At 40.9% G+C, this 72,089-nt stretch overlaps 4 protein-coding genes across 4 annotated transcripts; 2 read left to right on the forward strand and 2 right to left on the reverse strand.

The window, feature by feature from the left end:
• The first annotated feature begins 252 nt into the window (after positions 1-252).
• On the forward strand, positions 253-5,446 carry LOC122645998 (beta-glucosidase BoGH3B-like). Its single transcript, XM_043839451.1, has 8 exons — positions 253-438; positions 561-765; positions 898-988; positions 2,272-2,417; positions 3,351-3,597; positions 3,876-4,163; positions 4,269-4,467; positions 4,934-5,446. Exons 1-8 carry the CDS (start codon positions 285-287, stop codon positions 5,422-5,424), a joined length of 1,821 nt encoding a protein of 606 aa, XP_043695386.1. The 5' UTR covers positions 253-284; the 3' UTR covers positions 5,425-5,446.
• A 974-nt stretch (positions 5,447-6,420) lies between these two features.
• LOC122646001 (beta-glucosidase BoGH3B-like) lies at positions 6,421-11,909 on the reverse strand. The gene is made up of 7 exons (XM_043839454.1): positions 11,755-11,909; positions 11,515-11,605; positions 10,198-10,343; positions 9,560-9,806; positions 9,167-9,454; positions 8,855-9,071; positions 6,421-6,921 (listed from the first exon to the last, which is right to left on the reverse strand). The coding sequence occupies exons 1-7, from the start codon at positions 11,904-11,906 to the stop codon at positions 6,770-6,772; spliced, it is 1,293 nt and encodes a 430-aa protein (XP_043695389.1). The 5' UTR covers positions 11,907-11,909; the 3' UTR covers positions 6,421-6,769.
• Positions 11,910-29,538: 17,629 nt separating this feature from the next.
• Positions 29,539-34,990, reverse strand: LOC122645236 (beta-glucosidase BoGH3B-like). Its single transcript, XM_043838567.1, has 7 exons — positions 34,847-34,990; positions 34,368-34,584; positions 34,132-34,222; positions 31,402-31,547; positions 30,752-30,998; positions 30,358-30,645; positions 29,539-30,261 (listed from the first exon to the last, which is right to left on the reverse strand). The coding sequence occupies exons 1-7, from the start codon at positions 34,929-34,931 to the stop codon at positions 29,539-29,541; spliced, it is 1,797 nt and encodes a 598-aa protein (XP_043694502.1). The 5' UTR covers positions 34,932-34,990.
• Positions 34,991-42,621: 7,631 nt separating this feature from the next.
• On the forward strand, positions 42,622-45,789 carry LOC122645237 (beta-glucosidase BoGH3B-like). The gene is made up of 7 exons (XM_043838568.1): positions 42,622-42,773; positions 42,922-43,012; positions 43,782-43,927; positions 44,332-44,476; positions 44,685-44,882; positions 45,067-45,391; positions 45,512-45,789. The coding sequence occupies exons 1-7, from the start codon at positions 42,622-42,624 to the stop codon at positions 45,787-45,789; spliced, it is 1,335 nt and encodes a 444-aa protein (XP_043694503.1).
• The last annotated feature ends 26,300 nt before the right edge of the window (positions 45,790-72,089 follow it).

Raw genomic sequence — 72,089 nt, forward strand, 5'->3', positions numbered from 1 at the left:
ATCTTTTTGCTGCCTTGTCTTGTTGTGTCTATGAAATAGTATATTAACATTTTAAATAGCAATTTTTGTCCTAAAAATGAAGACAAAAATTAAAGTTTAGATGCTCAATTAAAGTTTGTGACTGGAAGAGTCAACAAACAAAAGTTTAAAATTAGAGATGTACAGAGAAAAGCTGGCAGTTCTATAACAGATGAGAGCTCAAGCCCATGTCCATTTCCCATTCTGATTTCCACTAGCTCTGAAGTATTCTCTCTCTTTTCTTCTTTCCTTCTGCTTCAGCAGTCATGGCAGAAGCTCCTTACAAAGATGCAAGTCTTCCAATAGAGGCACGAGTGTCTGATCTCCTCTCTCGAATGACGATACAGGAGAAGATCGGACAAATGGCCCAAATAGACCGTTCTGTCGCCTCCCCAGAAGTTATCAGAGACCTTGGAATAGGTTTGATCTTTCCAATTAACCTTCAATTTTCTGTGATTTTTTCAAATGGGTTGTTTTGTTTTTGTCAAATTTCATAAAATTAATGTGAAACGAGTTGTGTATGTGTAAATGGATTGTTTCAGGGAGTGTGTTAAACGGTGGTGAGAGCGCTCCAGCGCCGGGCGCGACACCTACGATGTGGGCGGACATGATCGATGGGTTCCAGGAGGTGGCGATGTCGACGAGGCTAGGAATTCCCATCTTTTATGGCACTGATGCTGTCCATGGCCACAATAACATTGTCGGCGCCACTATCTTCCCCCATAATATTGGCCTTGGAGCTGCAAGGTCTCTCTCTCTTTCTGTTTCCCTGTATGTGTGTGTCGGTCCACCAAGACTTTTAGGGTGAAAGAATACAAAATTGCTTCTTTCGATATCCAATTAGAATCGTTTCATTCTGGGTTGTCTTATTGATGGAAGGGACGAGGATTTAATGGTGCGGATTGGAAGGGCGACTGCCTTGGAGATTTTGGCCACGGGGGTCCCATTCCCTTTTTCTCCTTGCATTGCGGTAAGAGTGTAAGACCATAATCTCCATTCCAGCTTCCCTCTTTCCTGCTGTTTTTGCTTTCTGTATTACAAGACCCTTTGCTCTCAGATATACTTCTTTCTCTCAGTAACTTGTACGGCTGAGAAACTGAGCTAGCTTGGTCCCCCACCCACCACTACAATCGTGTCTTCTTTGGAGGTGTACGTAGACTTAGCCCTGCTCTGCCTCAATACAGTAGGGTCCCCACAGTGGTTGCCTTTAAAAATTGATAAGTCCCCATTGATGCCTTGGGATCAGCTCCCTGAATGGGGTGCCACCCCACATTGATCTCACCGCCCATCAGGTGTGGGTCTCGTTCATGGAAGATGAGATCCATGTGGATAGAGAATCCGGACTCAGATTATTACAGACTGCGATGGGGTTAAATGGATCAACCCTACTATTGTATAATCTCCACGTCCCTATCCGACTATCCCACTCTATTGCCACCCACCCTACCTCTTCAAAGGTATTAAAGTCCTACCATATCAATGGATTGATGTGGGCAATCCAATCATTAGGTAGATACAGCAGGGTGCAAGTCCTGAAAATTTCAGGGCCTAAGGTCAGGCCTGAAGGAAGGCCTTGGATTGAGCCCAATATATAGACATACACATGTAAAACTATGTATTATATATGTATAGATGTATGCAAGATAAGGGCCATGGATTAAGCATCATAATGTAATTTTATTTTTATGTATAAAATACATAAAGATAACAAAAACAATACCAAACCCAGCCCAGCGGAGATATCTCAGCTAGACCTTGGACTGGGTCAGGCCTAGGCAGAAATATCTCAGCCCGACCTTAGGCTGGGCTGGGCTGGCACCTATACAGCACTGTTTAGACTGTTTATATGTCAAAGTTCACTGAAATCTCAAACTTATTATCCAGCATTTAATGGAGTTCCCCCTCCCCCTCTGAATTTTCAGCTCTCAAGGCAATGAGGATTGGTATGATAATTTTAATTCTCACTTGGATTGGTCATCTATTAAATTTTTAAATTAACTCATGGCATGCATTTAGGTTGCAACTTACCACAAACAGATGGTCCAGTTTGGTCCCATTGTGGTTTGACCAAGTGGTTCAAACCGATGAAGATGCATGATCAACCCACCTATGCCCTACAAGTAATTTGAACAGTACCATATGAGTTGCTTAGATGTTGAAAAAGAGAAAAAGGGGGGAAAAGAGAAAGAAAAAGTGCTAATGTGATTTGTGTTTAATTTGCTGTTTATATAATGGGGTACTTTCTTACTTCAGGTTTCTAGGGATCCAAGGTGGGGTCGGTGTTATGAGAGTTACAGCGAGGACACAGAGACTGTGAGGAGCATGGCCAAAATCATACTAGGACTCCAGGGATTCCCTCCTACCGATCACACCTCGGGTTATCCGTTTGTTGCTGAAGGGTAATTTCTTTGCATTACACATGTCCAACTATTTTGTTGCTTAACTCAATCATGAAAATAGTGTGTGGTATATGTATTTTGCATTTACACATTTCCAACTATATCTAAAGGACAATTTATTATGATTGCTATATTTTTATATTCTATTTTATGTAATTTATTAAATTTTCAATTAAAATTATGGCATAATTCCAAATAATACAGAAAAAAGCATTGTAAAGTTTATAAATAATATGATTGAGGTATAAACTCTTAAGGTTCGTGAAGTTTTCTGAATGTTTGAAAAATACAGAATTCAATGCATATTGTTCACTTATTCAGTATGTACATGAATATAATATGTTTCGAACTCCATTTGCAATTGCTTTAACATTTTTCTCATCTATTTTGGTGGAGACCAAATGATTTCTCCTTCCCCTAACTTACCTATCCAAAAGAGGGTTTGCTTGGTTGATAGCAATGACTGTCAGACCGGGTGACCATCCTATTTGAATGGTGCACTTGGGAACCCAGGCATTGGAATGCTTGTAAAACTGGGAGAGGGGAAGAATAAAAGAAAATTATCTGCATTTAATTGGACTGTGACATAACTATCACTGTGAGATTAGCATTTTTCGGTAAAAAAAAATTATGTAGTATGGACTAGTGGACCTATACGTGGATGAGGTAGCATGAAGCCCATGTCCAAGATAAGCCACAACTCAGCTCATAAGTACTGGTTTTCCAGCCTGGCTTGATCAGGGATATCTGCCTAATTTCAGGGCTGGGCCAGTTAGTCCTCAAATAGGCAACCCAGCTCAGGTTACATCCCTTATTTTGTCTTGCCATGTCATGGACTTGTGGGTCCCACAAAACTGGGAGTTCAAGGTTGGTGGCCTAATGGCACCTGCTTTCTGATGGATGACAATATGAATTCATTAATGGGGGTGGCAGGGGAAGGTATGTAATGGGGTGTGCAAAGCACTACACAGGGGATGGAGGGACTGAAGAAGGGGTGGACGAACACAACACTGTGGCCTCCTACGAGGACCTCTACCGCATACACATGCTGCCTTACATAGACGCCATGGCCATGGGTGTGTCGTCAGTGATGGTCTCTTTCTCCAGCTGGAACGGCGTCAAGATGCATGCCCACCGCTTCCTCCTCACTGAAATCCTCAAACAAGAGATGTCATTCCAGGTACCCAATACACATAATTCGCCGCATTTGTCTCATATCACCTTACATAAAATTTTACTCCCTATGTGAAATACCTCATTGAACTTTCATATATTCCTTTTCATTTTACCTCACTTTACCAATGAATAATTTATTTTTCCCCAAACTGGGTTTGGTGCCATCGCAATTGGAAAGCATATACCCTGGGTCTGAGCCTGGATCTAAGTAGTCATGTTTTTAAAAGTTTAACCCAAGACAATGTGGTTTTGATTCTTGATTTGGCTTATTGTTCGGCACAGGGTATGCTTATAACTGACTGGGAAGGGGTAGATAGGATAACAGATCCTCCTGGTTTGAACTATACGGATTGTTTGAAGGCAGTAATCAATGCTGGGATGGACATGATCATGATTCCATTCAAGTACGAGAGGTTTTTTACAGCAATGAACTATCTCATATCATCAGATCAGATTCTGATCAGCAGGATTGACGATGCCGTGACAAGGATTCTAAGGGTGAAGTTTATATCGGGGCTCTTTGAGAGGCCCATGGCAGATAGGTCCCTCTTTGACATGTTTGGCCACAAGGTCTATACAACAACTACTTAATTCATATTACAGAACATTTTTTATAATTTGTGTACTAGCAAATTCATTAGAGCTTATGTTATTTGGAACTCTGGTGATTCTCAGAAACATAAAGAACTGGCTAGGGAAGCAGTAAGAAAGAGCCTGGTGTTGCTGAAGAACGGGAAGGGGGATGAGAAGATGCTTCCCTTGAACAAGAACGCCCCAAAGATTCTGGTGGCTGGGTCTCATGCCCACAACATTGGCTACCAATGTGGGGGTTGGACTATAACATGGCAAGGCAGTTCAGGGAACACCACTGAAGGTAATACTGAAACCTCGTCTTAATTTCTTCATTTTTTTTAACATTGCATACATGCTAGCTATTTTTCTGTACATGGAAAACTTGATTTGGCATTCTGGCCATTGGGTATATGTAGGATACCTCAAATGGGCAACTTGTCAACATTCATGGTCTATCTAAACTGAATGGCCTTTTATCATGTAGGAGGCTTTTCCCCTTTATTTTTCCACTGGTTTTTGTTCTGTAAACACCTTCAAACAAAATTTCACATTTTCGAACAACTTTGAAACCACTATAATGACACATAGGAAGCTCAGATTGGTCTAAAGTTGTATTATGACTAGATGAAGGCATGGATAACATGTCCATTGAATTCTGGTAATCATCTTGTCCACATAGAATAAAATAGAGGGCTTCTGGGAAGGGAAGCATAAGAAACACTTAAATTTGCTGAGATATGCTAAATATCCAACGATGACTCACACAGGAACAACAATTCTAGAAGGGATAAAGAAGGCAGTCAGCAAGCAAACCCAGGTGGTGTTTGAAGAAAGCCCTGATGAGAAATTCCTAAGAGAGAACAGTGATTTCTCATATGCAATTGTAGTTGTAGGTGAGCTTCCTTATGCAGAATTCCTTGGAGACAGCAAGGAACTAAGGCTGGCAGTCGATGGGGAAGAGACGATCAAGACTGTATGCAGCAAGGTAAAATGTCTAGTCATCATTGTATCTGGCCGGCCTGTAGTGATAGAACCTTATGTGGACATGATGGAGGCATTAGTAGCAGCTTGGCTTCCTGGAAGTGAAGCTGGAAATGGAATTGCTGAGGTTATATTTGGGGACTTCGATTTTCATGGTAAGCTTTCAAGGACATGGTTCCGTCGGGTTGACCAGCTGCCAATGAATTTTGGGGATCCACATTATGATCCATTGTACCCTTTTGGTTTTGGCCTTCAAATGAATATCTCCTCACTATGAAGTGGTAATGTCATTTCTTCTTTCCTCTCTTCTTCTTCCTCATCTGTTTGATTTGTTATGCTGTAATTACATATTCTGTTATTTGACCCTCTAAATTTTATTTTTTGGGGGAGTTATGAAGTGATCTTTCAATTAGATATCAGATAAAATATTATTTATTTATTTTACAGGTTTCTGATGAAATCTCATATTCGATGTTTGGATAGCAAAACTGTTTTATATATGAGAGGTAACAACTATCAAATCATACATTCGAACTTCAATTCTCTTGCTGAGAGCATAACACTATGCTGAAATATTTTTTTATAAAAAGAGGAATTATCTCATTCCATCAATAATCAATTTTTTTATAGAGGGGATGGTTTCCTGGATGATTCACTTAGGATTGCAGTCCTGTTTGGTCTAAACATTTGCTTTATGGAAACAAGTTACTTTAATTAAAAAGAAGATTAAGAGTATTGTTTCTTAAGATAGACTTGCATCATTCGGTTTCAATCTCTCTATTTCAAAAACAAAGATAAAAAGGCTAAAACTTTATCTTTAATTCATATTCCTCCATTCAACAATTTTCAGAAAAAACATTCGGAACGTAGGATGAATACGTAAATGCTAAACAAAATTCCATATCTCCGAAGATGTAAATTGCACACCATTTGAAATGTTGTTTGGCAAAATCCATTTATGGCTAATTTACTTGAAAACATCCTTGTCCTACTTAGAGAACAAAACCAGAAATCAGTATTTTTTTTTTTTTGTGGGTAATTTACACATACCACCCCGGAGGTTTAACGAAAGTATGATTTTACGCCTCAATTTTGGATAATTCTGTGTCCCCCCCCTGAGGTTTACAAACGTTAACAAATACATCTATTCCGTCATTTCTTGATTAACAGTGTTAAAATTAAGAGGAAAATTGACAGAATAAAATTTAGAGGGTCAAATAACAGAATATTTAATTACAGCATGACAAATCAAACAGATGAGGAAGAAGAAGAAGAGAGGAAAGCAGAAATGACATTACCACTTCATAGTGAGGAGATATTCATTTGAAGGCCAAAACCAAAAGGGTACAATGGATCATAATGTGGATCCCCAAAATTCATTTGCAGCTGGTCAACCCGGCGGAACCATGTCCTTGAAAGCTTACTATGAAAATCGAAGTCCCCAAATATAACCTCTGCAATTCCATTTCCAGCTTCATTTCCAGGAAGCCAAGCTGCTACTAATGCCTCCATCATGTCCACATAAGGTTCTATCACTACAGGCCGGCCAGATACAATGATGACTAGACAGTTTACCTTGCTGCATACAGTCTTGATCGTCTCTTCCCCATCGAGTGCCAGCCTTAGTTCCTTGCTGTCTCCAAGGAATTCTGCAAAGGAAGCTCACCTACAACTACAATTGCATAGGAGAAATCACTGTTTTCTCTTACGAATTTCTCATTAGGTCTTTCTTCAAACACCACCTGGGTTTGTTTGCTGACTGCCTTCTTTATTCCTTCCAGGATTGTTGTTCCTGTGTGAGTCATTATTGGATATTTAGCAAATTTGGGCGTTTCTTACTAAAACCTCATAGGATTTGTGAATCCTGGGATGGTGTGATGAATATTCACCCCGTAGTGAAGGAAAAAAATTTTCCTTTTTATTGAGAAAATTATCTTTTCAAAGTTGCTTATATGACGGTTCTTTTTTTTGGTAAATTGTTTTCCTTAAGTTGGATGGTTAATTTGGTCATTTTTAATCCATCTCAAACACATGCTTTGCTATGTTTTCAATTTTTTTAACCTCTTGCATTTGCTGTTGTTCAACTTTCGTTAGATACACCGAATCTTCAAAGATTAATTTCTCCACATTGCAAGATATGCGTAGGTTCAAATTGAATAGATGAATAATTAGACATTTTTTTCTCATCAAGAAGAAATGAAAATATTATTGAAAAAAAAGAAGAGAGCTTATCTATTAGGATGTCAGGATTTACAAAGAGAAGCCACTTTTGCTGGTGCATGAGCTTCACCATTGGTGTACCTAGTACATTAGGCTCTTGCCACTGCATGGTTTGGAGGAGGCTGTTTCTTAACTTGAACCTATGACCACTAGATCGCAATGGAGCAACCTTACCATTGTGCCGAGGTCTGCTCTCTTCCAAACAAAAGCACAACATGAGTTAAAAAAAATGATTAAGAAAAAGAATGTAATTTGTTGTAAACACAGACAACTCAATCTAATATTAAAGAATACGATTTAGAATCTAAAAATATAGTGTGTTTCAATCTTCCTCCAACAATGTGTGGGACTTCTTTTTTGACATAGATTTGATTTGCTTATGGACTCCCCTATCAACATACTCGACAACTACTGCTCTAGTTGATGAACAATGGTGGTTCGTATGCTCTATTTTATTTTATAGATTTAGCTTGCACAATTATTTGTCTCCTTTTACTAAGACTTTCTTTCCCAAATGTTACTTGTCAAGCAAAGAAAAAACTGAATACAAAAAATGCTCAAAAAAAGTGTATACCATCCAGTCCCCTTCATAAACTAAATAAGATTGTTACACTAATTGACATTCCCTTTGGATTAATGGTAATTGTTTCTCCAATTGATATTCTTTGGTTGCGATGTCTACATCAACCTCTATAATCCATCTTGGATTGCCTCCGCTTCCATGAATGTAGCAGAAAAACTGCTATTATGCTTGCATTCTAAGTCGATTTCACATATGATAAAAATAGTTGTTCTTATTACCCGAATGCAAAATCAACCTATAATGCATTCCAAGAACGCATACCAAACACAGCCTTGGTATTTCATAAATTTTCATTGATCAAAACAACAATTATGAAAATGCTACAACTAAAATACCCATTTGATCCTCATATAGCCCTTTATGTACAAATTTTTTGTTATAATCTATACCATAACGAATCAAATAGATGAAAAAGAAGATGCAGAGCCTCTTTTGTGTGATTGGATACCCATTTGGAGCCCATACCCAAACGGGTACAGCGGGTCATAATACAGATCCCCAAAATTCATCGGCAGTTGGTCGACCCGCCGGAACCATGTCTTCGGAAGCTTACCCTGGAAATCATAATCCCCAAATATAACATCAGCAATCCCTGCTCCAGCTTCACTCCCTGGAAGCCAAGCAGCCACCAATGCCTCCATCATGTCAACATAAGGCTCTATCACAACGGGTCGACCTGATACAACGATAACCAGACATTTCACCTCCTTGCACACAGTCTTGATAGTCTCCTCTCCGTCCAGTGCTAGCCTAAGCTCTTTGCTATCACCGTCTGTTTCCGCATATGGGAGCTCGCCGACAACCACGATCGCATAGGAAGAATCCCGGTTCTTGTTAATAAATTGCTTGTCAGGTTTTTCTTGGAACACGACCTGGGTATGCTTGCTAACAGCCCTCTTAATGCCTTCTAAGATGGTTGTTCCTTTGGTGATGTTGCCTGAGGTGCCCTTCCATGAAACAGTCCACCCTCCACATTGGTAGCCGATGTTGTGTGCATGAGACCCAACCACAAGGATCTTGGGGGCATTCTTACTCAAAGGAAGCATCTTCTCCTCTCCCTTCCCGTTCTTCAACAACACCAAGCTCTTCCTCACAGCTTCTCTTGCCAATTCCCTATGTTTCTGTGGGTCCAAAAGGTTGAAAAGTTAAACCAAATTTAATGACCAAAATACCCATATCAATGAAATCGATTAATTCAATTGGGTTTGGGACTAACCTTGTGTCCAACCATTGGATGGAGAGACCGGTCAGCCATGGGCTGTTCAAAAAGCCCAAGAATGAACTTCACCCTAAGGATTCGCCTCACAGCATCGTCAATTCTACTGATAGGAATCTCACCGGACGACACAAGCTCTGTCATGTATGTAAGGTATTGCTGGTATTTGTAAGGGATCATGACCATGTCGATTCCAGCATTGATGGCTGCCTTCAGGCTTTCTTTGTAGTGTGAACCGGGTGGGTTGGTCATCCGGTCAATTGCTTCCCAGTCTGATATGACCATACCCTGTCCCATGTAGCAACCCATAAGAGTGATGACAACTAGGGAATCAGGACCAGGTTAAAGGTAGAAATTTAAATTCAGAGATGTTGTATGATAATTGTATGTTACCTGGAAGGACATCTCTTGTTTGAGAATGCGAGTGAGGAGGAAAGAGTTGGCATGCATCTTGATCCCATTCCAGCTAGAGTAAGAAGCCATGATAGTTGACACGCCCATGGCGATTGCATCAATATAAGGGGTCATGTGGATGCGATACAGGTCGTCATATGTGGTCACTGTGTTGTACTCGTCAGCCCCTTCTTGTGTCCCACCATCGCCGGCGTAGTGTTTTGCACAAGCTAGCACTTTCCTTCCCCTGTAATGGATCCATTCAGTAACAATCATCATAATTTAGAGTCTCTACCATCTAATAAATAACTAGAGATCACGGTTTTGGGAATCGGTATCAATCGAATTGGTCATATCATATTATATTGGTATTAGTGTTGAACTGATACCGGATTGATGATACGATACAAATAGTAGGTAATATAGTATAATGATATTAGGGCTGCGTTTGGTATGCTTTCTAGGTCGATTTTGCATTCTCGAATAGTAAAAATAGTTGTTTTTATTGTCTGAGAATGCAAAATTTCCTAGAATACATACCAAACATAGTCTAGATCTTCAGGTGCACGTATGTGCAGAGGATCCGATCTCAATAGGTGTGAAAATGGAAATACACTTTAAACAGAAAAAGCAAGTACCCAGAAGCGACGAAGGGGTAACCAAGGGTATGATTGTGAGGAGGGTAGCCCTGTAGGCCTAGTATGATCTTGGACATCCTCCTCACAATTTGCGTATCCTCACTGTAGCTCTCGTAGCATCGACCCCACCGCGGATCCCTACACACCTGCAGTTCCACACATTCAAAGAGATTAATTAGTTAAAAGATGAACAAGACCATAGCCGTGGTAAGAGATGTTGATTATCCAATAGTAGGTGCTACTTTTGAGGGATCGGGAACCTACTCTTTCTTCGAAATGGTATAGGAACAACGGATACTATACTACTAGGGATGAGAAAGCTGCTCCTGCGATTTCTAACCTGATTGGTAAGTTAGGGCTTTGAAGTGGCCTTTCCACTGGTAATTTAGGTTTGAACTAAGATTTTTTTTTTTTTTAATACAGGTAGAAACTTATTAAAAAACCTTGAGATCATAAGATTTCTTAATCATAATAATTAAAATCGTTTTAAATGAGAATTAATTAAAAAAAAATCTTATCTTAACAAAAATAATGAATTAAGAAATTGAAACCTTACTTTAAATGTTTTTTTAGACAACATGTATTTTTTTTCAATGAATATATATCCTATTATATAAATACTACATTAAATGATTTTTATATAATAACATATATTTTATTTGGAAAGCAGTTTTCTGTACGGGAGTGTGGCCTACGCCAACACTCCCATGTGTCTATCTCTCTCCTCCTTAAAATAAGGGGGCAGAGATGTCTTTTCAAATGGATAGGAGAGAGATAGACTCATGGGAGTGCTGGCGTAAGCCACATTTTTGGTCAGAGAACTTTTTCCCATTTTTTTTATACTGTCTCTACACAAAAGTGCATGAATCTTTTGGTCAAATCTTTTTTATTACAAAGACACTTAAAGTAGGTAGAAGGTTTCTAGAAGTTGTAACTCTTAACTAAATTAATCCCAAACAGGCATGGGTTTCCTTTAAGCTAAAAAATCTCACAAACTAAAAAATAAAAATAAAAAAAATAGAAAAATAAAAAAATCATCCACCATTTGAAAAGAGAAAAAAATAAAATTGCTGCTACCCAGGTTGCAAGAATGCTCCTGCTACCTGTGCTTCCAACCAAAGAAGTTGGATAATTTCACTCCTTTGGCTTCATAAATACCCTCTAAGGTTTTTGTACTTTATAAAATGTCCTTTTAGATTTCATTTCTTTGGCTGTGAACCGGGTAGCATGAACATTCCTGCAAGGGTTGTATAGCTTACTGCTCAGAATGACCGACTTTAATTGATCTTTCCGTGTAGAGAGAGAGAGAGAGCTTACAGCAATACAGGGAGCAAAAGCGTACGGCATTCCGGTGCCCTGAACCTCCAAAGCAGTGGCACTTCCGATCTTCACCATTAAATCCTCATCCCTTCATCAGAACAAAACAAGAAAATGAGAAAACAGGAAAATATTTGCCAAAAATCTGATAACAATTTATCTTTAAATGATCTCAAGCTTCTGTTTCTCCCACAGTTGCACAGATTCACACAAAACAGAGAAAGAGGAAGATAGAGAAACCTTGCAGCTCCAAGGCCGATGTTATGAGGAAAAATAGTGGCACCGAGGATGTTATTATGGCCATGGATTGCGTCAGTACCATATATCATGGGAATCCCAAGCCTTGCCGACAACGCAGACTTTTGGAATCCATCGATCATGTCCGCCCACATTGTAGGGGTCGCGTTTGGCGCTATAACAGGATGACCAACCGGCACTACTCCGTTCACTACACTCCCTGAAATTGATAACCAGAACAACCCTCATTGTCAGTGTTTCATCCTCTTGAGCTTCAAAGAATTCAAGAAAATTAAGCTTCAAAAAAGAAAGAAAAACTTAGGTTGTATTCGGTATGCATTTTATGTTGATTTTGCATTCTCAAATGATAAAAATAATTGTTTTTATCATCAGAGAATGCGAAATCAACCTAGAATGCGTTCTAAGAATGCATACCAAACACTTAGAAAACTATAGAAAACAGAGGGGACGAACCGATGGAATGATTAGTAAGGACGTCAGGAGAGGCGACGGAGATATCGATTTGGGCCATTTGGCCGATCTTTTCATGAGTAGTCATCCGAGAAAGGAGATCTGAGATTCGGTATTCGGTTGTGAGTCTTGGATCCTTGTAACCAGCTTGAGCTGGTTCTGCTGTAGCTGAAGCTGAAGCAGAAGGGAAAATGAAGATGAAGAGAAAGAGAAAGGAACAGAGGTGGAGAGAGGTGCAATGGAGATCACCATGGTTCATCTTCATATTTTCTTAGCCTTTCTTGGAATTACGATTAACGACTGTGTGTGGAATTCAGATTCTGAAATCTCCTCTTTTATAGTTTTTTTTTTGGGTTTAACTTTTATAGATTTTGATGAATTCGGTTTCGTGAGACAACTTAGATGCTTGAATGTGGAATATTTCTGTCGACATCTCTTGTAAGAACAGAATGTGGAGCAAGTTACATGTTCATTAGAGAATGAATCATCTGCACGTACGCTCGCCATCGCCCCTCCCCCTCCGCCATTTTGGAATGAGATCTTTGACTCGTGTCTGTGCCTTTGTATAATTTTAGTAGGAAATTTCAACAAACTTTTTTATTTTGATGTGAAGGTTAGAGTATATATTTAAATCTCATTTCTTAGTAGGACCGGCGTGCCCGGAGCTTTTTAATTTTGTTAATAATTGTGGTTTTGTTGACCCACGTTTACATGACTAATGAGGAAAAAAAAACACGTTTTTTTAATTGAATAAAGAATGGGCGACTGATGTGGAATTCAAATTCAGAAATCTTCTCTTTTTAGAAATCTATTTTGGTTGAAATTTTATAGATTATGATGAATTCTGTTTCGTGAGAATCCGACTTAGATGTTTGAATATTTCTGTGTGCATCTCTTGTATAGCTAAGAACAGAATGTGGAGCAAGTTGCATGCTCATTTGAGAATGGATCATGTTTATTTTGTGCAGGTGATCGTATATCTTAGACCCAGTCACATGTATATTTTGTTTTCCTAAACTGTACGAATGTGACATACATCTCAGAGCCAATTACAGGCTCGAAATTGGTGGCAAACCAAGTGGAGACCCAACTCAGTCAACGGTTTAAGTTAAATTCAGTCCGAAACCAACCTAGCTGGTTCAGTTACAGCTCTACTAGACTTAAAGGGTTCCACATTAAGTAATAGAGTGTGGGCTGGACACTCTTCATCAATTGCTTCATTAATTAGGAAAGATACTATGCGTGGTAGTGTGAAGATCGAGGCTAAACCGTGTGGATGTGGATCTTCTCAATTGCAATTCCTACTTTAATTCCTACTTATTTGGATTTATTCCTCTCTTTAGTTTGTGTAGGATTTGTTTCTATGAATGTAAGTTTTCTTTTGTTATTAGATTTAATCTCAACCATAGGATCTTGGAGTTGAGATTGGGTTAAGGAACTTTCTTCTTGTAATGGTTATGCTAAATAGCCCACGTTGAGGATGAATAAAACAATTTTTGGAGTTGAATAAAAAAAGAGAGACTATCTCTCACTCAGAACCTTGAAGAGTTCTGTACTAAAAAAACCTGGAAGAGTTTTTTTTTGGATCTAGCCTTGAAGAATTAGATTTTTTTTAGGTATTGAAGATCGCCTTAAAGAGTGATCAGTCAATCTCTACCCTATTCGATATTGCCCCGATATAAGCTGCATCACTTGGTATCAGAGCCAACTGGAGATCTGTCATGGCACCCATGCGTAGAGGTAACCACACAACTCCAGCTGAAACGACCAACCTCGGAGAGGAGACTCGGCAACTTTGCCAACAAGCTACCGATGATCAATTCACAATACATGTTGACTTTTGCAAACCTCGGATCTTCGGTGGGTACCCGGACGAGAATGCCGACGAACATGATAGTTTTCAAAGGCTTGAACCAGATGTTGCATCGGAAGTACAACGAAAATCTTGGCTGCAACACAGTGCGCCAGCAACATTCAATCCGGATGACTGTCTTACTTGCGACAAGACAGTTCAGTCACAAGTCCCCATTTTTAGGGATCTCACCATTAACTTCTCGAAGGCTGATTTAATAATGGGCTCAACAATCGCAGCTCACCTTAAGGTTGGTCATGATTTCCTAGTCGGAGCATCTAGGACCTCTGTACCATCAGATCTGGATTCATCTGTGTCCTTGCATCTTAGTCCACTGGATTTTGTTTTGCATTATTTCCCATTTTTTTCTTCCATATCTCAAGGTTACAAGAAGAAGAACCAAGAAGAATCAGATCTCTCCTTTTTGTTGAGATCTATTTCCATGAAGTTTTGTAGCAACAACTCATTCACACATGGAGATACAATCTCAAAACCAAAACCACATGTGGCTTCTGTATTTACAGGTTTCACATGGGATAGCATTGTCTAGTTTTCATTTGATCCTGGTAGAAGGCGAACATATGAAGATGGTGACTCAAACTCGAAGACGAATTTTTTTAAACCGGGAGGGAATGATGCAGGCCCGAAATTGGTAGCAGACCAAGTGGAGACCCAACTCAGTCAACGGTTTAAGTTAAATTCAGTCCGGAACCAACCTAGCTGGTTCAGTTACAGCTCTGCTAGACTTAAAGGGTTCCACATTAAGTAGTAGAGTGTGGGCTGGGTACTCTTCATCAATTACTTCATTAATTAGGAAAGATACTATGCGTGGGAGTGTGAAGAGGCTAAACCGTGTGGGTGTGAATCTTCTCAATTGCAATTTCTACTTTATTGGTGCTTCCTATTTTATTGGAGTTAAATCAACAAATTTAATTCCAACTTATTAGGATTTGTTCCTCTCTTTAGTTTGCGTAGGATTTATTTCTATGGATGTAAATTTTCTTTTGTTATTAGATTTAATCTCAACCATAGGATCTTGAAGTTTAGATTGGGTTAAGGAACTTTCTTCTTGTAATGGCTATGATAAATAGCCCACGATGAGGATGAATAAAACAGTTTTTGGAGTTGAATAAAAAAAAGAGAGATTATCTCCCACTCAGAACCTTGAAGAGTTCTATACTCAAAAAACCTGGAAGAGTTTTTTTTGGATCTAGCCTTGAAGAGTTAGATTTTTTTTAGGTAGTGAAGATCACCTTGAAGAGTGATCAGTCAATCCCTACCCTATTTGATCTTGCCCGGATATAGGCTGCATCACAATCACATGTATATTTTGTTTCCATAAACTACACGAATGTGACGTACATCGCAGAGCCAATTACATGTTTATTTTGTTTTCATAAATACTCCTTCATCCCTTGTAAATGGTAAAAATAGGACAGGTGGTTACCTCTCACATGTATGTGCACCTGTACGTATGTGTAGAGTTTCATTTATTGTATTTTCCACGCAAGAAATGGATTGGGGTCTCTTGCTGCACGCGACTGTGTAGACACCCTATTTTGTCTTTTCTCTTGGAGGTTTTCCATAATGATGATGAACACCCTCCAAGGCCTAGATCCGATGTATCTGTGGATGTAGCGTCAATGTGCACCGCCCGAATCCTTTTACCGATCACTCATTCCCCTTTGCCGGAGCCCAAACCTGAAGTTCTAAGAACCCCTGGAAAGGCTAGCCATGACCCAGACTCCTTAGAACCAGCTTGGTCCAAATAGTCCAAACCATGCCCATTGACACTAAAACCTACATCGACACTCAAAGACCCCAAGTCGACACCGAACCCACCTTCCTTCGACATCGAGCCATACCTCCTCACTGTCGAACAGTGCACTTTTACTGTCTATCTCACTTGGACACTTAGCCAATGGTAATCGACACCCGATCCATTTCCCTCAATGTCGAGTCTTGTTCATCGACAGCCACTCGATGTCGACCATACCCCACTTCGATGTCGAATCGGGTACTTTCACTATCGAATAACAATAAATCCGAGAAGTTCAAACCTTCCATATTTCGCTCCGATTGCGATTCTTTTCGCGTGCCAGCCTATTTTTAGCACTTTGGATCTCAATCTTGGCTTCCTTAGGCCCCAAGGAACACTTCCTAAGGCAACTAAACACTTGCCCCCATCCATTGGTCCTTACCTTGACTTTACACCCACTGTCGATGCAAAGACCACCCACCTGGATAATCCGGATTAACTCCACCAACCCTACACGAATTTGAGAGTGCACACACCCCTCTACACCTATAAATACACCCCCTCTCACGTTGAGAAGGGTTAGACATTCACTTGAGAGGAGCTTTGCTTAGTCCCCAGTTCAGAGATAGTGCCCCCGTACACCCATACTTAGCCTCCATTCAAAATTTTGAGCCCTTAACTTTGACATCCTACTTAGCCCTGGTCTATTGCCTCTCTACCACTTGAACACCACAATCCTCCACACTTCCCCTACCTCAAGACTTGGAAACACCAATCTGGGAATCTCGGCTTGACTACGAAGTACCCGAGTACAAGAGACAAGAGAAGCCTTAAAAGTGGCGAAACTTGTTCTTACGTACAAATCTCCTGAGTTACAAGAGGGAAACCTCCACATCTTTAGTCTTTTCCTCTCATTAGGTAAGAGTCTATGCTTCCTTTATATTTTACTTGATTTCTCATTTTTAATTTCCGTTTTGAGAAGGGGTGTGATCCCATCTCTCTAGATGGTGATCACACCTTCTCTCTCCTCTCTCTCCTTCTTCCGAAGTTCATGCATATTACTCTTTTATTCGTCTCCATGCATGCACTTTTGTATGATCCCCATCCCTCGTAATTTAAGATTCCCTCATGCATTCATTTTACGAGTCTTCTCACATGCCATGTACACATGTTTTCATGTTTTATTATCGTTATCCACATTCCACCACATGCACAGGCCTAGCCATCATTTCTGTCTCTTTCTTTTTATCATCTCTTCATGCTTAACCTCGAGTCCACCATGCTTAAGTTATTTAGGTCTTGAGTCTTTTATTTTACATTCCAGTATACGAACCATTGTTTCGCAGGCGGACCTCTGGGTATGAGCTCTTTTCACTTTCCTTGTGTTTTATTTTCTTTGTACTTGCATCTTACATTCTATCAAAGTATGTTATTCCATTGCCTAGCCAAGTAATAGAAAGATCGGCAAGTCCGGGCGGACTGGGGTGCATAATACCTTCTCCGGACCATAACTTGACCCGTACCCAGACCAACAGATCATTTGTTTCCCAAAGGGTGTTTATGAGAGTCATTACATTACAATCTTGGGTCCTAGACCCTCCTCGAGGTGGCGACTCCAACCATTCGCTTCACCTCTCTCTTCTCCCCAAAGAGGGATGAGGTGGAGGACACATGACGATCCTCGCCATGTCATTATCCTCACAGGCTGCCCCAACTGCCCTGCTGCGCAGACATAGTAAGGTGCACAGTGACCGCTTTACCCCTGATCATGCGCCTTGCTCGAGTGGAGGTAAGACGGTCATTTCGTGCCTTGTTGTGTCTGCATAGTAGAGCAGTTGGGGCAACTGCGCAGTAGAGGATCCTGATCTGTAAGAAATAGCTATAAAAGATAGGACTGAGTTTCCCTCTACCCACGGTGAATGGGATACCATAAGGTGGAAGAGGGCGGGACAGGATATCAAATGAGTATTTTTGGAACATACTAAAACCCTAAGAGGGATTTACGAACCCTAAGAAGGTGGGTGAATCGTCCTCTATTGGTGGAGGAAAACTTATTCCTAAAAGGTATGGGGGAAAAAAAACATAATACTAAAACAAAGGAAAAAATCAACTTTTGAAATAGGAAAAACCCATGATTTGATCGTTATTACCCCTTGTGAGTTGAATGTCCCAAGTACCGTTTTCTCCAATTAATGCCCACAGTAAAGTAGCCAAGTAGGCACCTCACAACAAAGGAAAGACAAGTATATATGTCACACCCCTATCCCAAGCTTATGCCATAAGCACAGTCAAGAGGGTGATTAGGATAACACATGTCACCCCAATTCCTACCAGGATCAACGACACAGTGTCCCAGCGCATAGTTACCACCAAGGGCCCACCCAAATAGATACATTTGAGTAAAAGAAATTAAATATATTCCAAATCATTGTCAGAGTTATAAAAAGCGGAAGCATTTAATTACCTAAGCAGTTATAGTATGTTCAACTGTCTAGGTGATAATATAATAGTTAATATTGAAGTCAGCTGACCATGACATAACCACTCAAAACTATAATAAGTTATTACAGGAATTATTTATAACAGGCACACTGCCCTAAAAGAATCAAAAGGTAGGAAAGTCCCCAAGTAACATCAGTGCCCATAAGCACAATCATCACAGGGGCAACCATCGCTGTGTTCCTCTGACACGTACTCAGGTTCCTCAGTCCCAATACCATCGTATTCCACCGATTGTACATCTAGGCCGGCCAAATATCCTTCACCTACATCAAAATCTAAAAGTTGTGTACATAGGGGGTTAGCTCCACTGAGCCAGTGAGGGGAAAAGGGGAGTGCACATACACACAATTACACATAGTCCATGATACATGAAATATTAAATACATATTTTTCACCTAACAAACAGTCTAAGTCTTGGTATATGCTACTGTGATAACTCGGGAGACATTGAGGGTCACTTATCCTATCGCCCCAGTGAAACCTCAATTATCACAAGGGACTTACGCCTGTAGAAGCCATCATGACCACCCAGTGGTAGACCCCGATAGTCGTTACTACCCCTGACCTGGCCTCTCCCACCTCCACAGACATCAGGTGCTCCGACTATCCAACACATAAACCCCTGTTGGCAAGGGTTGTAGCATAAGGGAGTATAAATCCTAACCACAGATATACTACATGCATTTCTATCATCCCGAGAGGTATTCTGGGTGCATCAAAGTCCCACTCCATTTAGTATTCGGGTACCAGCACGACATATCGCATACAGACCAGGATGGCAATTAATAATAATCAGAGTTCCTAGGGCCCTGACACCGCCAATACCCGACACCGTAACCTTGTATAACAAGGTAAAGCAGTACATCAACATCTCGTCAAATCATATTCAACATGGTTTTATATGCAAATGCAACATAGCAAGAATGAATGCAAGCACATAAACCATTTTATGTTTCATACGATTATATCTATATATGTATATGTCAAGCCCAATCATCACCCAAAACCCACTCACTATTTGCCTGATTGTTGTTTGGTGAAGTTTGCCCAAGTGCACGCACTCCCGTATAGATTCCAAGGTCTGAGGATGCGTGAAAGTAGTGTTAGAAGTATATAGGTGGGTCCCACTAAGGATCCCAACAATTAAATGAAGTTTGGGTCGAGACAGCAGGAACAGATGAAGGAACGGAGTCAGGCAGGTGAGTCCGATCGTCGATCCATCCAGGTCATGCCCAGAAAATATATGGAACGGACTTACGGGTGGATGCGGAATATGGATCCGCTCGTGCATTCGTCCCAACTCTGAGACACACCCAAGAGCAACCTAAGCATTCTGGGTTTCGGGCAGATTCATCTTAGGTAGGTCCGCTCAAAACTCCGCTCAGAGGAACAGCCAGGTTAGGCTGAACGGACTAATGGACGGATACACGATAGTGAGTCCGATCGTTCGTCCGTTGCCCTTCCTTTGAAAAGCTGCGAAGAGCATCATCTCCAGCCCTTCATTCATGGATCCATAAGGGTCATGGGGTTTGGGAGGTGAGCTCAGACCTTCGTTGGAGGTCCAATACATATGGCCCTTCAAGGAGATAAGGGGATATGAGGGATTTTAGGTCCATTCCCAAGGTTCTTCCCAAACCAAGGCTTGGTTTAGATGCTTGAGCAGCATAAAGGTCATTCAAGGCTAGGGATGCATTGAGAACAAGAAATGTGAGTCTCAAAGGGCATTACTAGGGTTTATTGGGTTTCCATAAGAAATCCCCAAGCTTGGGATCGATCTTAAGGGTTTCCCCCAGATTTAAAATGGAAGAGAGAGGGAGGGAGGTGAAGTTACCTACCTTAAGGATGGATCAATCAATGCTTTCCACCTCCATAGCCTCTTAAAGCCCTTCTTCTCCAAGCCTTCAATGCTCCCACAGCTCCAACGTTCAGGTAGGTAGAGTAGTAAATAAGACTTGAGGGATAAGTCTTGGTTTTAAAACTAATCTCCCTCTTAAGGTCTATTTGGATTGGGGCTTAATGAGTCAAAACTCATTAAAAGATTTATTTAGCCAATGGGTCTTCCCAAATGGCAAACCCACGAACCAAGGGGACCAGGGATGAGGCCAACCTCGCCCAAAAGGCTAAAATAGGGTGTCCGAGGCACGGGGTGTGGGTCCCACGCAAGGAAAACACACAGAGTCCAAAGATAGCATGGGCGGACTAACGGGTGGATTCAGTCTTGGTGAGTCTGCTCGTGCATCCGTTACTGCTGTAAGGACAGAAACCTAAAGAAATTGGTCGGGCTTTGGCCCACACTTTAAGGTCAACTAGAGTAGGGTACAGTATCATTCACAAGGTCAGTGTTTTACCCTTCGGCCGTCACGACGTGTCCTTCGTGATCCCAAATAGTTTTCCAATCGCGATACTAAGCTCATTGCCAAAGGAAGTATCTAACTGTGGGGACACGGGGAATGCCTTCCAGTACTCCTCGCTCCGCGGACTCGTGCTAGGAGGATGATTGATGAAATTGCCATCGATAAATCTCCCCCACTGCCAGTTGAGAAACCTCTCCTCCACAGGCAGGCCCGTGAACTGGTCAATGATCTTGTGGGCTAGGTTTGACCACAAGTGAAAACAACTCACCAGCATACACGGCAGTAGAATCTACAAGTCACATGAGAGAGAAAACATTATTAAATAGTAAATCCGGGCGCGGGTGTAACAATATATGTTTTTTCCTCTCTTTTTTTCTTGTATTCCATATGTAGCAGTGCTTAGGTGATCATCTGCTTAATCTAATGATAAAGTAGGTTTAGTTCTACAACATTAAATGGAGAAACACTCTCGTATATGTACATTACAAATGGGAAAGAGACCATTGCTTGGTCGTGTAAGTCCCTGCATCAGCACAAGGGGCCAATGAGAACGTATGTAGGGGCATCGACATGGATGGATATTTTGATTTCACATTGGGCAAGACAGTAAATTTGGGTGCTCCTATGGCTTGGCGATGGAACCATGCGACCAAGCAACGCTCTTTTTCCCTTATAAAATATACACTTGACATTACAAAATAGGGAGAAAGAACATTGGCAGGTTGCACGCATACACTACCACCTCCCTGTGTTCCCCTCCCCCTCCCCTTCCCCTCTCCCTTTGACTGTAAAAGCTATTTTTGGAATGAGATCTCGGTGTTTGTCTCGTCTCTGTTCCTTTCTATAATCTTAGTAGGAGATTTCAACAAATTTCTTAATTTTGATGTGAAGGTTTAGAGTACTTAAATCTCTTTTGGTTAATCTGAACGCTCATAATGTTTCTTATAAGAAGCTTCTTAGTATGCCACCTCATGGTGTTGTGCAAATCAGGTTTCTTAGTGGCCCAATCTAGTAATTTCTCTTATTTCCAAGGGTTGGAGCTGCCACATAATTTTACATTTGACAAAATTTGAGGGTGCTTGTTTAGAGAACCTAATGCAGCCTCGGTCAGAAGATACAGATCGGGAGAGTCAAACATTCGAACACAAGAAGAAAGACATCACGACGGGGTTAACGCGACTCTTCAAGGACACAGGAAAACTACAACCCTTCAGGGATGCAACGTAACTTTCCAGGGTTACGTGGGAGAACACTTCAAGGTTCAAAATACTCAACAGTGTAAACTTTCATTAATCCCTCTTTTCTGTTGAAATAGTAAAGCTCTTATATATTTAAAGAGAAAATAACACTCTAATTCTCAAGCCCTAATTGCAATCTATCCTACGGCTATGATTAAATCAGAAATTGCATTATAAAATAAAAGAAAATAAATATCCAAATAAATCTTAAACTAAGCTAGGATCCTTGACATAAAAATATACTAAAATTAATAAAACTAAATTAAGAAACTGTCTCTCGTCTTTCTTCAAATTCGTCCAAGGCTGTCCATGTGGCATAAATGTTTAAATTGTACGTGTTTCCTTGTGAAATTTGTCCAAGCATGACCTTGTGTATATTCCATTCCTAAAATATAGGAGAAGGGTTCCAACTTCTTGTTACACGCTTATCCTCTTTCTAGAATTAGATTTCCAAAATAATAGCAATCTCTTCCTCTAAAATAGGAAATTGTAATCCCTTTAGTAATCGGTCAATCTCCTCTAAAATAGGAAAATATATCTCTTTAACAATCTCTAGCTATCCCTCAAAAATAGGAAAGTGATTCTTGTAGCAATCGGTCGGGGCTGATTGCAATTGATTAAAGCTCTTCTTGAAGTCAAGTCCACATGACAAGGAGTGATGTGACCTAGGCTGAACCGATGAAGCTTGATCTTGGCCCTGTTTGGCATGCAAGTCGGGGCTTGCATCATTTCCTCCAGGTTGAAAAAGAGTTCATCCTCGAACTCTTGTTCCAATAAATGGTGTTTGTCGTCCACCCGGATCAAACAAAAACAACTTGAAATGTACCTTGGTGTTGTTGATTGTACAAAGATACTCGCACATCTCAGCTACGAATTGGAACACAAATGTGATTCCGTTTTCTCGCATTAGATTTGTCGAACAAAACATCCTCTAAAGATGAAACCAAATTTGGTCTATTTCCATTGCTGACGACTTGAAGAAATTGACATTCAAATTGCAATGTCATCACCTCCAAAAATGGATCAACATATGCATTAATAGTGCTAATGCATTGGATCACTTGACTGTGCACTTCTGGGTAATATGAGTTAAGTGTGGCTACCTCATCGTGATATGGGTAGAAATACTGTTGTGCTTTCAAAATGAAATCTAGTTCAAGACTTTCGAAAACTCCATGTTCGTCGTCGTACTCATCCTGGTACTCGTCGAAAATTGGGGATTTACTCAAATCAACTTGAACAAAGATTTGTTAGTCCGCAACATCATTCGCTGTCGTCTGAATTTCATCTCTTGTGTTGATGTTCCCCACGGGAGTTGTACGACCACCTCTATGTCTGGGCGTCATCACAACTTCTCGCTCTCCTCCAAAGCTTAATGAAAGTTTACTCTGTTGAGTATTTTGAACCTTGAAGTGTTCTCCCTCGTAACCCTGGAATGTTACATTGCATCTCTGAAGAGTTGCAATTTTTCCGTGTCCTTGAAGAATCACGTTAAACCCGTCATGATGTCTTTCTTCTTGTGTTCGTGTGTTTGACTCTCCCGATCCGTATCTTCCGACCGAGCCTGCATTAGAACCTCTGTAAACGTGTCTGTCTAGGATTTTTTTTTCTTCCAATTCTTAAAATTGAAATTAAATTAAAGTAACAACTATTAACCTATTAGCAAGGGCAATATTGTAACTCAAACAAGCCAAGAGAGAAAGTACTCTGTAAGATTAGGAATTTGGATACCTCATACATAGCAATGCAGAAGCATTTTGCGGAATGGGGATGATATCAAACAGTATCGGATGTAATGAAAAGTTTTACCCTCAAAGATACCGATACCATAGGGTATTTTGACCATTATACCATTGTGATCGTAGTACCGTGCAATGATAGGATATCAGCCAGCTATTAGTATTGGTGTCAACCGACAAAGATGATTTTTCACTTCCTAAAAAATCATAAAGGGAACATGAATGAGTAGTCTTTAAACTTGATTGTCAAAAGCATATGATAGGGTGGAATGAGATTACCCTTATGAAGTTAAATGATCAACTTACCCTTCTTCTTCTTCCTGCTGCAACCCACAAATATGTATTATTAATCCCTGTTTCCCCCAAACTCTATAGTCCGGGAACTTAGATCAAGAGAAGAGCGATTGCTCACAATGTGGGTTCTACTCTTGCCTCGGTAATCCAAGGACTTTCACAAAGATAGACAGTAGATGAAGACAAAGGAAATGTGTATTTACTATGGACTAGTGTCCGGGATGAACAGTCTACAGTGCAATGCATAAAGGCACAGGAAATAAACTCCTTAAGATCACACCATTGCTAAGCTAGAATTGAGAAAGTAAAGATAAATAAAAGATGCAAGTTTTTGGGTATTTGATTGATGATCCTCTCTGTATTCTTCCCCTGCTATTTATGTGATCTGCAGAATCGCGGATTAGTTGGTTACCATGCTAGCCACTATCTCCCATACCTCCTGATTCTGCTCTAACTGTTTGCACGAAAAGTAACCACCTGACCAATCATAACCGTCGGTGCTGATCAATTGCAACTGCTACTCCCTCTTGACCGAGCAGAGTGAACACCCCCTTCTACCCGAGAGAAGCAATCTTCAGTCAGCACCCACTCTGGCTTCGTGACCGAAGATCTTGGGCGAAATTTGGGTGTAAACAATCCCAAAACTCAAAACAGGTGAGTGATTTCTCTATTTTTATTGAAGAAGATTAGCAGTCAATCATCAACGTCCTTATCTTTTCCTGATTTCTCAATAGTTCTTCGATCCCATCTTTGATTTTGAGGGCAGTTGCAGTTGAGGGAAGATCTCAACAATTAAGGGATTCAATAGGGCTCAAAGCTAATTGAAGCAAGGTTATACAAGACCCAGATGGGTTGAGATAAAATGAAACATATCAAAAGTTTGAGGAGAAAATCCCATTTCTTTCTCTTTGACCCCGGCTGGAAGCCATCACCCCAGATGAAGGGATACCCTTATGCTGCAAGACCCGACTCAATCTCACTCAATTGAGCTGCAGGAAAGCAAGGTGAAGTCCCAAAACAAACGTAGAGAACCAATTTGGGCTCCATGGAATCAAGCCATCTAGGATAGTCATCGTTCAAAGATGATGAGCCATTCCCATCCCCTTTCGTGACCTTCTTGGTGGTTCCATCAACTCTTTCCCCTCTTTTAATCTTAAATTCTATTAGAGATAGACTCTCACTATGGATGTATTTTAAATCCGGAGACAGATTTAGGGTTCTTGAGCATCCATTTCTATTCTATCTCTGAATTTAAAATGAGATGGAATCGATCCCCAAGAACCCTAGAACCAGCCTTTGTATCTAGAAATATGGAATTCTTAGGGTTATTTCAAATTTTTTTTCCATTTCACAGGCACAAAATAGTGGTGTTGGAAATTCGATGCAGTAGAGGGTAGGCGTGGATGGGTTGCAGGAGGGAGAAGAAGAAGAAGAAGAAGGAGGAGGAGGAGGATGAGGAGGGGGTAAAAGGGTCACTTCACTACCTATAAAGGATAGTTTGGGTATTTAGAATTTTTCTAACTCATGATGTCATCACTAAAGGGTGACTAACTAACGGACAGGACCTACTTGAAAGAAATCATAAAATGGAGGGGGTGTTCAAGTAAGGTTTTGAAAAATAGGAAATATTAAGAAAACAGGCAATATTCTAAAGGGTGTACAAGTAATTTTCCCAATAAAAAATGAAAATATACATCCCAGCCAGTTTCATCTAGATTCTGTGATTCATGTTAGATCCGATGGGTTCATTGTTTTGTATTCTTTCAATGGACCTTGTGTTCTATTACTTTATGGAAAAAGAACTCTGTTCGGGAGTATGGCCTATCTCCTCCCCATATGAAAAGACAGCTCTGCCCCCTTGTTTATGGAAGAGAGAGATAGACACATGGAAGTGCTGGCGTAGGCCACACTCCCGAACAGAAAATTGCTTCCCTTACTTTATTTACTGATAATCCTATTATGGAACACCATAACGTTATCCGAAAGTGGTAATGCTATAAAGAGTAAGAATGGACTTATCTGGATAGTCATGACTCATGAGTGAGTCATCTTATCTTGTGTCATGGATGAATCATGACTGATCCATTAAGAAAAATAGAATGAGGTAATAGATCTCCTCATGTTTAATAATCTACACACATTTGTCTTTGAGTTTTGAGCATTTTGACCTTTTTTTATAACTTTTCTTGATTCCTAGTTTGACCTATTATTTTCTCGGGCTGTCTTTTTCTCAATAAATCATGTTTGAAATTTGAATTAGTATACATGTATAAGATTGGATCAAATAAAAACAAGAACTAGTCTTTATTTTTTTTTTTTTAATTGTTTAAGGTTTTCTTTTTAGGACGAGTTTTCCTTTAACCACGGTGAATGGATTCAGATGTGCACCAGAGGATATTTTGGGGGAACTTACTAAAACCTCATAGGATTTTTGAATCTGGGATGGTGTGGTGAATCTTCACCGCATAGTGAAGAAATTTTTTTTTCCTTTTTATTGGGAAAAGTATCTTTCCATAGCCGCCTATATGACGGTTCTTTTTATTAGTAAATTGTTTTCCTTAAGTTGGACGGTTAATTTGGTCATTTTTTTGGGAGAATATTCTCTGTGCCGCAGCGCAGGCTGCGCCCAGGCACATGGCCGGGTAGCCTATGCAGGGGCCAAGGTGGTCATTGCATCCACCCCCATGTGCCTGGGCGCAGCCTGCGCTGCGGCACAGAGAACAGCACCCCCATTTTTTTTTATCCATTTCAAACACATGCTTTGCTATTGTTCAACTTTCTTTAGATACACTGGATTTTCAAAGATTAATTTCTCCACATTGCAAGATATGCGTAGGTTCAAATTGAACCGATGAATAATTAGATATTTTTTTGTCATCAGGAAAAAATGAAAATATTATTGAAAGAAAGAAGAGAAGAACTTATCCAATAGGATGTCAGCATTTACAAAGAGAAGCCACTTTTTCCGGTGCATGAGCTTCACCATTGGTGTACCCAGTACATCAGGCTCCTTCCACTGCATGGTTTGGAGGAGGCTGTTTCTTAACTTAAACCCAAGACCACTAGGTCGTAATGGAGCAACCTTACCATTGTGCCGAGGTCTGCTATCTTCCAAACAAAAACACAACATGAGTAAAAAAAAAATGATTAAGAATATAATTTGCTGTAAACACAGACAACTCAATCTAATATTGAAGAAGATAATTTAGAATCTAAAAATATAGTGTGTTTCAATCCTCCTCCAACAATGTATGGGACTTCTTTTTTGACATAGATTTGATTTGATTATGGACTCCCCTATCAACATACTCGGCAACTACTGCTCTAGTTGATGAACAATGGTGGTTCGTATACTCTATTTTATTTTATAGATTTAGCTTGCACAATTATTTGTCTCCTTTTACAAAGGCTTTCTTTCCCAAATGTTACTTGTCAAGCAAAGAAAAAACTGAATACAAAAAATGCTCAAAAAAAGTGTATGCCATCTGCTCTCCTTCATAAACTAAATAAGATTGTTACACCAATTGACATTCCCTTTAGATTAATGGTAATTGTTTTCCCAATCGATATTCCTTGGTTGCGATTTCTACATCAACCTCTATAATGTAGGCAATACTACGATCCATGGGATCAAGGTTGATTCCGTAGGGAAACCAATTATAAACAAATTAGGGTATTGCACGCTATGGGCAGCCCATTCTAATTTTAGGGTTTCCTATGGGTGCCCATGGGAACCCCAGTGCATCCCTGTTACGGTTTTCCCTTTCCTCATGTGTCCCATGCAATTATGGAATGCAGTAGGGATAGAGAAACTCATCTCTAATCCATCACATGGCAAGAGGGATCCATCCCATGCCCGAATGCGTAGTGGAAATAAATCGATTCGGGTTTCTTTCGCATCCCATGAATAAACAATAATTAATATCAAGAAGAATTGCTAACCTGGTGAGCCTCAAGTGTTGCTCCTTCAATAGATAATGGTTCTTCCTCCAATGAGCGCTCCAAGTAAACGGATCTGAACCTCCAAAGTAGCGCTACCAAGGTTCTTCAAGCCAATCCTAGATGCTCTCAAATTCTTCAAGCACAGATCTGGGTTTTCTCAAAACCCTAACTCTCAATCACAGGTGAGAGAAACAAGAAGAAGAAGAAGAGATCTCAAAGAGGGAGAGAGAGACCAAAATGCAGGAGAGAGGGGGCCAGGCAAAAACGTGGAGCACTGCCCCCTCTGCGTTTTTGGTCCTCTATATATAGAGCTAGGGTTTTCTAAAAACCCTGAAGGGATTAAAATTAATCCCAGTGAGAGTTTGTCTCTCTCTTTCTCTTTGTTTGGCAGTTCCATTTAAACTCAAAGTGCTTCTAATTGGTGAAGAAGCAGAATCTAATAGGGAAAGTATTAATTAGTTACTTTATTTAATATTTATGGATAATTACAATTAGCACCAATCCATTAATTAAATAAAGAACTAATTAAATTAGCAAATTCCAAATAACTCCCTATATGATAACAAATTATCATATACAACCCCCCCCACTAATCAACACCATCATTATGGAATCTAGAGCATGTACACATGTACTGCCAAACCCCAATCCATAGTACATGTCCATATAAGAGTGTCTGTGCATCTGATCGGGTCCCGCAAAACTCGATAAAACACTTTGTTCAAATAATCATATATATTATATTATTTTATGTAAAATAGATTTTTGCAAAACCATTTCCAAAACGGCACTGGATCCAGATTTCGATCCGACCATACACAGACAGTCTCAATCTTGGTGTTCCCCAATCGGGCAGTGGTAACCATGTTGGGTAACTCCTTCACTCACAAAGTGTTCACGCATTCCCAGAACATCGGCTTTGACTCACTTGAGTCTCAATCATTGATGAACCAAAGAATGCGATCACTCTTTGCAGTGATAGGGTCCTCTCAGGCAAAGGGTGTCGGTGACACATGTTTATCCCTTCGTACATCTGGCAATAATACGTGAGGGAATCGACAAAGTAGATTCTTCGCCAATACACACATCAACATGTGAGTACTTGCATTTGTATCCTGACATCACATGTCTAGGTATACCCAATGCGATGACCATATGATAAGGGTGCCCAGCCCAAACCCTAGTCGTGACTACCATTTTAAGTAAAACTTACGGGCACATAATGCTCAAAAAGTTTATATCGCATGTGACAATATTAAACTAAAATGTATAAAAGTTTAATACAAATGTGAACTGGGTTGAACCGGACCGAACCTGGTTTAATGGACACACACTTGTCCAACATATAATCCATCTTGGATTGCCTCCGCTTCCATGAATGTATTAGAAAAACTCCTATTATGTTTGCTTTCTAAGTCGATTTCACATATGATAAAAATAGTTGTTCTTATTACCTGAGAATGCAAAATCAACCTATAATGCATTCCAAGAACGCATACCAATCACAACCGTGGTATTTCATAAATTTTCATTGATCAAAACAACAATTATACAAATGCTACAACTAAAATACCCTTCTGATCCTCATATGGCCCTTTATGTACAACTTTTTTGTTATAATCTATACCATAACGAATCAAATAGATGAAAAAGAAGTTGCAGAACCTCTTTTGTGCGATTGGATACCCATCTGGAGCCCATACCCAAATGGGTACAGCGGGTCATAATACGGATCCCCAAAATTCATCGGCAGCTGGTCTACCCGCCGGAACCATGTCTTTGGAAGCTTACCCTGGAAATCACAATCCCCAAATATAACATCAGCAATCCCTTTTCCAGCTTCACTCCCTGGAAGCCAAGCAGCCACCAATGCCTCCATCATGTCAACATAAGGCTCTATCACAACGGGTCGACCCGACACAACGATAACCAGACATTTCACCTCCTTGCACACAGTCTTGATAGTCTCCTCTCCGTCCAACACCAGCTTGAGATCTTTGCTATCACCATCTGTTTCCGCATATGGGAGCTCGCCGACAACCACGATCGCATAGGAAGAATCCCGATTCTTGTTAACAAATTGCTTGTCTGGTTTTTCTTGGAACACGACCTGGGTCTGCTTGCTAACAACCCTCTTGATGCCTTCTAAGATGGTTGTTCCTTTGGTGATGTTGCCTGAGGTGCCTTTCCATGATATAGTCCACCCTCCACATTGGTAGCCGATGTTGTGTGCATGAGACCCAACCACAAGGACCTTGGGGGCATTCTTACTCAAAGGAAGCATCTTCTCCTCTCCCTTCCCATTCTTCAACAACACCAAGCTCTTCCTCACGGCTTCTCTTGCCAATTCCCTATGTTTCTGTGGGTCCAAAAGGTTGAAAAGTTAAACCAAATTTAATGACCAAAATACCCATATCAATGAAATCAATTAATTCAGTTGGGTTTTGAGACTAACCTTGTGTCCAACCATGGAATGGAGAGACCGGTCAGCCATGGGCTGTTCAAAAAGCCCAAGAATGAACTTCACCCTAAGGATTCGCCTCACAGCATCGTCAAACCTACTGATAGGAATCTCGCCGGATGACACAAGCTCCGTCATGTATGTGAGGTATTGCTGGTATTTGTAAGGGATCATGACCATGTCGATTCCAGCGTTGATGGCTGCCTTCAGGCTTTCTTTGTAGTGTGAACCGGGTGGGTTGGTCATTCGGTCAATTGCTTCCCAGTCTGATATGACCATACCCTGTCCCATGTAGTAGGATATACAAAGTGATGACCACTAGGGTGTCAGGACCAGATTAAGGGTAGAAATGTAAATTTAGAGATGTTGTATGATGATATTATGCTACCTGGAAGGACATCTCTTGTTTGAGAATGCGAGTGAGGAGGAAAGAGTTGGCATGCATCTTGATCCCGTTCCAGCTAGAGTAAGAAGCCATGATTGTTGACACCCCCATGGCTATTGCATCAATATAAGGGGTCATGTGAATGCGATACAGGTCATCATATGTGGTCACCGTGTTGTACTCGTCGACCCCTCCTTGTGTCCCACCATCGCCGGCGTAGTGTTTTGCACAAGCCAGCACTTTCCTTCCCCTGTAATGGATCCATTCAATAACAATCATCATAATTTAGAATCTATACCGTCCAATAAATAACTAGAGACCACCGTTTTGGGAATCGGTATCATCGAATTGGTCATATCATATTATATTGGTATCATTGTTGAACTGATACCAGATTGATGATACGATACAAATAGAAGGTAAAATAGTATAATGATATTAGGGCTGCATTTGGTATGCATTCTTGGAATGCATTCTAGGTCAATTTCGCATTCTCGAATAGTAAAAATAGTTGTTTTTATTGTCTAAGAATGCAAAATTACCTAGAATACATACCAAACATAGCCTAGATCTTTAGGTGCATGTATGTGCAGAGGATTCGATCTCAGTAGGTGTGAAAATGGAAATACACTTTAAACAGAAAAAGCAAGTACCCAGAAGCGACGAAGGGGTAACCAAGGGTATGATTTTGAGGAGGGTAGCCTTGTAGGCCTAGTATGATCTTGGACATGCTCCTCACAATTTGCGTATCTTCGCTGTAGCTCTCGTAGCATCGACCCCACCGCGGATCCCTACACACCTGCAGTTCCACACATTCAAAGAGATTAATTAGTTAAAAGATGGATGAGACCACAGCCGTGGTAAGAGATATTGATTATCCAATAGTAGGTGCTACTTTTGAGGGATCGGGAACCTACTCTTTCTTCGAAATGGTATAGGAACAACAGATACTATACTACTAGGGATGAGAAAGTTGCTCCTGCGATTGGATTTGGCTCTTGTCCTGCCATGGCGGGAGCTGGAGAGTCCAATACCCATCTAGGATTCTGCCACGTGGACAGGACAGGATCCCACGGCCAAAATAGCAAACGGCTTCTTTAACCCAAAATGGTCCCTTCGTCCTCTCTCACCCAAAGTTTATGATGAACCCGACCCGATTAATTTTTGAAATTTGAAACCCAAATTTTCATATTTCCCCCTTTCGTTTTCCCCTTTCATCTTCCCCCCTTTCGTTTCTCTCTCCATTATCGTCTTCACCTCGACGAACCCTAGCACCGGTGAGCGTCGAACCAGGTGAAGAGATCTGGAGGAGTCTACTATTGTTCCTTTGGGTTTTATAGGAATGTTGGTAGTTCTCCTAAGGACCTGGGAAAATTAACAGCAGATGACCTAAGATTTCTTTTTTCCGATTAAGCAAAAGCACCTTCAAATGGAGCCGTCTTGATCAGTAAGTTGTCTTCCACGCAGATGTTGACACACTTGAGTTAATGGGATAGCAGCAGCAATCTGGTCTTACATTGTAAAGGTTACTACATTTGTAAAGGGGTCGTATTTTTTTTCCATGTAAACCTGTTTGATTTTGTACAAGAGATTGAAGAGTCTTCTATAAAAGCAGCAGCTCAGGGGATTAATCTAATAAAAAGATGTCCAATTTTCTGGTTATGGTTCGGCCATTATGTTTTACCAAACCTTGAGTGGGATTAAGGTCAGTAGGAGTTGATATACATTAAAAATTTGAGAACACCGAATGGGAAACCATCTTTTCAGTTCTCTTCTATTACAAATCTGCACTGAACTGATCAGACGAGTCGTCATTCCTAGTAGCTCATGATCTGGCCATCTGGTTCCTTTGATATTGTTAATCCAAACAAGAAACATTTGGACCTTAAAAACTTCTGACAGATAGAGAGAGAGAATGCCAATCAACTTCACCACTTCAAGGCCAAAGGGTTGGTCAGGGATAGGTTCCTCTGTGTTATTTCACTCTACAACCTCCAAAGCAGCAACCAAATAACCGATAGAGACCGAGGGTGTGCCAGAGAGAAAGAGAGAGAGAGAATCCTTAACCGCAACTCCGCTGCGGCGTTTGCCGGTGCTAGGGTTCGTCGAGGTGAAGAAGATAATGGAGAGAGAAACGAAAGGGGGGAAGATGAAACGGGAAAATGGGTTCGACTTTTGTTATTTGGGTTTCAAATTTCAAAAATTAATCGGGTCAGGTTCATCATAAACTTCGGGTGAGAGAGGACGAAGGGACCATTTTGGGTTAAAGAAGCCGTCTGCTATTTTGGCCGTGGGATCTTGTCCTGTCCACGTGGCAAAATCCTAGATGGGTGCTGGACGCTCCAGCTCCCACCACGGCAGGACAGGAGCCAAATCTCCTGCGATTTCTAACCTGATTAGTGACTTAGGGCTTTGAAGTGGCCGTTCCACTGGTAGTTTAGGTTGGAACTAAGATTGGTTTTTTTAAATGAATAGATATCCAATTATATAAATACTGCATTAAATGATTTTTAAATAATAACATATATTTTTTTATACGGTCTCTACACAATCGTGTATGATTTTTTGATCAAATCTTTTTTATTACAAAGACAATTAAAGTAGGTAGAAGGTTTCTAGAAGTTGTAACCCTTAATTAAATTAAGGGAAACAGTTTTCTGCCCATGAGTGTGGGCTACGCCAGCACTTTTATGTGTCCCCTATCTCTCTCCTCCTTAATACAAGGGGGCAGATGTGTCTTTTCACATGAGGAGGAAAGAGATAGACCCAGGGGAGTGCTGGCGTAGGCCACACTACCGACAGAGATCTTTTTCCCTTAAATTAATCCCAAACAGGCATGGGCTTCCTATAAACTAAAAAATCTCACAAATATCATCCATCATTTGAAAAGTTAAAAAAAAAATTGCTGCTAACCAGGTTGCAAGAATGCTCCAGCTACCCGTGCTTTCAACCAAAGAAATTGGATATTGTCACTCCTTTGGCTTCATAAATATCCTCTTTGGTTTTTGTATTTTCTAAAGTGTCTTTTTTGATTTCATTTCTTTGGCTGTGAACCGGGTAGCATGAACTGTAAGGGTATTTATGTAATATCCCTTCATATGTTTTAATATAATCCTATTTGTATTAATATCCAGACTGTGAGGAGCAATCTAGTAATTAGTCCATCTGACCTATACCCTAGTTTTCCTATAAATACTAGCTGGAGGCAGCAATCTGGGTATTCCAAACTAGATACTCAGGGTGTAATGCTTTAAGCAACCTTGTGCTTAAACCCTAAACCCTAACATGAACATTCCTGCAACGGTTGTATAGCTTTACTGCTCTAAATGACAACTTCGCTCTTACCATAGAGAGAGAGAGAGAGAGAGAGAAAGAGAGCTTACAGCAATACAGGGAGCAAAAGCGTACGGCATTCCGGTGCCCTGAACCTCCAAAGCAGTGGCACTTCCGATCTTCACCATTAAATCCTCGTCCCTTCATCGAAACAAAACAAGAAAATGAGGAAACAGGAAAATATTAGCCTAAAATCTGATAACAATTTATCTTTAAATGATCTCAAGCTTCTGTTTCTCCCACAGTTGCACAGATTCACAGGAACAGAGGAGGAAGATGGAGAAACCTTGCAGCTCCAAGGCCGATGTTATGAGGAAAAATAGTGGCACCGAGGACGTTATTATGGCCATGGATTGCGTCAGTACCATATATCATGGGAATCCCAAGCCTTGCCGACAACGCAGACTTTTGGAACCCATCGATCATGTCCGCCCACATTGCAGGGGTCGCGTTTGGCGCTATAACAGGATGACCGACCGGCACTACTCCGTTCACTACACTCCCTGAAATTGATAACCAGAATAACTCTCATCGTCAGTGTTTCATCTTCTTGAGCTTCAAAGAATTCAAGAAAATTAAGTTTCAAACAAGAATGAAAAACTTAGGCAGTGTTTGGTATGCATTCTATGTTGATTTCACATTCTCAAATGATAAAAATAATTGTTTTCCTCATCAGAGAATGCAAAACCAACCTAGAATGCGTTTCAGGAATGCATACCAAACACATACAGCTTTAGAAAACTATAGAAAACAGAGGGGACGAACCGATGGAATGATTAATAAGGACATCAGGAGAAGCGACGGAGATATCGATTTGGGCCATTTGGCCGATCTTTTCATGAGTAGTCATCCGAGAAAGGAGATCTGAGACTCGGTATTCGATTGGGAGTCTTGGATCCTTGTAACCAGCTTGAGCTGGTTCTGTTGAAGCTGAAGCTGAAGCAGAAGGGAAAATGAAGATGAAGAGAAAGAGAAAGGAACAGAGGTGGTGGAAAGAGGAGCAATGGCGATCACCATGGTTCATCTTCATATTTTCTTAGCCTTTCTGTAGAAATTATGATTAACGACTGTGTGTGGAATTCAGATTCTGACATCTCCTCCTTTTATAGTTTTTTTTGGTTGAATTTTTAGAGATTTTGATGAATTCGATTTCGTGAGACGACTTAGATGTTTAAATATTTCTGTGTACGTCTCTTGTAAGAGGAGCAAGTTGCATGCTCATTTGAGATTGGATCATCTCCCCACGTATGTTGAGATTGGATCATCTCCACATATGTCCCTCCCCCGCCCCCCGCCCCCCTTTCCAAAGATGTCGGTGTTTGTCTCGTCACTGTGCCTTGCTATAATCTTAGTAGGAGATTTCAACAAACTTTTTCATTGCTATAATCTCGTTTCTTAAGACTGGCGTGCTTAGGAGCTTTTTAATTTTGTAAATTATTTTTGTTTTGTTGACCTCCAATGTTGGAGACTCAAGTTTCATCAAACCTTTTTTGGTCAATAATTAAATAGGGCCACTGTATGTGGAATTCAGATGCTGTAATCTCTTCTTTTTATAAATATTTTTTGGTTGAATTTTTATAGATTATGATGAATTCGGTTTGGTGAGATTCCGACTTAGATGTTTGAATATTTCTGTGTATGTCTCTTGTAAGAACAGAATGTGGAGCAAGTTGCATGCTCATTTGAGAATGGATAATGTTTATTTTGTGCAGGTGAATGTACATTTTAGAGCCAATCACAAGTTTGTTTTGTTTCCATAAAATGTACGTATGTGACGTACATCTCAGAGCCAATCACGTGTTTATTTTGTTTTCATAAATACTCCTTCCCTTGTAAATGGCAAAAATAGGACAGATGGTTACCTCTCAAGTGTGAGCGGGGAATCTTCATGTACGTGAGCATACGTGAACGACTCACAACTGTTCAGATAGGATCCAATCTGTGAGAATATTCCATCTGAACAGCTGTGAGTCATTCAAGAATCACCTGACTCCTCTCAAATTTATGTGCACCTACGCACGTATGTGCAAAGTTTCATTCATTGTGTTAATTTGGCACGCAAGAAATGGGTTTGGGTCTCCTGCTGCACGCGGCTGGTTCAACTACCTTGCCGGGCAGATATAGCAAGGTGCGCAATGAGCGTTTTACCCCTGCTCGAGTGGGGGTAAGACGCTCATTTCGTGCCTTGTTGTGTATACGCAGCAGAGCAGTTGGGGCAGCTGCGCAGCAGAGGATCTGGATCTGCAAGAAATAGATATAAAAGGTAGGATTGAGTTTCCCTCTACCCATGGTGAATGGGATACCATAAGGTGGAATAGGGCAGGAAAGGATATTAAATGGGTATTTTGGAACATACTACAACCCTAGGAGGGATTTGTGAACCCTAGGATAGTGGGTGAACCGTCCTCCATTGATGGAGGAAAACTTAATTCTAAAAGTTAAGGCTCCATTTGTTTCGATGTAAAATTTTACTTGAAAATTTTCACTTCAAAAAATTTTAGATGTAAAATTTTAAATGTTGAACAGTGATCCAAGGTTTGTTTTTGTTATGGAAACAAACATTAGAAATTTTCAACATGTAAAATTTTACATGTACGAAGTAAAATTTGACACATAAAATGGAAAATTTTATGCCAAAACAAAATAAGCCTTAGGGGAAAAAAATATTACAAAAACAAAGGAAAAATTCAACTTTGCGAATAGAAAAACCCACTTTTTGATCAATATTACCCCTTGTGAGTTGAATGTCCCAAGTACCCTTTTCCCCAATTATTGCCCACAGTGAAGTAGCCAAGTAGATACCCACAACAAAGGAAAGACGAGTATATATGTTTATTTCCTCTCTCTTTTTTTCTTGTATTCCATATTATTGAGAGAAAGAGCCAGTCGTGGGATATCTTTCCTTTGAATGTATTCTTTAATTTCTAATTTCTCTCAAAAGAGAATATATAAGCTTATACAAAGATTGAGATCCTAATTGATCTAAACTAGGAAAGAAATACAGATAATATTGAGTTTACATGTACAAAGGATTTTATCTAAACAAGGAAAGATTTGTCATCACATGTGAAAGGAAAGATATCCCACAGCTGGCTCTTTCTCTAAATACATATATAGCACTGCTTAGGAGATCATATGCTTAATCTAATGATAAAGTGATAAAGTAGAATTAGGTCTGCAACATTAAATGGAGAAACACTCTCGTATATACAATACAAATGCGAAAGAGATCATTGCTTGGTTGTGTAAGTCCCTGCATCAGCACAAGTGGCCAATGAGAACGTACGTAGGGGCATTGACATGGATGGATATTTTGATTTCACAATGGGCAAGGTAGTAAATTTGTGTGCTCCTAGCCTCCTATGACTTGGGGGAGGAACCATGCGACCAAGTAACGTTCTTTTTCCCTTACAAAATATACACTTGACATTACACAATAGGAAGAAAGAAGATTGACAGGTTGTGCACGTATACACTAGCATCTCCCTGTGTCACCCCTCCCTCCCTTTGACTGTAAAAGCTATTTTTGGAATGAGATCTCGGTGTTTGTCTCGTCTCTGCTCCTTTCTATAATGTTATTAGTAGGAGATTTCAACAAAGTTCTTAATTTAGGGGTGAGACTGTTGGTCGTCTCTGCCCTTGTTAGTGGTCTACTTGCGGTCTTGTGTTTGACCCCTTTGTTCTTATTTTTTTTTCTTAATACAATGATCTTCTAGCAAAAACATAAACAAAGTTCTTAATTTTGATGAGAAGGTGATTAGAGTACTTAAATCTCGTTTCTAAGGACTGGCGTTGCCTGGAGTTTTTAATATTGTTAATAATTTTGCTTTTGTTGACCTCCAATCTAGTAGACCCAAATTTAATTACATGGTCTAATTAAAAAAAAAAAAAAACCTTTTGTAATCAAAGAAGTCTTAGATAGGGCAATGGCAATTTCTGATTTCTTTTCTGATGGAAGGAATGTTTTGGTATCTGTTTTACAATCCTTAGGCTGTAATTATAACCCTCTTTTGGTTAATCTGAACCCCAATAATGTTTCTTGTAAGAAGCTTCTTAGCATGACACCTCATGGTGTTGTGCAAATCTTATCTCCTAGGATCTCATTATCTTTGTAATTATTCTTGTACTTATCTCCTAGGATTTCTTTCCTTGTATATAGGAATAGATTAAGGACTATACTTGTATATATCATCCATTACGGATTCTATTCAAGACAACTGATGCAATTGCATCTTCTCATCATTTATCCTCTCATTATTATCTTATTATCATGGTATCATCAGTCTAGGTCTCTGGCATCGATTCTGGTTCTTCCTTCATGGATACTGAGAATGCATTTGCTTCGTTCACTATGCTCGCTTTGTCGATGTCTTCTCCCTAGTATCTCCACTCGAGTGATCAAACTGGAACATCCTTGGTAACTTCTCTGCTAGACGGTGATAAGTATCCTACATGGCACCGATCCATGTTAATGGCTCAGGTACACCTTATCCCCTTTCTACCTTTTGAATTATACCAAATTTACGCCTCAATATTTGGCATTTCTCACCTCCTTGTCCAGTGATACAGAACTCTCTACCTTTACTGATGCCATGCGGCACCAAGCATAGCGTGATGCAATGAAAGAAGAAATTGAGGCCCTGACTCCTAATCAGACTTGGTCCGTTGTTCCATTACCATCTGGCAAGAAGGCTATTGGCTCTATGTGGGTTTACAAAGTTAAAAAAAAATTCAGATGGTACTATTCAGCGCTACAAAGCGCGCCTGGTCGATCGCTAAGGGCTACACCCAGGTGGAAGGGGTTGATTTTCATGACACTTTTGCACTAGTGGCCAAATTAGTCACTATCAGCATTCTTTTGGCCATTGCTATTGTTCATGATTGGTCTTTGCATCAAATGGATTTCAATAATGCATTTCGTCTAGGCGATCTTGATGAAGAGGTCTATATGCACCCACCTCCGGGTTATCGGAGTAAGGGGAGAATTTGGTTTGTCGACTACATAAGTCACTATATGGGCTCAAACAAGCTTTCCGCCAGTGGTACTCTAAATTCTCCACGGCTTTATGCACTTTTGGATTTCGCCACTCTAAATCCAACCATTCCTTGTTTTATATACATCATGGCACGACATCAGTTTTATCATCCTCTATGTTGATGATTTGGTTATTACCAGTTCCGATATTAGCTTGGTTGACGAGGTCAAGGCTATGTTACATGATCAATTTCACATTAAGGATCTTAGCACCCTAAAGTACTTTCTTGGTATTGAGGTTGCTCATTCTGCTACTGGGCTTTCTCTCAATCAACACAAATATACTCTTGACATTTTGAAGGATTGTGGTCTCCTTAGTACCCAACCTGTAGATACCCCTATGGAACAAAATTTGAAACTTGATAATGACATGGGGATCGTCCTTCGTGATCCATCTTTTTATTGGCGGTTAATCGGTTGCTTAATTTATTTGACCGTCACTCGCCTTAACATTTCTCATGCTGTCAATATCTTGAGCCAATTCATGCATCAACTCCAGCAGCCCCATCTTGATGCTATTGGGCAGGGTCTCCATTTCCATTATATCCTGGGATCTCATTATCTTTGTAATTATCTCCTAGGATTTCTTTCTTTGTATATAAGAATAGATTAAGGATTACTACACTTGTATATATCATCCATTACGAATTCAATTCAAGACATCCGATGCAATTGCATCTTCTCATTATTTATCCTCTCATTATTATCTTCTTATCAAAGCTATTCAATTTTCAAGCTGCATGGTTCAAATATCCAAGTTTTCTAAACCTTTAATTGTGATAGTAAATGGTATTTTTTTGGTAAGGGTAAATGGGTTTTTCTTGAAGCATATAGTTTAGTTTGTGGAACAGACCCAATGGTAGAGGAGGAATCAGACCCAGTCCGCTTAGATGGATTGCGCGCAGGCCACCATTCGGGGTAGCCATTTTTCTTGAAGCAACGTGACTTAGTATGACCATCCTTCTTATAGAAGCTACAATGAGATAAAGGCTTTGTAGATGAGCTGTCAGATCCATGGGCGCAAGTGGAGCGCCGAGAAGTGGCCATTGCAGCCTGGTTAGGCAGCATAGAGGTGGGAACATGAAGACTACACTGCCTTTCTTCTTGTAGCAATAGAACATAGGTCTTATGAACAGAAGGCAAAGGATCCATCAAAAGAATCTGGCTACGAATAGCCGCATTAGAGTCATTGAATCCTTGAAGGAAATCAAGAAGGTGATCCGTATCAATGTAGGATTGCAAAGGAGAGAGAGCACCACACGTGCAAGTAGGTAGTGATCGGTAGGATAAATGCTCATCACTGTAACCCTTTATAACCGTGTAATAGGCGAAACAGTACCTTGAATGTGTGTAGATAAAGCCCGTTGAATCTCAAATATACACGGAGCGTTCTTCGGGGAGAAATGATCACGAAGATCGATTCAAATAGTGCTAGCCGAATCAAGCCGAAGAATATTATGAGCAATAGAAAGTACGTTAGAATGGACCAACCATGATCGCACCATGCTATTGCAGCAGATCCAAAGATGAAGTTCCGAAGAAGAAGAATCAGGTTTCGGTAAAGTGCCATCAATGAAAACAAATCTGTTCGAAGAAGAATGATGAGGATGAAATGTTGAATAAAAAATTAATTAAATAGAAAAATTGAAGAAAAAAAAAAGGGAGAGAGATGAAGCAGGTGGGTGTTTTTTACTCCCATCCACTTTTTTTTTGTTTCTTCTTCAATTTTTCTATTTAATTAATTTTTATTCAACATTTAAAATTTTACATCTTCCAAACGGTAGCATTGCTTCCTCCCAATTGTAATATTCACCCTCTTGCAAACCTTAGAACCCTTTTCAACATTTAAAATTTTACGTCATAAATTTTTTGAAGTGAATTTTCAGGTAAAATTTTACATCGAAACAAAGGGAGCCTTACATTTTAGAAATTAAGTTTTCCTCCACCAATGGGGGACGGTTCACCCATTATCCTAGGGTTCAAAAATCCCTCCTAGGGTTTTAGTATGTTCCAAAATACCCATTTAATATCCTTTTCAGCCCTATTCCACCTTATGAATGAAACTCTGCACATACGTGCAGCTGCACGTAAATGTGAGAGGTAATCACCTGTCCGATTTTTGCCATTTACAAGGGAAGGAGTATTTATGAAAACAAAATAAACACGTGATTGGCTCTGAGATGTACGTCACATACGTACATTTTATGGAAACAAAACAAACTTGTGATTGGCTCTAAAATGTACATTCACCTGCACAAAATAAACATTATCCATTCTCAAATGAGCATGCAACTTGCTCCACATTCTGTTCTTACAAGAGACATACACAGAAATATTCAAACATCTAAGTCGGAATCTCACCAAACCGAATTCATCATAATCTATAAAAATTCAACCAAAAAATATTTATAAAAAGAAGAGATTACAGCATCTGAATTCCACATACAGTGGCCCTATTTAATTATTGACCAAAAAAGGTTTGATGAAACTTGAGTCTCCAACATTGGAGGTCAACAAAACAAAAATAATTTACAAAATTAAAAAGCTCCTAAGCACGCCAGTCTTAAGAAACGAGATTATAGCAATGAAAAAGTTTGTTGAAATCTCCTACTAAGATTATAGCAAGGCATAGTGACGAGACAAACACCGACATCTTTGGAAAGGGGGGCGGGGGGGCGGGGGAGGGACATATGTGGAGATGATCCAATCTCAACATACGTGGGGAGATGATCCAATCTCAAATGAGCATGCAACTTGCTCCTCTTACAAGAGACGTACACAGAAATATTTAAACATCTAAGTCGTCTCACGAAATCGAATTCATCAAAATCTCTAAAAATTCAACCAAAAAAAACTATAAAAGGAGGAGATGTCAGAATCTGAATTCCACACACAGTCGTTAATCATAATTTCTACAGAAAGGCTAAGAAAATATGAAGATGAACCATGGTGATCGCCATTGCTCCTCTGTTCCTTTCTCTTTCTCTTCATCTTCATTTTCCCTTCTGCTTCAGCTTCAGCTTCAGCAGAACCAGCTCAAGCTGGTTACAAGGATCCAAGACTCCCAATCGAATACCGAATCTCAGATCTCCTTTCTCGGATGACTACTCATGAAAAGATCGGCCAAATGGCCCAAATCGATATCTCCGTCGCCTCTCCTGACGTCCTTACTAATCATTCCATCGGTTCGTCCCCTCTGTTTTCTATAGTTTTCTAAGTGTTTGGTATGCATTCTTGGAACGCATTCTAGGTTGATTTTACATTCTCTAATGATGAAAACAATTATTTTTATCATTTGAGAATGCGAAATCAATATAGAATGTATACCGAACACAGCCTAAGTTTTTCCTTCTTGTTTGAAACTCAATTTTCTTGAATTCTTTGAAGCTCCAGAGGATGAAAACACTGACGATGAGGGTTGTTCTGATTATCAATTTCAGGGAGTGTAGTGAACGGAGTAGTGCCGGTCGGTCATCCTGTTATAGCGCCAAACGCGACCGCTGCAATGTGGGCGGACATGATCGATGGGTTCCAAAAGTCTGCGTTGTCGGCAAGGCTTGGGATTCCCATGATATATGGTACTGACGCAATCCATGGCCATAATAACGTCCTCGGTGCCACTATTTTTCCTCATAACATTGGCCTTGGAGCTGCAAGGTTTCTCTATCTTCCTCTTTCTCTGTTTGTGTGAATCTGTGCAACTGTGGGAGAAACAGAAGCTTGAGATCATTTAAAGATAAATTGTTATCAAATTTTTGGCAAATATTTTCCTGTTTTCTCATTTTCTTGTTTTGTTCTGATGAAGGGATGAGGATTTAATGGTGAAGATCGGAAGTACCACTGCTTTGGAGGTTCAGGGCACCGGAATGCCGTACGCTTTTGCGCCCTGTATTGCCGTAAGCTCTCTCTCTCTCTCTATGGTAAGAGCAAAGTCGGTCATTCAGAGCAGTAAAGCTATACAACCGTTGCGGGAATGTTCATGCTACCCGGTTCGCAGCCAAAGAAATGAAATCTAAAAAGACATTTTAGAAAATACAAATTCCTAAGAGGATATTTATGAAGCCAAAGGAGTGACAATATCCAATTTCTTTGGTCGAAAGCACGGGTAGCTGGAGCATTCTTGCAACCTGGTTAGCAGCAATTTTTTTTTTTCACTTTTCAAATGATGGATGATGTTTGTGAGATTTTTTAGTTTATAGGAAACCCATGCCTGTTTGGGATTAATTTAATTAAGGGTTACAACTTCTAGAAACCTTTTACCCACTTTAATTGTCTTTGTAATAAAAAAGATTTGATCAAAAGAATCATACATGGTTGTGTAGAGACCGTATAAAAAAATATATGTTATTATTTAAAAATCATTTAATGCAGTATTTATATAATAGGATATATATTCATTTAAAAAAAAATCTTAGTTCCAATCTAAATTACCAGTGTAACAGCCACTTCAAAGCCCTAACTCACTAATCAGGATAGAAATCGCGGGAGCAACTTTCTCATCCCTAGTAGTATAGTATCCGTTGTTCCTATACCATTTCGAAGAAAGAGTAGGTTCCCGATCCCTCAAAAGTAGCACCTACGATTGGATAATCAACATCTCTTACCGCGGCTATGGTCTCGTTCATCTTTTAACTAATTAATCTCTTTGAATGGGTGGAACTGCAGGTGTGTAGGGATCCGTGGTGGGGTCGACGCTACGAGAGCTACAGTGAGGATACGCAAATTGTGAGGAGCATGTCCAAGATCATACTAGGCCTACAGGGCTACCCTCCTCACAATCATACCATTGGTTACCCCTTCGTCACTTCTGGGTACTTGCTTTTTCTGTTTAATGTGTATTTCCATTTTCACACCTACTGAGATCGAATTCTCTGCACATACATGCACATGAAGATCTAGGCTGTGTTTGGTATGTATTCTAGGTAATTTTACATTCTTAGACAATAAAAACAACTCTTTTTACTTTTCGAGAATGCGAAATCGACCTAGAATGCATTCCAAGAATGCATACCAAACGCAGCCCTAATATCATTATACTATTTTACCTTCTATTTGTATCATATCATCAATTTGGTATCAGTTCAACACCGATACCAATATGATATGATATGACCAATTCTATCGATACCGATTCCCAAAACCGTGGTCTCTAGTTATTTATTGGACGGTAGAGATTCTAAATTATGATGATTGTTGTTGAATGGATCCATTACAGGGGAAGGAAAGTGCTGGCTTGTACAAAACACTACGCCGGCGATGGTGGGACACAAGGAGGGGTCGACGAGTACAACACGGTGACCACATATGCTGACCTGTATCGCATTCACATGACCCCTTACATTGATGCAATCGCCATGGGGGTGTCAACAATCATGGCTTCTTACTCTAGTTGGAACGGGATCAAGATGCATGCCAACTCTTTCCTCCTCACTCACATTCTCAAACAAGAGATGTCCTTCTAGGTAGCATAAAAGTATCATACAACATCTCTGAATTTACATTTCTACCCTTAATCTGGTCCTGACACCCTAGTGGTCATCACTTTGTATATCCTGCTACATGGGACAGGGTATGGTCATATCAGACTGGGAAGCAATTGACAGGATGACCAACCCACCCGGTTCACACTATAAAGAAAGCCTGAAGGCAGCCATCAATGCTGGAATCGACATGGTCATGATCCCTTACAAATACCAGCAATACCTCACATACATGACGGAGCTTGTGTCGTCCGGCGAGATTCCTATCAGCAGGATTGACGATGCTGTGAGGTGAATCCTTAGGGTGAAGTTCATTCTTGGGCTTTTTGAACAGCCCATGGCTGACCGGTCTCTCCATTCCATGGTTGGACACAAGGTTAGTCTCAAAACCCACTGAATTAATCAATTTCATTAATATGAGTATTTTGGTCATTACATTGGTTTAACTTTTCAACCTTTTGGACCCACAGAAACATAGGGAATTGGCAAGAGAAGCCGTGAGGAAGAGCTTAGTGTTGTTGAAAATTGGGAAGGGAGAGGAGAAGATGCTTCCTTTGAGTAAGAATGCCCCCAAGATCCTTGTGGTTGGGTCTCATGCACACAACATCGGCTACCAATGTGGAGGATGGACTGTTTCATGGAAGGGCACCTCAGGCAACATCACCAAAGGAACAACCATCTTAGAAGGCATCAAGAGGGCTGTTAGCAAGCAGACGCAGGTTGTGTTCCAAGAAAAACCCGGCAAGCAATTTGTTAACAAGAACCAGGATTCTTCCTATGCGATTGTGGTTGTCGGCGAGCTCCCTTATGCCTAAACAGATGGTGATAGCAAAGAGCTCAAGTTGGCGCTGGACGGAGAGGAGACTATCAAGACTGTGTGCAAGGGGGTGAAATGTCTGGTTATCGTTGTATCAGGTCGACCCGTTGTGATAGAGCCTTATGTTGACATGATGGAGGCATTGATGGCTGCTTGGCTTCCAGGGAGTGAAGCTGGAAAAGGGATTGCTGATGTTATATTTGGGGATTATGATTTCCAGGGTAAGCTTCCAAAGACATGGTTCCGACGGGTCGACCAGCTGCCAATGAATTTTGGGGATCCATATTATGACCCGCTGTACCCGTTTGGGTATGGGCTCCAGATGGGTATCCAATCACACAAAAGAGGCTCTGCAACTTCTTTTTCATCTATTTGATTAGTTATGGTATACGTTATAACAAAAAATTTGTACATAAAGGGCCATATGAGGATCAAAAGGGTATTTTAGTTGTAGCATTTGTATAATTTTTGTTTTGATCAATGAAAATTTATGAAATACCAAGGCTGTGTTTGGTATGCGTTCTTAGAATGCATTATAGGTTGATTTTGCATTCTCAGGTAATAAGAACAACTATTTTTATCATATGTGAAATCGACTTAGAAAGCAAACATAATAGGAGTTTTTTCTGATACATTCATGGAAGCGGAGGCAATCCAAGATGGATTATAGAGGTTGATGCAGAAATCGCAACCAAAGAATATCGATTGGGGAAACAATTATCATTAATCCAAAGGTAATGCCAATTGGTGTAACAATCTTATTTAGTTTATGAAGGAGAGCGGATGACATACACTTTTTTTGAGCATTTTTTGTGTTCAGTTTTTTCTTTGCTTGACAAGTAACATTTGGGAAAGATAGCCTTTGTAAAAGGAGACAATTAATTGTGCAAGCTAAATCTATAAAATAAAATAGAGTATACAAACCACCATTGTTCATCAACTAGAGCAGTAGTTGCCGAGTATGTTGATAGGGGAGTCCATAATCAAATCAAATCTATGTCAAAAAAGAAGTCCGACACATTGTTGGAGGAGGATTGAAACACACTATATTTTTAGATTCTAAATCATCTTCTTCAATATTAGATTGAGTTGTCTATGTTTACAGCAAATTATATTCTTAATCATTTTTTTTTTACTCATGTTGTATTTTTTTTTGGAAGATAGCAAACCTCGGCACAATGGTAAGGTTGCTCCATTACGACCTAGTGGTCTTGGGTTTAAGTTAAGAAACAACCTCCTCCAAACCATGCAGTGGAAGGAGCCTGATGTATTGGGTACACCAATGGTGAAGCTCATGCACCGGAAAAAGTGGCTTCTCTTTGTAAATCCTGACATCCTATTGGATAAGTTATTCTCTTATTTCTTTCAATAATATTTTCATTTTTTCCTGATGACAAAAAAAATATCTAATTATTCATTTGTTCAATTTGAACCTCCGCATATCTTGCAATATGGAGAAATTAATCTTTGAAAATTTGGTGTATCTAAAGAAAGTTGAACAATATGGGGGTGCTGTTCTCTGTGCCGCAGCGCAGGCTGCGCCTAGGCACATGGGGGTGGATGCAATGACCACCTTGCCCCCTGCACAGGCTACCCATGTGCCAGGGCGCAGCCTACGCTGCAGCACAGAGAACATTCTCCCAAAAAAAGACCAAATTAACCATCCAACTTAAGAAAAACAATTTACTAATAAAAAGAACCATCATATAGGCGGCTATGGAAAGATAATTTTCCCAATAAAAAGGAAAATATTTTTTCTTCACTACACGGTAAAGATTCATCAAACCATCCCAGATTCAAAAATCCTATGAGGTTTTAGTAAGTTCCCCCAAAATATCCTCTGGTGCACATTTGAATCCATTCACCGTGGCTGAAGGAAAACTCGTCCTAAAAAGAAAACCATAAACAATTAAAAAAAAAATTAAAGATTAGTGCATGTTTTTATTTGATCCAATCTTATACAAATATACTAATTCAAATTTCAAACATGATTTATTGAGAAAAAGACAGCCCGAGAAAATAATAGGTCAAACTAGGAGCCAAGAAAAATTATAAAAAAAGGTCAAAATGCTCAAAACTCAAAGACAAATGTGTAAAGATTATTAAACGTGAGGAGATCTATTACCTCATTCTATTTTTCTTAATGGATCAGTCATGATTCATCCATGACACAAGATAAGATGACTCACTCATTAGTCATGACTATCCAGTTACGTCCATTCTTACTCTTTATAGCATTACCACTTTCGGATAACGTTATGGTATTCCATAATAGGATTATCAGTAAATAAAGTATGGGAAGCAATTTTCTCTCCGGGAGTGTGGCCTACGCCAGTAGTTCCATGTGTCTATCTCTCTCCTCCTTAAAACAAGGGGGCAAAGCTGTCTTTTCATATGGGGAGGAGAGAGATAGACTCATGGGAGTGCTGGCGTAGGCCACACTCCTACGCCAGCACTCCCGAACAGAGTTCTTTTTCCCGTAAAGTAATAGAACACAAGGTCCATCTAAAGAATACAAACCCATGTCAATGGGGAATGAATGAACCCATCGGATCTAACATGAATCACAGAATCTGGATGGAACGCTGGGATGTATATTTTCATTTTTTATTGGAAAAATTACTTGTACACCCTTTAGAATATTGCATGTTTTCTTAATATTTCCTATTTTTTAAAACCTTACTTAAACACCCCCTGCATTTTACGATTTCTTTCAAGTAGGTCCTATTCGTTAGTTAGTCACCCTTTAGTGATGACATCATGAGTTAGAAAAATTCTAAATACCCAAACTACCCTTTATAGGTAGTGAAGTGACCCTTTTACCCCCTCCATCTCCTTCTTCTTCTTCTTCTTCCTCCTGCAACCCATCCACAGCTACCCTCTATTGCATCGAATTTGCAACACGACTGTTTTGGGCCTGTGAAATGGAAAAAAAATTGAAATAACCCTAAGAATTCCATATTTCTAGATACAAAGGCTGGTTCTAGGATTCTTGGGGATCGATTCCATCTCATTTTAAATTCAGAGACAGAATAGAAATTGATGCTCAAGAACCCTAAAATCTGTCTCTGAATTTAAAATACATCAATAGTGAGAGTCTATTGATAAAAACAATCATGCGGAACATTCATGGAGATCAATGAGCATACACAAATTATGGAGATGCGAATGGCATACCTGGATCCATGGCTGAAGCAGAAAACTTGCTTTACGATCCCTGTTGCACACGAACGTTGGTCTAGTCTGCCCTCTTCCACACAACTTTAGGTTTTTTCAGAGTGGTCACTTAATGGGCCAGTGACAACTATTTATAGTGGTGAGGGCAGGGACCAACCCTGCATAGAAACTAGGGTTTTCTTTCCATTAAGGAAACAACACTTTAGGTCCACACATAGTAACTGGGCTCATACCATTAAGGCAACTCCCATCAACACAACTAAACCGGTTTTAATAAAATAAAAATGGGACTATGCCAGCCCACCTTATGGAAATCTTACAATCTCCCACTTGGGCTGCATATGTCATAAGTTTTGATTTTGAAAACCTTTTAAAACGACTCTCCAGTTTAGACAAACTGATTGTGGCCACAAAAGATAGTGTTGAATGGAGTACGCCTTAAACCTGATTCCTTGGTCCGAATGAAACTACAAACACCCAACAGTGCAGATCGTCACATCTGAAGAGACATGGGACCTAACACGTCAAAGTGCTTATGGCCTCACCGACTTGGGCTGTATAGTATGAGAGTGTGGTATGAAAAATGCATGATATAATCATTAACATGCCAATTTCCAAATTGGTCCAGGCTCGGTAACCGAATGAGCCGCATGAGACAAAAGCTGAAGGTCTCATTTACCATAAGCATTGCCCAAACGTAAACACTTCACATAAGGAAGCTCGTTGAGACTTGGTCCGAATGTCCCAACATACTAGTTCATGTCCTCGAAACCGAATGAGGCTCTTCTAGTGAACAAAAGATGTGCGTGTATTTACTGAAGGCCTCAAATACCAAAGGAGACAAATGCACCACATAGCCTCAAATATCTGAAGGAGGCAAAACAAGTGTACACAATAGAATCTGAATGCTTTTACTTGACAACTGGATGTGCGTGTATTGACTGGAACCTCATATACCAAATGAGGTAAATACACCACATATGACCTCAATTAATTCTCTATGAGGCAATTAATCAAGTGTATACACATAAACAAATGGCCATAACAAAAATGCATGTATATTCTCGAGAATGTCATAAAAAGATAAGAATCTGAAGTTAGTTGCAACTGTATACATAAGCAAAACTCCCACTAATAAAATGCATCAAAAGAACTAACAAGTTTCATATTACCGACATACTCCTGAAAACTCTTGGAGTCAAGTCCTTTAGTGAGAGGATCAACAATCATACTGTCTACAGTAATGCACCAAACTGAGTTTTGTGACTCACAAACTTTCTCTCTAACAAGGAAGCATAAATATCAAATTTCGAGTTAAAATTCCTCAGTTATAGAGTCTAAACAGTGACATCACAATAGGTCACAAAACTCTGCTTACATAAAGAAAAGTAGTCGGTGTCCGTAAGACACCCTCTTAACATATAGCACCACGGTCATCCCAAACAGATATCCACATATGATCTTTTAGGTCATCTTGGCAGTTATCTAATGTGCTACTCCAAGATTATAAAATAAGCAATATCAATCCATATGTATTCTTGAGTTTACATTAAACTACCAACATTAGATGCACAAAGAGTATTATTCACCTGAATTCACTGAGTATTGGTAAATCTGTTTTCTTTCACAAGAAATCTTTTGAAACAAATCAAGAATACGTATAGTTCTATTATGGTGAATCTTAATGCCTAAACATAAGAGGCTTCACCAAGATCTTTTTATCAAAATAGTTAATACTGTTTTATCTAAAGTAAAATGATAATATTATTACTTGCAGCAAGAATATTATCACTATAAAATACAAGAAAATATTATCTAACTCCCACTGATCCTCAGATAAATATTATCAAACTAAGACAAGAATAACTGAATAATGTACCATACAAAAAATGTATTGAGCATTTTATCTCCATTTAACTCAACTTGTATGACATGATTTATAATATCTATTCACAGAACACACTCACACTATTATAAGAACTAGGTGTAAGCAAAACAAAATCCATGTAAGTATTCTTTAAAGCTCATCATAAACAATGAATCTTCTGTTTCCAGGTATTAATAAATTTTTGTTCCTTAGCACTCTCAACCAGAATATTACTTTTCTGGATGATCATGTCCATAATATATATCATGACTGTCAGACATAACCGATTTGACTCCTCTCACATTTTATAAAGACCTTTATGTTCAATGGAAGTGTCAGCCAAAAGCTGGGGAGGTTCGTCAACTTTAAAATGGTAAAATCTATACTCACTGTAGCCACATAAAATATTAAAGAATCCGTTCCATTCCCTAAATTGGAACCATTCAAGATTTTGATGGAAGATAATTGGGAACTTAAAGTTGGTAAACATGATCATATAAAATTTACCAAAATATACAATATGCAATAACTGAAGGCATATCAATATCCCAATAATATAACTGAAAACTGATTAATTTGGGCTTATTAATCAGATTTATCCCAGTTTTATTTTCAGTAACTGTAGGAAAACATAAACTGGGAAAAGATCCGGTGTCATCAGGGTCACACCTGTGGTGGTAAGATCGCCCAACACGTAGTAGAATCTCTCACATGCAAGGCGAGATGCTTGTAACAACACCACTCTAAAGATTCCATCACTTGTGGTAGCAAGACAAGAACCTCTAAAGTAGCGAAGTCCAAAACGTCACCCTCACACCATCAAGCAAAACCGACCAAACAATGACTCACCTGTGGTGGCAAGAGTACATCATTCGTCGTATGGTTTCCTTGACTGCAATCCATCCGAATAGTCAATGATGTTCTCACAATCCAAGTAACTAGCCCACTGAGTGGAAGCGTAATCACTTAAATCATGAACCCCATAGACTTGGACTGCTACTGAATGCCTATTTAATTTCAATAATTTTCATCAATATTGCTTTTATCATAAAACACACATAGCCAATATATTTAAAGAAATGTCACCTAAATCAATCCTTTCGTGACGTTCAGAATTATCACATAGTGTCAATATCATGAATAGGCTACATGCATTCCCTCGTGATGAAACCGAATGTCACAGACTGTATAACACCGATGAGCAAGTCAAAATACATCAAATTGGCTAAAAGTTCATGAAAGGCCAGTGTAATGCATATAAACCAATGTGTAATACATCCATCACCCATAGTAGGATAGAATTCTATCTTCCTATGGTGACACTATAATAAAACTTCATACAAGATCAAAAACTTGTTCACTATTGAACTAATCAATCTTGTTTGAATATCTGTCTTAAACCAAAAGACCAAAATCGGTCAAAAACAAAAGATCATACTGACAACGAGTTTACTAGCTCAAAATAAGTCGACGGGCTGTATTATAGAATCGACCCAACCTAGTGAAATTCGATGACAGAAATACCAATAAACAACAGTAGGATTAACCAGTCAATAGATTCATAATTACGACATTGTAGAGGTTCCAAAATAATGACTGTAAGCACAGAAAGTAATCCACAAATATTTATTGATAAATAATTTTCAAGACCATAAATGATATATGGAACCAATCAACAGAAGCGATTTCTAGAAATGAAGTCAAACTCAATAATCATAAGATCAAAACTGAAATTATTTCAATAGAACAAACTTAAAATCGTATGATTTCTAATTCATTTCCCTAAACAATTTATAGTCAATCCATTTATAAGACTTTTCAAGTAGGTTTCATTAAAACTATGATGGAAGTTTCTAATCTGTAACTTTATAAGCATATGCTTACTACCTTAATGATCCAAAAGCTTAATCATATGTGGGCATCATCATATCCATCTTGTACGCAAGTTTCAACAAATTAAAATTTCAATGTCTTCACATATTTATAGGATTGCCTAAAATAACTTTATGGGATATAAAATGATGGAACATGTGACAACAATATCCCCTCAGTGGCAAACTTGTAAATATCAGACATTAAAGATTGTGTTTTTCTAAATGTCACAAATAACCAAAAAACATACATCACTGATTATAATACCTCATGACAATACAAAATGTCATGAATTCCTTATGTATTATAAGACATGTGATTTTAATTACCGCCTTTTGACTTACTTAGATGTCACAACCTTAATGGCACTGAATCCACACATAGAATAGTCCAAAATGTGATGTTGTAAATCGTACATGTATGTGACATAGCATGAGGGAAAACAAAACATAGATGATTGACCAATTAAACAACCAATATGCATCAAAATTTACTTTATGTATCCAAACAACACCTTAAAAGGCCAAAGGGATACATACTGCAGCCAAACAAACCCTTATATGGGAGTTTAATTTAATGTCTCTCAAAATTGAGAATATACTTTAACACGTTTCTGACAGTGTATGGAACATTAAATTACCCTTAACTTAAATTTTATACTCCCACCGGTTCAAGGCACTCTTTAAATTCAGGATTAGAACGGTCAAAAAATGATTTAAAAATAGCCTTAAAATAATTTAGAAAATCACTTTTATTAAAACTGTTTCCAAAATGAAATTGTTTCCCTGAAGTAGAAGTGCATAAATGATATTCTGAAGCAAAAATATTTTTCTGCAACATTTTCATGAATTATATCTCAACAAAAAATTACTTCTGTAAATGAAATGAACCAAATCATTTTCTACAAATAATCCATAATCTGAATTGTACCAAAACAGACAAACTTAGCCAAAAACTGAACAAAGTTCATAATTACATTGTCTCATTGGTCGAACCATATAACCGGCTCGGAGTACATAATTCCATCCTTCCACCTGTTCGACCAGTCAATATGACAATATGATAAACATGGCATGAATCGATGATAAGCCTTTAATAAAAAAAAATTAATACAGGCTTATATACTTATTACACATTTTCAAATTTAATGGACTTTATAATAATAATCAGCCACCAAAAAACCGAATGGGCTCATTTTATTTCTGTTAAAAGTCTTCTTTAGGCATGTAACAAGTATAACTAAAATAAAATTGTGTTACCTTGCATACTAGTTCCGTATCGTGCCAATTTTCAACATAACGAAGTACAAATCTTAACACATAAACGTGTTCCTGTTGGAACACCACAATGTACAATCATTGCCTCATGATGGTAATAACAAACAATCATGAGATATACATCACATATGTTATATTGTTACAATGAATACCATCAAAGATTTGTACTGTATTATGAAACACAAGAGTATGAAACAATTAATATCAATATAAGGTGTTCCATCATGCCATTACTAGATCCAACAAGTAAATAATTTACTGTCACAGTGACAATCACAAAATCTCATTATGTGAAAATTGGAAACACAGCAAAAAAATTTCTAAGTGTTAGAAATCATGTGTTCCCTATCGTGACAGATCAGAACAACACAGAATATAAACAAAAAGCAGAAAGTAAACTAAACCTCTTTTTTTTTTTTTTTTTTGTTTCTGTTTACAAAAAAAACATTTTTTTGTTTCTGTGTCACCCTTTTTCTGTTTCTGTTTTATCTGTTTTCTGTTTTTGTTTTACCTGTTGTCCCTATTTTTTTTTTCTTTTTTTTTTTTTTAAATTCTGTCTGGGTGAACCAGACCAAAAACAGGCGAACCGGTCCTAGTCAACGGTCAACACATTGACCAGTCAATGCCCAACCGGGTCGGGTCAACGGGTCAAAATTTTGAGTCGTCGATTGGGTCACTGGGTCGGGTTGTCGGGTCACGTTAGCAAACTCTGTTCGGCGCAAGTTAGCATAACCCAAGTACCTTTTTCTTTATTGACTTTTGACTTTTTTTTTTATTTTTTATTTTAATAATAATTCAAAAAGCAAAAGGAATCAGACGGGAATATTCCCATCTTCTTCCCAAAAAACGCAAAAACCAGAAGCTCTTAGGGTTTTTTTTTTTTTTTTTTTTTTTTTTTTTGTGTTAAAATACCCACTGCCACCGGCCGCGGTGGCCAAACCGGGAACCGACGACACTTACGGACACCGGCGAAGGACCTCCTCCCTCCGGCGATCGTAACGCCGGTGTCAAAAACCAGAAAAACCCCACCCATCAACGAGTATTTCGGAGAAAAAACTTAAAATTTTGGGTTTTTTTTTTTTAAAAGAAAACAACGACCACCGCCGCCTGCAGTGTCGAAACTAGAGATTGCTGACATAGATAAACATCGGCGAACCACCGTCATCCTCCATCGATCAACAATATGACCACAAACGCCGGCGAGGCCAAGAAAAAACAATAAAAAACCAATGACATGGCCTTGCCCATTCTGTAGGCTGCAACCATGGCTTCGACAAATTTTTTTTTTTTTGTGAAATCTATCAGATGCATTCACGCACAACCAAAATAAAAAAAATTGCAGCCTCATTGATCAACCATGATCGGCTCTGATACCATTGATAAAAACAATCATGCGGAACATTCATGGAGATCAATGAGCATACACATAAATTATGGAGATGCGAATGGCGTACCTGGATCCATGGCTGAAGCAGAAAACTTGCTTTACTATCCCTGTCGCACACGAACGTTGGTCTGGTCTGCCCTCTTCCACACAACTTTAGGTTTTTTCAGAGTGGTCACTTAATGGGCCAGTGATAACTATTTGTAGTGGTGAGGGCAGGGACCAACCCTGCATAGAAACTAGGGTTTCCTTCCCATTAAGGAAACAACACTTTAGGTCCACACATAGTAACTGGGCTCATACTATTAAGACAGATCCCATCAACACAACTAAACCGGTTTTAATAAAATAAAAATGGGACTATGCCAGCCCACCTTATGGAAATCTTACATCTATCTCTAATAGAATTTAAGATTAAAAGAGGGGAAAGAGTTAATAGAACCACCAAGAAGGTCACGAAAGGGGACGGGAATGGCTCATCATCTTTGAACGATGACTATCCCAGATGGCTTGATTCCATGGAGCCCAAATCGGTTCTCTACGTTTGTTTTGGGACTTCACCTTGCTTTCCTGCAGCTCAATTGAGTGAGATTGAGTCGGGTCTTGAAGCATAAGGGTATCCCTTCATCTAGGGCGATGGCTTCCAGCCGGGGTCAAAGAGAAAGAAATGGGATTTTCTCCTCAAACTTTTGACATGTTTCATTTTATCTCAACCCTTCTGGGTCTTGTATAACCTTGCTTCAATTAGCTTTGAGCTCTATTGAATCCCTTAATTGTTGAGATCTTCCCTCTACTGCAACTGCCCTCAAAATCAAAGATGGGATCAGTGAACTATTGAGAAATCAGGAAAAGATAAGGACGTTGATGATTGACTCCTAATCTTCTTCAATAAAAACAGAGAAATCACTCACCTGTTTTGAGTTTTGGGATTGTTTACACCCAAATTTCATCCAAGATCTTCGGTCACGAAGCCAGAGTGGATGCTGACCGAAGATTGCTTCTCTCGGGTAGAAGGGGGTGTTCACTGTGCTCGGCCAAGAGGGAGTAGCAGTTGCAATCGATCAGCGCCGACGGTTATGATTGGTCAGGTGGTTACTTTTCGTGCAAACAGTTAGAGCAGAATCAGGAGGTATGGGAGATAGTAGCTAGCATGGTAACCAACTAATCCACGATTTTGCGCATCACATAAATAGCAAGGGAAGAATACAGAGAGGATCATCAATCAAATAACCCAAAACTTGCATCTTTTATTTATCTTTACTTTCGCAATTCTAACTTAGCAATGGTGTGATCTTAAGGAGTTTATTTCCTATGCCTTTATGCATTGCACTGTAGATTGTTCATTTCGGACAAGAGTCCACAGTAAATACACATTTCCTTTATCTTCATCTACTGTCTATCTTTGTGAAAGTCCTTGCATTACTGAGGCAAGAGTAGAACCCACATTTTGAGCAATCGCTCTTCTCTTGATCTAAGTTCACGGACTGTGAAGTTTGGGGGAAACAGGGATTAATAATACATATTTTAGGGTTGTAGCAGGAAGAAGAAGAAGGGTAAGTTGATCATTTAACTTCATAAGGGTAATCTCATTCCACCCTATCATATGCTTTTGATAATCAAGTTTAAAGACTACCCATTCATGTTCCCTTTATAAATTTTTAGGAAGTGAAAAATCATCTTTGTCGGTTGACACCAACACTAATACCTGGTTGATATCCTATCATTGCACGGTACTACGAACACAATGGTATAATGGTCAAAATACCCTATGGTATCAGTATCTTTGAGGGTAAAACTTTTCATTACATCCAATACTGTTTGATATCATCCCCATTCCGCAAAATGCTTCTGCATTGCTATGTATGATGTATCCAAATTCCTAATCTTACAGAGTACTTTCTCTCTTGGCTTGTTTTGAGTTACAATATTGCCCTTGTTAATAGGTTAATAGTTGTTACTTTAATTTAATTTCAATTTTAAGAATTGAAGGAAAAAAAAAAATCCTAGACAGACACGTTTACAGAGGTTCTAATGCAGCCTCAGTTGGAAGATACGGATCGGGAGAGTCAAACACACGAACACAAGAAGAAAGACATCATGATGGGTTTAACGTGACTCTTCAAGGACACAGGAAAATTGCAACTCTTCAGGGATGCAACGTAACTTTCCAGGGTTATGGGGGAGAACACTTCAAGGTTTAAAATACTCAGCAGAGTAAACTTTCATTAAGCTTTGGAGGAGAGCGAGAAGTTGTGATGACATCCAGACATAGAGGTGATCGTACAACTCCCGTGGAGGACATCAACACAAGAGATGAAATTCAGAAGACGACGAATGATGTTGCGGACAAACATATTGATGAACCCAAAGGGAGTGCGAACCTCCTTTGGGAAGCAGATGGTGAAGATGATGAAGCAGAAATAGCACGCACCAGACACAATCCAAACCAAAAGGGGGAGCGAACCTTGGGGTGTCGACCAAAGGGGCGCAGATCGAGCGGGCGTCGACTAAAGGGGGTGCAGATCGAAGCGGGCGTTGATCAAAAGGGCGCGGATTGAGCAGGCATCGATCAAAAGGGCATGGATCAAGTAGGCATCGACCAAAGGGGGCGCGGACCTCGGGGTGTCGACCAAAGGGGCGTGGACCGAGTAGGCACCGATCAAAAGGGTGCGGACCTCAGAGTGTCGACCAAAGGGGCACAGACCGAGTTGGGCGTCGACCAAAGGGGCGCAGATCGAGCAGGCGCCAACCAAAAGGGGTGCAGACCAAGCAGGCGTCGACCGAAAGGGTGCAGATCGGTCTGGGTATAGATCGCCAAGAAGCTAACCACGGACACGGAACCCCTAAAAACGTCACAGTTGACTGAACAAGAATGACTAGAGCGCATAAGCAGCGCTGGAGCACACACCTAGGAAGATGCAAGGCACAAGCAAGGCCATGGGCACTGCACCAAGCAAGCCACGGTAGGCAAGGATGATGTCTAAGAGTAGTCGACCAAAGCCAAGTGCACCCCATTAAGGCATAAGATCAAACACATGGGGGGCAGAATGAAGAGACACAAAATCCAGAACTCAAGTAAAAAGTGGAAGATGAAAAAGCAAAAAGGAGAAAAAGTTAGAAACAGAGAGAGAGAAGGTGAAAAGCAAAAAGTGAAAAGTGAAATGAAGGCAAGAGTACATATATCTACAAGAAGGAGAAAAAGACAAAAAAGATGGGAGAGGAGAGAGGTTTGAACCCACAACCTCTCCCTCACCACACAATTCACAGGCAGATCCTCAAACAATAAATTATTCATCGTGAACCCCTCAATTGATACAAGAATGCAGAGGTTACTCTCTTGAGCACTCCGTTCTAAAAGAGTGGGGGGAAAATGATGAGCCCAAATTCTCACCAACCAATCAGGGGCCGTCACGTGTCCAAATCCAATAAGGAAGACCAGTTCAGGATAAGAACCCAAAAATGAAGAACCAAGTAAGTATTTGACCCAACCCAGCATGGGCACCTCGGGCGCGGACCCGGACTTGGGCATGACGTGCCCGACACACGTCGTGCCCACACATGTCAACTCCAAGCATAGGCTCCCTCCGATCGCCATCAATAAGACAATGTCGCCAAGGACTCTAGGCCACTACCTATCGAATCACGTGGAGTGAACGGACTCATACACCATGAACTCCATCTACCACGTAGATGAGTCTATCCATCAAGATTACTAAGGCCACTCGGACACTACGTTCCACAGGAAGGCAACACCACTTCTCTAAGGAAGGCAACTACCTAGTCTACCAAGGACACTATATCTCCTGGGAAGATAACTACCTAGTCTATCAAAGACACTACATCTCTCGGGAAGACAACCAATTAGGATAAGCCTTGCTACTCAGGGACTCTATCACCTACGGCAAACACTCTACATCAACTGGGACTCTCCACACTGCCAGACACTACTATAAAATGCAAGGTACACAGCCCCATCAGGGGACATCTTAACTCAACTTCAATACTACTATTCATTTATTTGCTCAGAGAGATCTAACTTAGGCATCGGAGAGTCCTAGGCAGGAACCACACCGGTTCTCCTTTGTCACCCCAGGGTCTTTTGCAGGTTATGGCACTTAAAGGACCGCTGAGCGATTTCTTGAAGCAATAGATTGGCGCCATCTGTGGGAATGATGCTAGCCATCGTCTCTACTACCTTGTTTCCATCACTGATCAATTATGGCACCGCGAGGAAAGAAGACCGCTCCCTCCACCAATAATGCCTTGAGGGAGGGGAATGGATCACCTCCTCTAGAGAGCTCACGTCGCAGAGCCAATGACCAGGACCATGTCTCTCTGGAGAGGGAGATCCCAAGCGATGATCAAGTTGCTGTGGTCGAACCCAACAACGAAGTAGTGGTGGAGGTAGTACCTAATCCCAATGCACCAGCAACTATGGGTCAGATCAATGACCTACAGTGACAGATCCTTGAGGATCAAAGACTCTTCTGTGACTACTTGAGGCAATGTGAGACATCACACCGTCGCAGGACAGACCCTCGACATAAACAGAGCCCCAGGAGGACCCCTCCCAAGGGTAATAGATCAGAGAGGCACACCAGGCAGTGGGGAGAGCCTTCCCAACCTAGGGGGAGATCGGCGGATCCTCCAGCATGGTTGAATCAGGGGAGAATACCATCACACCAATCCGTTGTACCTAACCCTAAAGGGTCCATCCGGAGGTCAGTGTTTGATGGTCGACTAGGAGGAAGCTATGCGCCAGAGCAAAGTCGAACTTACCATGGAGCAAGCCCCTAGCGGTCAAGATAAGATTCATCACGATGTGACCCTTCACCATCCTGCCAACAGTCGAGACGGGAGGGGACTTCCAGGAGAGGATGCGAATGAGCTCGCAGCGAGCTACTAGTCAGATGTAAAAGACAAACATGGGATGAAGAGCTAGACAAGAGACTCTGAGAGTTGGACGAGAAGTTGAAAGGGTTGAAGAAGCAGACCAAGTGTGAGACACACTCAATCCCTGGACAACACCCCTTCGCAGAAGAGATCATGTCAGCCTCACTCCCATCCAGGTTCAGGCTACCCACCTTTGAACTCTACAATGGTACCACCAACCCTAATGACCACATCAACTATTTCAATGGCATGATGACACTACATGGTGGATCGGACGTGGTATCCTGTCGAGCATTCCCTGCATCCCTTCGACCATGGTCGATTGGGTCGTTTACAGAGCTATGCGAACAGTTTGTGACCCGCTTCTAGAGCAGCGTCAAGCAAAAGAAGACCACGGTCAATCTACTGAACGTGATATAAAATCCCAGGGAGTCCCTCAGGGAGTATGTCAGCAGGTTCACCAAGGAGTCCTTAGAAGTCAAAGACCCAGACGATCAGACCCAGCATGCTGCCTTGGCTGGGGCATCCGAGACATGGAGTTGATCAAGGTCCTGGCACATCATGAAACCAGGACTATGAAGGAGCTCCTGGAGCGATGCAACGAGTTTGCCAACATGGCAGAAATAGTACAAGCTCGGAAGAAGGCAATTAAAGCCAAGCCACAGGACAACAAGAGGTCAGCACCAGATGACCGTAAAGAAAGTAAGAGGCCGAGGACTGAACATCGACAAGAGAAGGATGATCGTCCAACAGGAAGAAGTGACCATCGCCTAGAGAGGAGTGCGAAAGCAGGCAGTCCAGAGTTTACATTGCTGAACACCACCAGGTCCCAAATTCTTATGCTGATCCAGGACCGTGACCTAATTCGGTGGCCATGACCCATGCTAGCAGGACCTAAGAAGCGTAATCCCAACAAGTATTATCTCATCCACAAGGACTATGGGCATGACACAAAAGACTGCTACCAACTGAAGAGGGAGATAGAAGGGCTTGTGAAAGCAGGGAGTTTGAACAAGTATGTGAAGGGGAAACGTGATGGCCATTCGGGCCAAGGAGATTGAGGACGTGATCGAGAAAGAGAACCAAGGAGGGAAGAAAGAAGAGCAGACCAAGATAGGGAGAGAGACCATACCGATGAAAGAAGAGATTTAGTAGAGCCCAACGGCACCAAGGGAGCCCCCATCCTCACCATACTTAGAGGACCGGGGCAAGAATCAACCAGGAAGGCCAAAACCCATGCCAGGTTTATGGGAGTAGCAGAGAAGCCAAGCAAGATGGCCAAGACCGAGACGGTGATCTCCTTCTCGGATGATGACTTGGAAGGTGTGAGCTTTCCACATGAGGATGCCCTGGTAGTATAGGTGGAAATAGCTAATCGACCCGTACACAGGGTGCTAATAGATACAACGGTGTCCGTGGATGTACTCTCACTGGAAGCCTATCGCAAGTTTGGATTCTAAGACGATCAACTCAAGCTAGAGCCCACCTACCTCCATGGATTCTCGGGCGCCACAGCCTCCATCAGAGGCACCATAGAGTTGCCCGTCACCTTTGGAGAGCACCCTCGATAGGTGACCATCATGGTAAACTTCATGGTCATTAGGTCCGTGGTATCATTCAATGGCCTCCTAGGGTGACCTTCCCTGATAGCCCTTAGAGGTGTGGTGTCTCCACTCCACCTGAAGATGAAGTTTGCCACTGACAACGGAGTGGGGGAAGTTCGAGGTGATCAGAAGAAGACCAAAGACTGTTATGCCACCTTCGTGAAGAAGAACAATGGTAGCACACGAGGGATGACATTGTGCATGGAGAACCTGGTCAGTGACCAGAGAGATGAACTGACAGAAAAGAAAGGTAGGCCGGTGGAGGACCTCATCCCCTGGCCACTCAGCAAAGATGACCCTTTCAAGGACGTACAGGTTGGCTCATTATTGAGCGATGAGCAGAAAGAAGAACTGGGGCATCTCCTCCAGACTAACATGGATGTCTTCGCATGGTCGACTGCAGACATGCCCGGCATTCCAAGATCCATAGCAGAGCACAAACTGCATGTAGACCCAACCAGGAAGCCCGTCTAGCAGAAGAGAAGAAATTTTACCCTCGACCGACAGGCAGCCATTAAAGAAGAGGTCGAGAATGTGAGCCGAGCAGGGTTCATCAGAGAAGAAAAGTTCCCTACCTATCTCGCAAACGTGGTCATGGTACCAAGCCTAACGGGAAGTGGAAGATGTGCGTCGACTACACTGACTTGAACAAGGCATGCCCTAAAGATGAGCACCCACTACCCAGGATCGATCTGCTGATCGACGCTACTGCAGGATATGAGATGCTAAGTTTCATGGATGCCTACTCCGGCTACAACCAGATCCTCATGCATGAGGATGACGAGTCTTACACCGCCTTTTGAACGGAAAAAGAGAATTATCGCTACCGTGCCATGCTGTTCAGACTGAAGAAGGCAGGGTCCACCTACCAGAGGATGGTTAACAAGATGTTTAAGGAGTAGATTGGGTGTAACATGGTGGTGTACATAGATGACATGCTTGTGAAAAGCATCCAAGCTCATCAACACCTCGCCGACCTAGAAGAGGTATTCGTCGTACAAAGAAGGAACCAGATGAAACTCAACCCTGCGAAGCGTGCTTTTGGGGTGACATCCAGAAAATTCCTAGGGTTCATGGTCTTAGTACGGGGAATAGAAGCCAACCCATCCAAGATCAAGGCCATCCAAGAGATGGCACCACCTCGGACAGTCAGAGAAGTACAGAGGTTGAATGGAAGGATCGTAGCCCTATTAAGGTTCGTATCACGGTCCGGAGACAAGTGCCTACCATTCTTCAAGACATTGAAGAGGCTTCGAAGTCCTAAAGACTTTACATGGATAGAGGAATGCCATAAAGCGTTTGAAGAGCTGAAGGTGTACCTCGAGAATCCACCATTGCTTGGGCGCCCAGAGCCCAATGAAGAATTACAGATCTACTTGGCGGCGACCACCGTCGCAGTGAGTGCAGTGCTACTAAAAGAAGAGGGCAAAACTCAGAGGCCCATCTACTATATGAGTCATGTCTTAATTGATGCAGAGACCAGGTACATAAGAATAGAGAAGGCGAAAGTCGATCGAGTCAGGCGAGGACCGAATGAGTGTTAATGACAACGGATCGAATGAGCGACAATGACCGTGAACCAAATGAGCGTCAATGACCGCAGATCGAATGAACGTCAATGACTGTGAACCGAATGAGAGTCGCCAGGCGTGGACCGAATGGGTGTCCAAGGGCACGAATCAGGATCGAATGGGCATCACCAGACGTTAACGGGCGCGGATCGAACGAGGGCGCCATCAATGGGCGTCGACTCTTACAAAAAAAAAAAAAAAAAAGAGAGGTTCAAAGATGAGGTTCGAGGTCCAAGGTTAAAGTTTACGAAGGTTCAAGGTCCGAGGATCGAGGTTCAAGGTTCAGGGTTTGAGGTTCGAGGTCTGAGGTTCGGGGAGTTTGGGAAGTTCGAGATGGTTCAAGTTCCAAGGATGGAGAATGCTACTATAGATGCACTGTCTAGGCTAGCCAACGATGAACTCAAGAACCTAGCTAGTGCAGTGTACGTGGAAATATTGCATGAATCGGCGTACCAGGAGAAGCTGGTCAATGAGATTGAGGAAGGGCCTAGCTGGATGGACCCTATACTTGACTACTTGCAGAATGACGTCTTACCAGAAGACAAGATCGAGGCAAGGAAGGTAAGGATGAGAGCTGCAAAGTACATCATCCAGGAAGGAGTGCTATGCAAGAGGGGGGCCACAGCACCACTACTTCGGTGCCTAGGACCCAAGGGAGTACAGTACGCCCTGGCAGAGGTACATGAGGGGATCTACGGAAGCCACATGGGCGGAAGAGCCCTAGCCTATAAGATCCTCCGTCAGGGACTCTACTGGCCAAGAATGCAACAGAAAGCCATCCAGTATGTCAAAACCTGCGAGCAATGTCAGTTGTTCGCCCCAGTATCCCATCTACCTGGCACCAAGCTGACATCGATCCTCAACCCCATTCCCTTTGCCATGTGGGGGGTGGACAACTTGGGGGACTTCATGCCAGCATCAGGCAACCGCAAGTACTTGGTGGTCACCATCGACTACTTCACCAAATGGGTGGAAGCCAAGCCACTAGCAAAAATTACAGAGAATGAAATGAAGAAGTTCGTCCATGATGATGTCATCTACAGGTTCGGGGTAACAAAGGTCATACTCTCAGACAATGGGAAGCAGTTCAATAACCCCAAGTTAAGAGCTTTCTGTCAGAGTTATAACATTGACTATCGGCCTGTTTCGGTAGCATACCCACAGGCAACCACAGATCGAGTGCTATGTATAGATGCAGACCCCAAGAGGGGCTTGGATCGCCAAGAGGGGCGCCAATTGAAGCAGGGGCGCGGACCTCAAGAGGGGGGTGGATTGCTAAGAGGGGCACCGATTGAAGCAAGGGCGCGGACCTCAAGAGGGGTGCGATCGCTAAGAGGAGCACCCATTGAAGCAGGGGCACGGACCTCAAGAGGGGAGCGGATCGCCAAGAGGGGCGCCGATTAAAGCAAGGGCATGGACCTCAAGAGGGGCGCGGATCACCAAGAGGGGCGCTGATCATGCGATAGGCGTGGATCCAAATGGGCGTCGGTCGAACTAGGCACGGACCGGACGTGAAAGTATTAAACAATAGGCATGGATCGAGGCGAGCTAGGCACGCGAATGTGAGCACAAGGTAAGGGCCAAGCACCGAGCCATGCATACCATGAAGCAAACCAAGTCCAGAGACAAGGCTAGAAGAGTCAAGCAAGCAAGTGGAAGATACTACTCCCCATGGTGACCCAAGACCAAACACATGAGGGGCATAATGAATAGTAACAAAACTCAAAGCCAAGCAAAAGTAGAAAAAGCAAAAAGTGAAAAGGGAGAATGAGACAAGAGCATATATCTACAAAAAGAAGGGAAAAAAGAAAAAAAGACAAAAAGATGGGGAAGGAGGGGTTTGAACCTATAACCTCTCCCTCACCAAGTTATGCACAAGCACACCCTCAGAGAAGAAATTATTCGTAGGGAGCCCCCTAGTTGATACAAGGAGATGGAGGATACTCTCTTGAGCACTCCGTTCCAAGAGAGTGGGGGGCAAATGATGAACCCAAATTCACACCAACCAATCGAAGATCGCCACGTGGCACGACCCAGAAGAGTGGGCCAAGATAGAGTCAGTGAAGCACCATCCACCAACACCCATGGGCGCGACCACCCTTGGGCACCCACCCCCTTGGGGGCGTGGACCTCCTTGGGTGCCAACCCCCTTGGGGCGCCAACCCCCTTGGGCGCGGATCCCTTCTCCGAACACGTCATCCCCGGGCACGGCTTCCCTAAACACGTCATCCCCGGGCAAGTCTCCCTCGAACACGATAGTCACCATCACCATCAATAAGGCATAGATCACAGCACCAAGGACTCTAGGTCGTCGCCTATGGTGTCGCGTAGTCTGAACGGACTCATGCACCAGAAACCCCATCTACCACGTAGATGAGGTCTATCCACCAAGGACGCTAAGTCTATCAGGACACTACTTCTTACAGGAAGACAACTACCAAGTCTATCAAGGACACCACGTCTCTCAGGAAGACGACTACCAGGTCTACCGTGACACCACGTCTCACGGGAAGATAACCTATCAAGGATAAGCCCTGCTACTCAGGGACTCTATCACCTACGGTAAACACTCTACATCAACTGGGACTCTCCACACTGCCATACACTACTATAAAAGGCAAGGTACAAAACCCCATCGAGGGGACATCTGAACTCATATTGAATACTTCTATTCATCTATTTGCTCAGAGAGATCTAACTTAGGCATCAGAGAGTCCTAGGCTGAAACCACACCGGTTCTCCTTTGTCACCCAGGGTCTTTTGTCGGTTACGGCACTCGAAGGACCGTTGAGCGATTTCTTGACGCAACACATATTCAGGTTGATTTGAGTAAATCCCCAATTTTCAACGAGTACCAAGATGAGTACGACGACCAACATGGAGTTTTCAAAAGTCTTGAACTAGATTTTGTTTTGAAAGCACAATAGTATTTCTACCCATATCACGATGACGTAGCCACACTTAATTCATATTACCCAAAAGTGCACTGTCAAGTGATCCAATGCATTAGCACTATTAATGCGTATGTTGACCCATTTTTGGAGGTGACGACATTGTAGTTTGAATGTCAATTTCTTCAAGTCGTCAACAATGGAAATAGACCAAATTTGGTTTCATCTTCAGAGGAAGTTTTGTTTAACAAATCTGATGCGAGAAATGGAATCACATTTGTGTTCCAATTTTGTTCGTACCTGAGATGTGCGAGTATCTTTGTACGATCAACAACACTAAGGTACATTTCAAATTGTTTTCATTTGATCCGGGTGGACGACAAACACCATTGATTGGAACAAGAGTTCCAGGACGAACTCTTTTTCAACCTAGAGGGACTGATGCAAGCCCAAACTTGCATGCCAAACAAGGCCAAGATCAAGCTTTATCGGTTCAGCCTAGGCCACATCACTCCTTGTCATGTGGACTTGACTTCAAGAAGAACTTTAATCGATTGCAATCAGCCCCAACCGATTGCTACAAGAATCACTTTCCTATTTTTGAGGGATAGCTAGAGATTGTTAAAGAGATATATTTTCCTATTTTAGAGGAGATTGACCGATTACTAAAGGGATTACAGTTTCCTATTTTAGAGGAGGAGATTGCTATTATTTTGGAAATCTAATTCTAGAAAGAGGATAAGAGTGTAAAAAAGAAGTTGGAACCCTTCTCCTATATTTTAGGAATGGAATATACACAAGGCCATGCTTGGACGAATTTCACAAGGAAACACAATTTAAACATTTATGGCACATGGACAGCCTTGGACAAATTTGAAGAAAGAAGAGAGAGACGGTTTCTTAATTTAGTTTCATTAATTTTAGTATATTTTTATTGTCAAGGATCCTAGCTTAGTTTAAGATTTATTTTGATATTGATTTTCTTTTATATAATAATGTAATTTCTGATTTAATCATAGCCGTAGGATAGATTGCAATTAGGGCTTGAGAATTAGAGTATTATTGTCTCTTTAAATATATAAGAGCTTTGCTCATTTCAACAGAAAAGAGGGATTAATGAAAGTTTACTCTGTTGAGTATTTTGAACCTTGAAGTGTTCTCCCACGTAACCCTGGAAAGTTACGTTGCATCCTTGAAGAGTTGTAATTTTCCCGTGTCCTTGAAGAGTCACGTTAAACCCGTCGTGATGTATTTCTTCTTGTGTTCGTGTGTTTGACTCTCCCGATCCGTATCTTCCGACCGAGGCTGCATTAGGTTCTCTAAACAGGCACCCTCAAATTTTGTTGAATGTAAAATTATGTGGCAGCTCCAACCCTTGGAAACAAGAGAAATTACCTGACTGGGCCACTAAGAAACCTGATTTGCACGACACTATGAGGTGGCATACTAAGAACCTTCTTATAAGAAACATTATAGGCCTTGGCATACTAAGAAGCTTCTTATAAGAAACATTATAGGCCTTCAGATTAACGAAAAGAGATTTAAGTACTCTAAACCTTCACATCAAAATTAAGAACTTTGTTGAAATCTCCTACTAAGATTATAGAAAGGAACAGAGACGAGACAAACACCAAGATCTCATTCCAAAAATAGCTTTAAAAGTCAAAGGGAGAGGGGAGGGGGAGGGGGGGGGGACACAGGGTGGTGGTAGTGTATGCATGCAACTTGCCAATGTTCTTTCTCCCTATTTTGTAATGTCAAGTGTATATTTTATAAGGGAAAAGAACATTGCTTGGTCGCATGGTTCCATCGCCAAGCCATAGGAGCACACAAATTTACTGCCTTGTCCAATGTGAAATCAAAATATCCATCCATGCCGATGCCCCTATTGACGTTCTCATTGGCCCCTTGTGCTGATGCAGGGACTTACACGACCAAGCAATGGTCTCTTTCCCATTTGTAATGTACATACGAGAGTGTTTCTCCATTTAATGTTGTAGAACTAAACCTACTTTATCATTAGATTAAGCAGATGATCACCTAAGCAGTGCTACATATGGAATACAAGAAAAAAAGAGAGAGGAAAAAAATATATACTTGTCTTTCCTTTGTTGTGAGGTGCTTACTTGGCTACTTCACTATGGGTATTAATTGGTGAAAAGGATACTTCGGACATTCAACTCACAAGGGGTAATAACAATCAAATCATGGGTTTTTCCTATTCCAAAAGTTGATTTTTCCCTTTGTTTTAGTAGTATGTTTTTTTTCCCCATATCTTTTAGGAAGAAGTTTTCCTCCACCAATAGAGGACGATTCACCCACCATCTTAGGGTTCACAAATCCCTCTTAGGGTTTTAGTATGTTCCAAAAATACTCATTTGATATCCTTTCCCACCCTCTTCCACCTTATGGTATCCCATTCACCGTGGGTAGAGGGAAACTCGGTCCTATCTTTTATATCTATTTCTTATAGATTAGGATCCTTTACTACGCAGTTGCCCTAACTGCTCTACTATGCAGACACAACAAGGCTCAAAATGACCGTCTTACCTCCACTCGGGCAAGGTAATCGATCGGGGGTAAAGCGGTCACTGCGCACCTTGCTATGTCTGCGCAGCAGGGCAGTTGGGGTAGCTTGTGAGGACAATGACATGGCGGGGATTGCCATGTGTCCTCCACCTCATCCCTCTTTGGGGAGAAGAGAGAGGTGAATCGAATGGTTGGAGTCGCCACCTAGAGGAGGATCTAGGGTCCAAAATTATAATGTAATGACTCTCATAAATGCCCTTTGGGGGACAAATGGTCTGTTGGTCTGGGTACGGGTCAAGTTACGGTCCGGAGAAGGTATTATGCACCCCAGTCCGCCCAGACTTGTCGGTCTTTCTATTACTTTGCTAGGCAATGGAATAACATGCTTTGATAGAATGTAAGATGCAAGTACAAAGAAAATAAAATAGAAGAAAAGTGAAAAAGAGCACATACCTGGAGGTTCGGCTGCGAAATAATGGTTAGTATACTGGAATGTAAAATAAAGGACTCAAGACCTAAATAACTTAAGCATCGTGGACTCGAGGCTAAGCATGAAGAGATAATAAAAAGAAAGAGACGAAAATGATGGCTAGGCCTATGCATGTGGTGGAATGTGGATAACGATAATAAAACACGAAAACATGTGTACATGGCATGTGAGAAGACTCGTAAAATGAATGCATGGGGGAATCTTAAATTACTGGGGATGGGGATCATACAAAAGTGCATGCATGGAGACGAATAAAAGAGTAATATGCATGAACTTCGGAAGAAGGAGAAAAGGAGAGAGAGGAGAGAGAAGGTGTGATCTCCATCTAGGGAGATGGGATCACACCCCTTCAGGAGATGCAAAGCAGAAATTAAAAATGAAAAATCAAGTAAAATGTAAAGGAAGAATAGATGCTTACCTAATGAGAGTAAAAGACTAAAGATGTGGAGGTTTCCCTTTTGTAATTCAGGAGATTTGTACGTAGGAACAAGTTTTGCCGCTTGTAAGGCTTCTCTTGTCTCTTGTACTCGGGTACTTTGCAGTCAAGCCGAGATTCCCAGATTGGTGTTTCCAAGTCGTGAGGTAGGGGAAGTTTGGAGGATTGTGGTGTTCAAGTGGTAGAGAGGCAATAGACCAGGGCTAAGTGGGATGTCAAAGTTAAGGGGTCAAAGGTTTTGAATGGAGGCTAAGTATGGGTGCAGGGGGGCACTATCTCTGAACTGGGGACTAAGCAAAGCTCCTCTCAAGTGAATGTCTAACCCTCCTCAACGTGAGAGGGGGTGTATTTATAGGTGCAGAGGGGTGTGTGCACTCTCAAATTTATGTAGGGTTGGTGGAGTTAATCCGGATCTTCCAGGTGGGGGTCTTTGCATCGACGGTGGGTGTAAAGTCAAGGTAAGGACCAATGGATGGGGGGAAAGTGTTTAGTTGCCTTAGGAAGTGTTCCTAGGGGCCTAAGGGAGCCAAGATTGAGATCCAAAGTGCTAAATAGGCTGGGACGCAAAAGGAATCACAATCGGAGTGAAATATGGAAGGTTTGGGCTTCTCAGATTTGTTGTTATTCGACAGTGAAAGTGCCCGATTCGACATCGAAGTGGGGTATGGTCGACATCGAGTGGTTATCGATGAACAAGACTCGACATTGAGGGAAATGGATCGGGTGTCGAATACCATTGACTGAGTGTTCAAGTGAGATAGACAGTAAAAGTGCATTGTTCGATAGTGAGGAGGTATGGCTCGATATCGAAGTTAGGTGGGTTCGGTATCGACTTCGAGCCTTTGAGTGTTGATGGGCATGGTTTGGACTGTTTGGATGAGGCTGGTTTTAAGGAGTCTAGGTCATGGCTAGCCTTTTTAGGGGTTCATGGAACTTCAGGTTTGGGCTCCGATAAAGGGTAATGGGTGATTGGTAAACGGATTCGGGCCGTGCACATTGACGCTACATCCACAGATACATTGGCTCTAGGCCTTGGAGGATGTTCATCATCGTTACGAAAAACCTCCGGGGTAAAAGACAAAATGAGGTGTCTACACAGCCGTGCATAGCAGGAGACCCCAATCCATTTCTTTGCGTGCCAAACACAATGAATGAAACTCTGCACATACGTGCAGATGCCCGTACATGTGAGAGGTAACCACTTGTCCTATTTTTGCCATTTACAAGGGATGGAGGAGTATTTATGGAAACAAAATAAACATGTAATTGGCTATGAGATGTATGTCACATACGTGTAGTTTATGGAAACAAAATATACATGTGATTGTGATTCAGCCTATATCGGGGTAGGATCGAATAGGGTAGGGATTGACTGTCTCTCTTCAAGGCGATCTTCACTCCCTAAAAAATATCTAACTCTTCAAGGCTAGATCCAAAAAAAAATCTTCCAGGTTTTTTGAGTATAGAACTCTTCAAGGTTTTGAGTGGGAGATAATCTCTCTTTTTTTATTCAACTCCAAAAACTGTTTTATTCATCCTCTATGTGGGCTATTTATCATAGCCATTACAAGAAGAAAGTTCCTTAACCCAATCTCAACTCCAAGACCCTATGGTTGAGATTAAATCTAATAACCAAAGAAGACTTACATTCATAGAAATAAATCCTACGCAAACTAAAGAAAGGAGCAAATCCTAATAAGTAGGAATTAAATTTGTTAATTTAACTCCAATAAAATAGGAAGCACCAATAAAGTGGAAATTGCAATTGAGAAGATCCACATCCACACGGTTTAGCCTCTTCACACTTCCACGCATAGTATCGTTCCTAATTAATGAAGTAATTGATGAAGAGTGCCCAGCCCACACTCTAACTTAATATGGAACCCTTTAAGTCTAGCAGAGCTGTAATTGAACCAGATAGGTTGGTTCCGGACTGAATTTAACTTAAACCGTTGACTTTGTTGGGTCTCCACTTGGTCTGCTACCAATTTCGGGCCTACATCATTCCCTCCTGGTTTAAAAAAATTCGTCTTCGAATTTGAGTCACCATCTTCATATGTTCGTCTTCTACCAGGATCAAACGAAAACCAGACAATCCTATCCCATGTGAAACCTGTAAATATAGAAGCCGCATGTGGTTTTGGTTTTGAGATTGTATCTCCATGTGTGAACGAGTTGTTGCTACAAAACTTCATGGAAATAGATCTCAACAAAAAGGAGAGATCTGATTCTTCTTGGTCCTTCTTCTTGTAACCTTGAGATATGGAAGAAAAAAATGGGAAATAATGCAAAACAGAATCCAGTGGACTAAGAAGCAAGGACACAGGTGAATCTAGATCTGATGGTACAGAGGTCCTAGATGCTCTGACTAGGAAATCATGACCAACCTGAAGGTGAGCTGTGATTGTTGAGCCCATTATTAAATCAGCCTTCGAGAAGTTAATGGTGAGATCCCTAAAAATGGGGATTTGCGACTACTCTGTCTTGGAGCAAGTAAGACAATCATCCGGATTGAGTGTTGCTGGCGCACTATGTTGTAGCCAAGATTTTCGTTGCACTTCCGATGCAACATCTGGTTCAAGCCTTTGAAAACTATCATGGTCGTTGGCATTCTCGTCCGGGTACTCGTCGAATATCGGAGGTTTGCAAAAGTCAACATGCATTGTGAATTGATCATCGGTAGCT

The sequence above is a fragment of the Telopea speciosissima genome, chromosome 11, assembly GCF_018873765.1.
Source record: "Telopea speciosissima isolate NSW1024214 ecotype Mountain lineage chromosome 11, Tspe_v1, whole genome shotgun sequence".
NCBI classification, from domain to species: Eukaryota; Viridiplantae; Streptophyta; class Magnoliopsida; order Proteales; family Proteaceae; genus Telopea; species Telopea speciosissima.

Excerpts from the sequence above, each read along its gene's own strand:
- LOC122645998 (XM_043839451.1), top strand. The coding sequence starts at position 285 with ATGGCAGAAGCTCCTTACAAAGATGCAAGTCTTCCAATAGAGGCACGA. Across the intron at positions 766-897 it reads ATTGGCCTTGGAGCTGCAAG|GGACGAGGATTTAATGGTGC; the intron begins GTCTCTCTCTCT and ends TATTGATGGAAG. Across the intron at positions 3,598-3,875 it reads AACAAGAGATGTCATTCCAG|GGTATGCTTATAACTGACTG; the intron begins GTACCCAATACA and ends TGTTCGGCACAG.
- LOC122646001 (XM_043839454.1), bottom strand. The coding sequence starts at position 11,906 with ATGTGGGCGGACATGATCGATGGATTCCAAAAGTCTGCGTTGTCGGCA. Across the intron at positions 9,807-10,197 it reads TACCCCTTCGTCGCTTCTGG|GGGAAGGAAAGTGCTAGCTT; the intron begins GTACTTGCTTTT and ends GATCCATTACAG. Across the intron at positions 9,072-9,166 it reads ATCCAATGGTTGGACACAAG|AAACATAGGGAATTGGCAAG; the intron begins GTTAGTCCCAAA and ends TTGGACCCACAG.
- LOC122645237 (XM_043838568.1), top strand. The coding sequence starts at position 42,622 with ATGTGGGCGGACATGATCGATGGGTTCCAAAAGTCTGCGTTGTCGGCA. Across the intron at positions 42,774-42,921 it reads ATTGGCCTTGGAGCTGCAAG|GGATGAGGATTTAATGGTGA; the intron begins GTTTCTCTATCT and ends GTTCTGATGAAG. Across the intron at positions 44,477-44,684 it reads TTGATGCAATCGCCATGGGG|GGTATGGTCATATCAGACTG; the intron begins GTGTCAACAATC and ends TACATGGGACAG.
- LOC122645236 (XM_043838567.1), bottom strand. The coding sequence starts at position 34,931 with ATGACTACTCATGAAAAGATCGGCCAAATGGCCCAAATCGATATCTCC. Across the intron at positions 34,585-34,846 it reads CCTTATTAATCATTCCATCG|GGAGTGTAGTGAACGGAGTA; the intron begins GTTCGTCCCCTC and ends TATCAATTTCAG. Across the intron at positions 31,548-34,131 it reads CTTTTGCTCCCTGTATTGCT|GTGTGTAGGGATCCGCGGTG; the intron begins GTAAGCTCTCTT and ends GTGGAACTGCAG.